This window comes from Hordeum vulgare, chromosome 1H, assembly GCF_904849725.1.
Source record: "Hordeum vulgare subsp. vulgare chromosome 1H, MorexV3_pseudomolecules_assembly, whole genome shotgun sequence".
In the NCBI taxonomy this organism is placed as follows: Eukaryota; Viridiplantae; Streptophyta; class Magnoliopsida; order Poales; family Poaceae; genus Hordeum; species Hordeum vulgare.
Genome location: NC_058518.1, coordinates 285,690,064 through 285,762,152, shown reverse-complemented (window position 1 = coordinate 285,762,152; position 72,089 = coordinate 285,690,064). Strand labels below are relative to the sequence as shown.

At 46.2% G+C, this 72,089-nt stretch overlaps 1 protein-coding gene across 1 annotated transcript in view; it reads right to left on the bottom strand.

Annotated features, from left to right (window-relative positions):
• Positions 1 to 70,609: 70,609 nt before the first annotated feature.
• The window catches only part of LOC123409708, a 3,749-nt gene continuing 2,269 nt past the window's right edge, over positions 70,610 to 72,089 (bottom strand). Inside the window, exon 3 of the mRNA XM_045102573.1 lies at positions 70,610 to 71,088. Coding sequence (XP_044958508.1) covers positions 71,066 to 71,088 — 23 coding nt within the window. The 3' untranslated portion in view covers positions 70,610 to 71,065. The remainder of the gene's footprint in view (positions 71,089 to 72,089) is intronic.

The window sequence follows — 72,089 nt, the reverse complement described above, 5'->3', positions numbered from 1 at the left end:
AGGCAACACCGGTTGAGGGGGAAGCTAATGATGATGATCATGAAGCTTCAGATCAAGTTATTGTCGGACCTCGCAGGCCGACAAGATCACGTACTGCTCCCGAGTGGTACGGGAATCCTGTCTTATCTATCATGTTGTTAGACAACAATGAGACTGCGAATTATGAAGAAGCAATGGTGGGCCCGGATTCCAAGAAATGGTTAGAGGCCATGAAGTCTGAGATAGGATCTTTGTATGAAAACAAAGTGTGGACTTTGAAAGTATTACCTCAAGGTCGCAAGGCTATTCAGAACAAATGGATCTTTAAGAAGAAGACGGACGCGGACGGTAATGTGACCATTTATAAGGCTCGACTTGTGGAAAAGGGTTTTTCACAAGTTCAATGAGTTTACTACGATGAGACATTCTCACCGGTAGCGATGCTTAAGTCCGTCTGAATCATGTTAGCAATAGCTGCATTTTTTGATTATGAAATCTGGCTGATGGATGTCAAAACGACGTTCCTTAATGGTTTTCTTAAGGGAGAGTTGTATATGATGCAACCCGAAGGTTTTGTCGATCCGAAGAATGCTAACAAAGTGCGCAAGCTCGAGCGATCCATTTATGGACTAGTGCAAGCATCTCGGAGTTGGAATAAGCGCTTTGTAACACCCTGGTTTTCGCTCCCTCATTTTTTTTCATTTGCGGGATTTGACCCCCGTCTTTTTCTTGGGTTGTCAGATTTCTTTCACCCTAGGAATGTGAAGATGGTCATCTAGCATTACCTTCCCAAAATTCTCCCCAGTTTAGCCGTTCCACCCAAGACCTTCCCAAAACCCTACCTTCCGAATTGCTGGAAGGGAAACCCTGATCTCTCCTGTTTCAAAGGAACCCCAATTTCTTTTGCCCTGTTGCCTCCCAAACGTTTTCCCAATGATCATCCTTCATCTTTGAACCCTGGATATGCAAAAATATTGCCAAGTAATTTGCAATATTTTTGATTTAGAATTAATTCCTTTTTCTGCCAGTTAAAGGAATTAAATCCAGGAAAATAGCTATCCATCTCCAAAGCTCATGAAAACTTGTAGATATATTCTTTGTGGTCATATTGAGCTCTCGTAAAATATTGGCCATCATAGAATAAGGGAAAATTGCATTTTCCTATTTAATGCCAATATAGCATTTTGGGCACTTTCTAAAGGAACTACCATTTTGGTAGCTAGGAAAAATCCCAAATAATTTGTGGAGCTTCATCTATCCTTATCTTCACCATTTCCATCGAAATCCCAAGTTGGCTAGTTCAAATTTTTACCACAACAACAAATTGCAAATTGTGTCCAGTTGGGAAATTTGCAAAGGAAGTGCTCTATTCCTTGATATCCTTAAGCTGAAACGTTTCATGATGGTTTACATTGTTAAATCACTAGTGAATGCCAAAAATCAGCTCTATCCCTCTCACCAGCTTTTCCCAGCAATTTTCCTAAGTTTCTTCCCATTTGGAAGCTATGTGAAGGAAGTACCCTCTAGTTCTTCCTATCCTATTTCATTTTGACAAAGATTCAACTCCAATTATCCACTCATTTCCCCAGAAACAACCACAAACACCTTCATATCAGGATCTATTTTGGCAAGTTCCTTCTTCCCAGAGCCTCCCAGCTCATTCCAACTTTCATTCTTATCTCCTGGAGCAGTGAGGGTGATGTTGGACATGATTGGACACACACGAGGTGTCAAATCGGGTTGTGCACGTTGTGATCACCGGCAGAGCGCGCCATACCCAAGCTCTATGCATTTGGGCCTCGGCCCCGTCCACTCCATCTTCCTCTCGCGTCCCCTCCATGTCCAGTAGCTAGCCCGTGATCGTGCGGTCCTTCCCCCCCGTTCCTCGCCATGACACCTCTGTCGACCACTAGAGCAATGTCGATCCTTTGGGAGCTTCAGATGCCGGCGAGAGATGCCCAGAAGCTTCCCTTGAGGCTATTTAAGGAGCAAGCCGAGCCCCCCCTCCTCGTGAGGAAGCCGAGAGCTCCCCAAGCCCCTCCCACTCGAGCTCGAGGAGCTCTCTGCGCGCCATGGCCGCCATTGCCGCATTCGGCTCCGGCTCAAGTTAGAGCACCTCGGCCCCTTCGTCCTTGCCTAGCCCCTGCCTCAGACCCCTTTGCATCTTGCGTGGCCTTGTCGGGAGGTTGAAGAAGAAGCAGGAGAGAGAGAGGAGCTGGGGCGGGGCCCGCATGTAAGAGAGAGAGGAGCTGGGGCGGGGCCCGCATGTAAGAGAGAGAGAGATGAGTGGATAAGGTGGGGCCCGTGCGTCGCCTGAGGAGAGAGTGAGGGGACCCGACAGGTGGGCCCCGACCCCACCTGTCTGTGAGAGAAGACCTGGTCCAGCTGTTAAGTGGAAGCGTATTCTAGTAAATACGCTTTAATTTAAGCAGAAGCGCATTTCCAGCAATACGTTTTCTATTTTTTAGCCCAGGGACGTGTTGAAGAGGATATTTTTGCAGATTGATCCCTGATCTTCTTTCGTCCGTATCTTCTTAACTGTGACTTCGATCTAGGTGAAACCAATGCTCACGTCTTCGTCTCCTCGAGCCCGTCATGTTGGTAGAATTTTCATAAGGTAGTTACACTGTGAAAATGACCCTTCTGTCCTTGTTTCCATTCAGCCCCCTTCGAGAGAGAGCGGTATCCAGCGATCCTTTCTACGGACTCTCCGCACCTCTTCCGGGAGTATTCTTCGACCCCAGGCAAGCCGACCGCCTGACATATGCCCTAAAGCATGCTTTGTGTTGTTCCTGCATGTTCAATTAATATGCTTATGATTGTATGTATAGTAACGTGTGGTACGTGACTGTGAGGAACCCTTGCTCGCATTTTCTTCAATGACGGCACCACGCCCGAGTCTGAGCTGCTTTCAGCCGTCCGGGGTGGATGCCGACTTTATAACTCTCTCGTCGACAGCTAGCTCGTGTTTTGAGCTGCTTTTCGGCCGTCGCACGCAACTGTTGAATTTCTTTCCGTGGCAGTGACCCTATGCTCTGAGCTGTTCTTTGGCCATCTTAGGGAACTGCTACATTTGTTTTATCAACACCGCCTCATGCTGTGTGCTGCTTTCCAGCCATCATGAGCCGGGGTTGAGTTACTCCGGTAACGTCCCAGATCTGTGTTGTAAATATCGTTCTGATGGCTACCGATTTATTTGCCGGTTTTATGCGAGGGTTCCGATGGTCTAATTTACAGTTAGAGCTTGTAAAGTAATAACCTGCCAATTACATACTGTCTTATTAATTACTCATAATATAGAGATAGGTTGAGGTGTTTCTACCATTGTTATTTCATGCAGAATCATCATTATGTTAAGTCATTGCTGACAACAACCATGCTTGATAAATATGTTGTTTAAACCAAACCTAATGGGTTGATCTCGAGTCACCTGTCCGGGCTTATCCGTGCAACCACATTTGCTGATATGGGACGGCCATGACTTGGGCTGATCGTGTGACCTTTCATCGGTACTCCCAAAGAGAGAGGATTATGCATGCGTGCTACCCTGATCAAGTGGGCGGTGGTAATCCTGTGAGCCCAGTTGAGTTGAGTTGGGCTCGTCCCTAGGTGGGACAGTTCAGTTTGGCCATGACGGTGGCAGGTGTCATGAGGACACAGGGCCACCCAGGGAAAGACTCTGGGGAGAGTGGTTGCCGGGAGTATGATGAAAGATTCACGGGTGAGGCAAGTTTCGTTGGAGTAATGCTGGTCCACCCGAATGGAATCACAAGGTCAGTGCTCCATAGTGTGGGTAAAGTGTGCAACCTTTGCACAGTGTCAAATCTATTCGAATAGTCGACTCCACGATATTGGACAGCTCGACCAGACCTCAGTAGGTGATCAACTATAAGAGCGATGATAATGATGGAAGAACTCGTCTTGTGCAGACATCGGAAGATGTCCGGTATATGACAGGTTAGCCATGAGATGGCTATGAGATGAGGGGTCGATGACTACATGAGTTGGATTGGATCAGATTCAGACTGGATCGTGAGAATAGCCGGAGTACAAATCATTTACCTAATATGCTTTACCTTATCGCATTTAGTTTAGAATTTATCTTGCTAGCTAACCTTGTTATACTTTGATAATTAACCTTGCTAGATAGGTATGCTATGTCATGCTGATTAATATTGCTCTAATAACAAATGCATGCTTGAATGCCATATATTGCTTTGCTCAGTGTATATGTTAGTTTTGGTTTGCTTGCGAGTACATTCAAAAGTACTCAGCGGCTTGTAACATGGCCAGGTTCACATAAGGATCCGTCGTACGCGAGGAGACAGAGTGTTCGCGGGCTAGGAGCGTAACCGAGTCACATCCCTGTGGATTGGAGCTGCATCAAGACCATGCTGCCTTAGATAGAGCTTTTCCGCTGCCATCACCCTTGTGGCTCATCTTGTAAAACTCTTATTTTCATTAATGGAAATGCCTATGTTCCTGATACCTGTTGTAAACGTGCATGCCAGAGTGATTTCCTGGGCTGGTATGCGCGGCGACCATCTGGCTACAATGGTAATCAGGTGGAGCGCCACAACGAATGGTATCATAGCATCCATGCTGACTATAGGTTACCCTAGCCAGACCTCACTGTTTTGTGTTCAGTAGAAAGCCCAGATGGATTTCAGCCATCTTTGCCACTTGGCACGGCTACTATTGATCATAAGGCAACCCCATAGCTTTTCGGCTCCATCAGACCCCAACTCTCGTGGCCCTTGCCTCCGGTGTGAAATGCTTGCACCCGGCAACGACCCGTGAGCCCTGAAACCCATAGGTCAACCAGATATCCTTACCCCTGCTTGCTAGTCATGACATTCCTCTTCTCACTCTAATTTCCTTTGGAAAAAGCTTATAAATTCTATCTCTTCTCGACAACCTTAGGAACGTTGACTAAGCCACTTTAGCTATAGTCATGTGTCGAGAGTGATGTTCCCTAAGGAAGTAGTAGGAGCTCGACACCAGTGCTATCATGAGCATGGTGCAGTTTCGCTTCTAAATCCTTAGAAATGCATCAGGTGCGCTATATTAGTTATACTAGTGGATCCTTGGTCATGTTTAAGGTCCGCAACACTTGAGCTTATTTGCTTTCTGGTTTCTCGCGGATCTCGTTTCTTTTGTCGGTTTTATTTTTCTACTCCGACTGGATCCATCTGCAAGAGTTGTCTAAGAAATCCAGCATGCAACCGGGATAATGCCCAATAATCCCCATTTCAACCGAAGTCAAGCCATGCCAACTTCCTGATATTCAGAACATTACCACCGGATCTGTCAAGAATGACGAATGGGTCAGAAGCAGAATCATGTGCAACAGACAAGGCATGAATATACCTAAGAGACTTGGCCTCAGAATCGATCATACCAAAGGAAACATTCAGATGAACTACCGAGAATGAACTTCCGTAGGGACAAAATATTCCGTCTGGAATACACGTATTATTTCAGTCAGTAAGGTAAACCTTGAGTCTTTTCTGAGTAAACTCAAGAGCCATTTATTCTTCACCAATGACATATTTCAAGAATGCAAGTGACCCAAAAGCAGCGACAAAACTCTGGTACGTTGGTACAAATTTCAAGGAAAATCTTAAAGCACATCGGTGCAAATATAAAAATTTCTGGACACTATGAACAAGGTTTGCAAGGAATATGTATAAGTTCACGGTTGTCCGAATCAAGAAGCACCCAACATGCTTGGAAGCTAAGCTAAACCAGATGGAATTATCCATCAATTGCTTATTATCGACAACACCTTGTTTGAACATATGGCCTTCCGAATCAATTGTCCACATGAGGTCCGCACCAGTCATGCAACCTTTACAACAACAACATCCAGACAAGCGGAAGGACAAGTGATGTATGGAATATCTTCAGCCAAGGTATAGCGTTTATCAAGTTATGGCTCTACTATGGGTAAAATTCCGGATAATTCACAAGGAAGCCAGAACCGGCTCTAGATCCGACGATACATCATGGCAAAAAGGCTTCTGGAATAAGTAACCTTGCCTTCCCCCACAAGTTACCAAAAAGAGCTTATGGTACCACACTGTCTCGGTACGCTACTCGGTTAAAGATTCTTATGGGATACGACACTCCCATCTTCTATAACAGGCTACCATGGAAAGCTTCTGGCGTAAGGAACCCGTCCTTCCGCTGCAAGCCACATGAAGGAAAGATTTTGAGGTATGATAACCAGCCGTATTCAGCACGCTACTCTAGCAGAAGCTTCGAGCATAAAGAATTCAGTCTTCTTCAACACGCCATCGTGCCTACAACAAACTTGTCAGGAGCATGAGCTAGTCTGGACAAACATTCGCTTCAGAACCCAGTGGTGATGGGAGGATCTATCCTACATTTGTGTATGTTTAACGGATCAATTCATGCGAGCCACTCGTACCCGGGAATGACTGCGTTCAGAGAAACGTCAGCCCTATGTTTAAAAGAAGAATATGAGCACAGAAACCCCTACGAGATACACAAGAGTAAGTTGTGAGAACAAGCTAATGCTGAGGGAAAACAGTCAAGGAATGGTGTTGGCGTAACAAGAAAAGTACATCAAACGACCTCCGTGACGGTCAACAAGATACCGTTTCACAGACAAAGATGCATTACCAACCCTTGTGAGAGTCCTGCATATTCAGCCACAAACGAGCTTGCCGCACTCCTCATGAATATGGACCATCAACCCAGATAAGAAGCTATGCCCTAAAAGATACACCAAGTGATAGGCATACTATGCACATCTCAGTGATCACAACAAGGACTGTAGAGGCTATATATATGACAGAGCCATCCCCATGAACAGCAAAGTCTGAATGAGAAATTAAGATCAAATGGTTCAAAGCACATCGACAACAACAACTCGTAGATAGCATGACATCATAAGAGATTACTGTATATGATTATTTTGTGATCATGCATGACGTTTCAGTCAAGGATATAGAAGAAATAGCTCAGTCATGTTGATTCCTTGAGTCATGAATCACCTAAGGACAAGGTCAAAATGCTTGAGGGAGCCAAAAACAACAATACGAAACACACAGCCAGACTGAACATTCTGACATGGAAAAAAGTAAGCCACTCCCATTCACTCGAGGAAATGCGAGTACGTGAGCCTGGTACCAGGAAACGATGAATTACCCGTGACATCTAGGATCCGAAGCATTACAATAAAGCCCGAAGCAGATACTTCCAATCCCTGAACCACGATGTTGGTTGGCAGTACCCGCTACCCTACCCCGCAAGACCACTATAAGAATAAAGGGTATACCCGACAAGAAAGAGAAGGATTCAAGAAAGCCATGTGCAAATACAACACTTGGTCCCTCCGAAGAGGAAGATATAAAGTCAGAGAATCAATGAAGGCAGCACAATTGATGGATCCACGTCGCACACAGGTAAGTCCCCTCTTCCCCGGTAGGTAAGCCTCGAAATCTCGAGGACAAGATTTTCTTACGGGGGTAGGTTTGTAACACCTTGGTTTTCGCTCCCTGATTTTTTTTCATTTGCGGGATTTGACCCCCGTCTTTTTCTCGGGTTATCAGATTTCTTTCACCCTGGGAATGTCAAGATGGTCATCTAGCCTTGCCTTCCCTAAATTCACATCAGTTTAGCCGTTCCACCCAAGACCTTTTCTCGGGGTTTTGCCATCAAAACCATACATTCCAAATTGCCGGAAGGGAAACCATGATCTCTCCTGTTTCAAAGGAACCCCAATTTCTTTTAGCTTGTTACCTCCCAAAACTTTTCCCAATGATCATCCTTCATCTTTGAGCCCTGGATATGCAAAAATATTTCCAAGTCATTTGCAATATTTTTGATTTAGAATTAATTCCTTTTTCTGCCAGTTAAAGGAATTAAATCCAGGAAAATAGTTATCCATCTCCAAAGCTCATGAAAACTTGTAGAGATATTATTTGTGATCATATTGAGCTCCCATAAAATATTGGCCATCATAGAATAAGGGAAAATTGCATTTTCCTATTTAATGCCAATATAGCATTTTGGGCACTTTCTAAAGGAACTACCATTTTGGTAGCCAGGAAAAATCCCTAATAATTTGTGGAGCTTCTCCTATCCATATCTTCATCATTTCCATCAAAATCACAAGTTCCCTAGTTCAAATTTTGAGCACAACATCAAATTACAAATTCTGTCCAAATAGGAAACTTGCAAAGGAAGTGCTCTACTCCTTGATCTCCTTGAGCTGAAACTTTTTATGATGGTTTGCATCGTTAAATAACTAGTGAATACTAAAAATCAACTCAATCCCTCTCACCATCTTTTCCCAGCAATTTTCCTAAGTTTCTGCCCATTTGGAAGCTATGTGAAGGAAGTACCCTCTAGGAATTGCCAATTGAGCTGAAACTTTTCTAGTATCTTCATTTGATCTACTCATCATCTTTCCCTAAGTTTTAGCCAAATTCATTTAGCCATTTGAGCCCAGCTTCAAATTCTAGTTTCTTTACCATTTTGTGGTTTGTGAAGGAAGTGTATGCAAACAGGGTCCAGAAGACTTAAAATTTTGCAAGCTTATAATTCTTCCTATCCTATTTCATTTGGACAAAGATACAACTCCAATTATCAACTCATTTCCCCAGAAACAACCACAAACACCTTTATATCAGGATCTGTTTTGGCAAGTTCCTTCTTCCCAGAGCCTCCCAGCTCATTCCAACTTCCATTGTTATCTCCTGGAGAAGTGAGGATGCTATTGGACATGATTGGACACGCAGGAGGTGTCAAATCGGGTGTTGCACGTGGTGATCACCGGCAGAGTGCGCCATATGCAAGCTCTGTGCATTTGGGCCCCGGCCCCGTCCACTCCCTCTGCCTGTCGCGTCCCCTCCATGTCTAGTACCTAGCCCGTGATCGTGCGGTCCTCCCCCCCCCCCTCTGTTCCTCGCCATGGACACCTCTGCCGATCACTGGAGTAATGCCGATCCTTCGGGAGCTTCGGACACCGGCGAGAGATGCCCAGAAGCTTCCCCTGAGGCTATTTAAGGAGCAAGCCGAGCTCCCCTCCTCGTTAGCAAGCCCAGAGCTCCCCAAGCCCCTTCCACTGGAGCTCGAGGAGCTCTCTGCCCGTCGTGGCCGCCATTGCCGCATTCGGCTCCTGCTCAAGTTAGAGCACCTCGGCCCCTTCCTCCCTGCCTAGCCACTGCCTAAGACCCCTCTGGATCTTGCGCGATCGCCAACCCCGCTAGGGAAGGCCCTGCTGGTGCCGCCCACTGCAACTCCTCGCCCGCAGCGCACCGGCCCGTGGCGGTGGCGCTGTGGTCCATCTCTGGTGACCCCGCGGCCACCCTCGAGCGCGCCGAGGTGCGGTGGTTCTCCTGCGCCCGTCGAGCAGCCTCCCGGAGTAGCGTAGCGACGGCGAGGACCGGTGCCAGATCTTCCCCGTGGCCCTGTCGGGAGGTTGAAGAAGAAGCAGGAGAGAGAGAGGAGGTGGGGCGGGGCCCGCATGTAAGAGAGAGAGAGAGAGAGAGAGAGCAGTGGATAAGGTGGGGCCCGTGCGTCTCCTCAGGAGAGAGAGAGGGGATCGGACACGTGGGCCCTGACCCCACGTGTCGGTGAGAGAAGACCTGGTCCAGCTGTTAAGTCGAAGCGTATTCTGGTAAATACGCTTTCATTTAAGCAGAAGCGCATTTCAAGCAATACGTTTTCTATTTTTCAGCCCAGGGACCTGTTGGAGAGGATATTTTTGCAAATTGGTCCCTGGTCTTCTTTCGTCCGTATCTTTTTAACCGTGACTCCGATCGAGGTGAAACCAACGCTCACGTCTTCGAATTGTCGAGCCCATCATGTTGGCACGATTTTCACAAGGTGGTTACACTGTGAAAATGACCCTTTTGTCCTTGTTTCTATTCAGCCCCCTTCGAGAGAGAGCGGTATCCCGCGATCTTTTCTGTGGACTCTCCGCACCTCTTCCGGGAGTATTCTTCGACCCCAGGCAAGTCGACCACCTGACATATGCCCTAAAGCTTGCTATGTGTTGTTCCTGCATGTTCAATTAATATGCTTATGTTTGTATGTATAGTAACGTGTGGTACGTGACTGTGAGGAACCCTTGCTCGCATTTTCTTCAATGACGGCACCACGGCCGAGTCTGAGCTCCTTTCGGTCGTCCTGGGTGGATGCCAACTTTATGACTCTCTTGTCGACAGCTAGCTCGTGTTCTGAGCTGCTTTTCGGCTGTCGCAGGCAGGTGTTGAATTCTTTGTGTGGCAGTGACCCTATGCTCTGAGCTGTTCTTCGGCGGTCTTAGGGAACTGCTACATTCTTTTTATCAACACCGCCTCATGTTGTGTGGTGCCTTCCAATCGTCTTGAGCCGGGGTTGAGTTATTCCAGTAACGTCCCAGATCTGTGTTGTCAAGACCATTCTGGTGGCTACCGATTTATTTGCCGGTTTTATGCGAGGGTTCCGAGGGTTTAATTACAGTTAGAGCTTGTAAAGTAATAACCTGTCATTTACATACTGTCTTATTAATGACTCATAATATAGAGATAGGTTGAGGTGTTTCTACCGTTGTTATTTCATGCAGAATCTTCATTATGTCAAGTCATTGCTGACAACAACCATGCTTGATAAATATGTTGTTTAAACCAAACCTAATGGGTTGATCTCGAGTCACGTGTCCGGGCTTATCCGTGCAACGACATTTGCCGATATGGGACGACCGTGACTTGGGTTGATCGCGTGACCTTTCACCGGTACTCCCAAAGAGGGAGGATTATGCACGTGTGATACCCTGATCAGGTGGGCGGTAATAATCCTGTGAGCCCAGATGAGTTGATTTGGGCCCGTCCCTAGCTAGGACAGTTCAGTTTGGCCACGACGGTGGGAGGTGTCATGACGACACACGGCCACCAAGGCCAAGACTCCGGGGAGAGTGGTTGCCAGGGGTACGATGAAAGAGTCACGGGCTAGGCACGTTTCGTTGGAGTAATGCTGGACCACCTGAATGGGATCACGAGGTCAGTACTCCATAGTGTGGGTAAAGTGTGCAACCTCTGCAGAGTGTCAAATCTATTCGGATAGCCGAGTCCACGATATTGGATAGCCCAACCAGACCTCAGTAGGTGATCAACCATAAGAGCGATGATAATGATGGAAGAACCCGTCTTGTGCAGACATCAGAAGATGTCTGCTATATGACTGGTTAGCCAAGAGATGGCTATGAGATGAGGGGTCGATGACCACATGAGTTGGATTGGATCAGATTCAGACTAGATCATGAGAATAGTCGGGGTACAAATCATTTACCTAATATGCTTTTACTTATCGCATTTACTTTAGAATTTATCTTGCTAGATAACCCTGTTATACCATGATAATTAACCTTGCTAGATAGATATGCTATGTCATGATGATTAATATTGCTCTAATAATGAATGCATGCTTGAATGCCGTAGATTGCTTTGCTCAGTGTATATGTTAGTTTTGGTTTGCTTGCGAGTACATTCAAAAGTACTCAACGGCTTTTAACATGGTCAGGTTCACATAAGGATCCGTCGTACGCGAGGAGACAGAGTGTTTGCGGGCTAGGAGCGTAACCGAGTCAGATCCCTATGGATTGGAGTTGCATCAAGACCATGCTGCCTTAGATAGAGCTTTTCCGCTGCCATCACCCTTGTGGCACATCTTGTAAAACTCATGTATTCATTAATATAAATGCATATGTTCCTGATACCTGTTGTAAACGGGCATGCGAGAGTGATTTCCTGGGCTGGTATGCGCGGCGACCGTCTGGCTACAATGGTAATCAGGCGGAGCGCCACACGCTTTGATGAGGTGATCAAGGCATTTGGGATTATACAAGTTGTTGGAGAATCTTGTATTTACAAGAAAGTGAGTGGGAGCTCTGTAGCGTTTCTAATACTATATGTGGATGACATATCGTAGATTGGAAACAATGTGGAGTTTTAAGAGAGCGTAAAGGATTACTTGAACAAATGTTTTTCAATCAAAGACCTAGGAGAAGCTTCTTACATATTAGGCATTAAGATCTATAGGGATAGATCGAGGTGCCTAATAGGACTTTCACAAAGCACATACCTTGATAAAGTTTTGAAGAAGTTCAAAATGGAGCATTCCAAGAAGGCGTTCTTGCCAATTTTACAAGGTATAAAGTTGAGTAATACTCAGTGTCCAGTAACTGCGGAAGATTGAGAAAAGATGAGTACCATCCCCTATGCTTCAGCCATAGGGTCTATCATGTATGCAATGTTCTGCATTGATACGTCTCCAAGATATCTATATTTTTTATGGTTTCATGCTATTATCTTGTCAAACTTTGGATGTTTTGTATGTCTTTTAAATATTTTTTGGGACTAACTTATTAACTCAGTGCCAAGTGCCAGTTCCTGTTTTTTCCATGTTTTTGACACCTTTCAGAGGAAATTTTGAAACGGAGTCCAAATGGCAGAAAATCCCCGAAAAGATTTTTTCTAGAACGGAAGAAGATCGGGGAGCTTGGGAGCCAAGGCAGGGAAGCCTCAGGGGCCCCACAAGCCCCCACCCCGCGGCTAGGGGGAGGCCGCGCCATCCAGGCTTGTGGGCCCCCTGAGCGCCCCCTGACCTAGGGGTTGCGCCTATATATTCCCTAAAAATCCCGAAAAATTCAGGAGATCATCGAAAGTACTTTTCTGCCGCCGCAAGCTTCTGTCTCCGCAAGATCCCATCTGGGGCACGTTCTGGTACCCTGCCGGAGTGAGGATTCGGATACGGAGGGCTTCTTCATCAACACCATGACCTCTCCGATGATGCATGAGTAGTTCACCATAGACCTACGGGTCCATAGCTAGTAACTAGATGGCTTCTTCTCTCTCTTGGATCTTCAATACAAAGTTCTCCATGATCTTCATGGAGATCTATGCGATTAATCTTATTTTGCGGTCTGTTTGTCGAGATCCGATGAATTGTGGATTTATGATAAGATTATCTATGAATTTTATTTGAGTTTCTTCTGATCTCTCTTATGCATGATTTCATATCCTTGTAATTCTCTTCGAGTTGTGGGTTTTGTCTGGCCAGCTAGATCTATGATTCTTGCAATGGGAGAAGTGGTTAGTTTTGGGTTCATACCGTGCGGTGACCTCACCCAGTGACAGAAGGGGTAGCGAGGCACGCATCGTGTTGTTGCCATCAAGGGTAAAAAGATGGGGTTTTCATCACTGGTTTGAGATTATCCCTCTACATCATGTCATCTTGCTTAAAGCGTTACTCTGTTTGTCATGAACTCAATACACTAGATGCATGCTTCATAGAGGTCGATGTGTGGAGTAATAGTAGTACATGCAGAATGTATTGGTCTACTTGTCTCGGACGTGATGCCTATATGTATGATCATTGCCTTAGATATCGTCATGACTTTGCGCGGTTCTATCAATTGCTCGACAGTAATTTGTTCACCCACCGTAATATTTGCTATTTTGAGAGAAGCCTTTAGTGAACACTATGGCCTCCGAGTCTACTCCACACCATATTTTCAGCCTTACACTTTTACTTCGTCGCACTTTCCGCCTTCAGATCTCACTTTGCAAACAATCTTGAAGGGATTGACAACCCCTTTGAAGTGTTGGGTGCAAGCTTGTTTGTGTTTGCGTAGGTACTCTGGACTTGACGAGACCCTCCTTCTGGATCGATACCTTGGTTCTCAAACTGAGGGAAATACTTACTGCTCCTGTGCTACATCACCCTTTTCTCTTCAAGGGAAAAACCGATGCAAACCAGAGAAGTAACAAGAAAAATTCCTAGCACCAAGGAAGGACTTTTGTTGCCGTAGCGTGCAGAATACCGGACGTCAGCCTGGCCATAAGTATGGCAGGAAGGTTTCAAAGTGATCCAGGAGTGGAACACTGGGCGGCGGTCAAGAATATTCCGAAGTACCTGAAAAGGACTAAGGAAATGTTTCTCATTTATGGAGGTGATGAAATGCTCGTCATAAAGGGTTACGTCGATGCAATCTTTGACACTGATACGGATGACTCTAAGTCTCAACCCGGATACGTATTTATTCTTCATGGGGGTGCGGTAAGCTGGTGCAGTTCCAGGCAAAGCGTCGTAGCAGATTTTACATGTGAAGCGGAGTACATGGTTGCCTCGGAGGCAGCTAAGGTGGGTGTTTGGATGAAGCAGTTCATGACGGATCTTGGAGTTGTGCCGAGTGCACTAAATCCAATAATTTTTTTCTTTGACAACACTATTGTCATTACTCTAGCGAAGGAACCAAGGTTTCACAAGAAGACCAGACACATCAAACGACGCATCAACCTCATCCGCGACTATGTCGAATGAGAGGACGTAAATATCTACAAAGTGCACATGGATCTGAATGTTGCAGATCCGCTGACTCAACCTCTTCCACGAGCGAAGCATGATCAACACCAGAACTGTATGGGTGTTAGAGTCATTCCAATGTAAATCGCATAGCGATGTGAGACTAGATTAATGACTCCAGTGCAAGTGGGGGACTGTTGGAAATATGCCCTACACGCAATGATAAAATAGTTATTACTATATTTCCTGTTTCAAGATAATCTTTATTATCCATGCTATAATTGTATTGAATGAAAGCACAGATACATGTGTGGATATATAGACAAAATAATGTCCCTAGTAAGCCTCTAGTTGACTAGCCAATTGATCAAGGATGGTTAAGGTTTTCTAACCATATGCAAGTGTTGTCACTTGATGACTGGATCACATCATTAGGAGAATGATGTGATGGACAAGACCCAAATTATAAACGTAGCATGTGATTGTGTCATTTTGTTGCTATTGTAATTTGCGTGTTAAAGTATTCATTCCTATGACCATGAGATCATGTAACTCACTGACACCGGAGGAATGCCTTATGTGTATCAAACGATGCCACGTTACTGGGTGACGATAAAGGTGCTCTACAGGTATCTCCGAAGGTGTCTGTTGAGTTAGCATCGATCAAGACTGGGATTTGTCACTCCGTGTGACGGAGAGGTATCTCGGGGCCCACTCGGTAATACAACATCACATATAAGCCTTGCAAGAAATGTGGCTAATGTGTTAGTCATGGGATCTTGTATTACGGAACGAGTAAAGAGACTTGTCGGTAACGAGATTGAAATAGGTATAGGGATACAGACGATCAAATCTCAGGCAAGTAACATACCAAAGGACAAAGGGAATGGTATACGGGATTATATGAATCCTTGGCACAAAGGTTCAACCGATAAGATCTTCGTAGAAAATGTAGGATCCAATATGGACATCGAGGTCCCACTATTGGATATTGCCCGGGGAATGTCTCAGCTCATGTCTGCATAGTTCTCGAACCCGCAGGGTCTGCACACTTAAGGTTCGGTGATGTTTCGGTATAGTTGAGTTATAGGTGTTGGTAAACGAAAGTTGTTCGAAGTCCCGGATGAGATCACGGACGTCAGGAGGGTTTCTGGAATGGTCCGGAAATGAAGGTTGATATATAGGATTGTTTCATTTGCTCTCATGAAAGATTTCGGGCATTACCGGCAGTGTACCGGGACTGACGACTGGGTTCCGAGTTTTTACCGGGAGGGGCCCACCCACCCGGGAGTGAGCCTAATAGCCCAAGGGTGGCGCACCAGCCCTTAGGCCTCGTTTGGTTAAGGGGGATTGGGGAGGTTTTGAGAGGGAGGGATTTCAGGGGATTGGGTGAATCCCTTTGTTTCACCCAATCCTCTCAAATCCCCGGGGTTTTGCTTCCACTAGGCCTCCGAGGAGGGTTTTGAAACACATGGATAGGAAGGGATTGAAGGGGAACAGAGGGGATTGGGCTAAGCAAACCCCTCCTACCAAATGGGCGCGCGAGGATCTGTGGGGTTTCTGGGACCCCCGGGGATTTTCCTCTCAAACCCTCCCCAATCCCCCTTAACCAAACGAGGCCTTAGTGGGATGGTGAGGCCATCCCAAGTGGGCTATGTCGGCTAAGAAAAAAAGAAACAAAGGAGGGAGGTGGGAAGGAAGGAGGGGACTCCTCCTCCCCAAACCGAATTGGAGTTGGAGTCCTCCTCCTCCTCCTCTCTCGGCCGGCGCCCTTGGGGCTCTATTGATTCCCAAGGCTAGCCCCTCCCCTCCTCATATATATACTAGAGTTTTTGGGGTACCGGGGCGCCGTCACGCTGCTTGAGAACTCATCTACTTCCCTGTCTCTCTTTCTGGATCAAGAAGGCGGAGATCGTCATTGAGCTGTACATGTGCTGAATGTGGAGGTGTCGTCCGTTCGGCTCTAGATCGGAACGGATCATGGGACGACGGTGATTTGAATCACGAAGTTGTACCACTACATCAACCTCGTTTCTTAACGCTTCCCGCTTAGCGATCTACAAGGGTATGTGGATCCGATCTCCCTCTCGTAGATGAACATCACCATGATAGGTCTTCATGTGCGTAGAAGTTTTTTTGCTTCCGATGCAACGTTCCCCAATAGCACGAATCAAGGAGGTGGTTAACTCTGTGAAAGGAAAAATATTCATTCTTTGTGGGCCTTGTGATGTTTCGTTAGTCGCAAGTGAAGGAACAATGCAGAAAAAAGGATCAACTCGATATAATGTGGAACTCGCCTCACAAGCCGAAGACCGAAGAAACGAGGAAGTTGTAAACCAAAACCACGACATTGGAGGCTAGTTCGGGGGCTACTGAGTGAGTCCGAGATTAAGGGTTCATTAGGCCGCTTACATATTCTCACGGGCCGGAGTCCCGGACTTGTTTGTTGGAAATATGCCCTAGAGGAAATAATAAATTGGTTATTATTATATTTCTTTGTTCATGATAATCGTTTATTATCCATGCTAGAATTGTATTGATTGGAAACTCAAATACATGTGTGGATACAGAGACAACACACTATCCCTAGTGAACCTCTAAGTGACTAGCTCATTGATCAAAGATAGTCAAGGTTTGCTAACCATAGACATGAGATGTCATTTGATAACAAGGTCACATCATTAGGAGAATGATGTGATAGATGACGTCAGCTATGCTTCCCTGGCAATGGCGCCAGAAAAGTGTTGATCCTTCAATCTCTAGTGTTATCTAGACAAATGCTTATGACAATGAACCTTCTCCTGCAACGGCACCAAAAGAATGCTGCTGGCACTCCCCGACAATGAAACTTCAAGAATGTTGTTGATGGCCCACCAGCGCGTGGGTTCGCAGCAGTTTTCGGGTAGAGTATTCGACCCAATTTGTTGATAAGCCCATCAGGAGGTGAGAGTATACTCTCAAGTATTAGCAGCTGAATTTGTTGGATTCAACCACACCTGAAAGATTAGTATCTGCAAGCACAGTAGTAACAGCAAAGTAGCGAGTAACGGCAGTGTAACGAGCAATAGCAGTGGCAAGGAACAACAGTAGTGACAGCAGTAGCAAGTAGCAACAGTAGCAAGCAACAGTAGTAGCAACATTAGCAGCAGATCAAGACAAGTAACAGCAGTAGCAACAATAGTAGTAGTAGCAGCAGCAGAGCAAGACAAGTAACAGCAGTAGCAACAGTAGTAGCAGCAGACCAAGACAAGTAACAGCAGTAGCAATAGTAGTAGCAGCAGTAGGACAAACTCGTAGGCAATGGGTCGGTGATTTTTTGGATGATATTCATCATGCAACAGCTATAACACGGAGAGATATGTGGCTAGCTCCCATTTGTCAATGTGATGTAGGCATGCATTCCGTGTGTCGTCATACGTGCTTAGGGAAAAGAACTTGCATGACATCTAGTGTCCATCCCTCCCGTGGCAGCGAGGTCTAAACGGAAACTACGAGATATTAAGGTTCTCCTTTTAATAAAGAACCGGACCAATGCAATAGCACTTGGTGAACACATGAACTCCTCAAACTATGGCCATCACCGGGAGTGGTTCCGGTTATTGTCACTCCGGGGTTGCCGGATCATAACACATAGTAGGTAACTACAACTTGCAAGATCAGATCTAAAACACACATATATTGGTGACGACATAATAATTTCAGATCTGAAATCATGGCACTCGGGCCCTAGTGACAAGCATTAAGCATGGCAAAGTAGTAGCAACATCAATCTCAGAACATAGTGGATACTAGGGATCAATCCCCATCAAAACTAACTCGATTACATGATAGATCTCGTCCTACTCATCACCGCCCAGCGAGCCTACGAATAGATTACTCACGAACAACGAAGAGCTTCATGGAATTGCAGAGGGAAGAAGGTTGATGATGACGATGGCGACGATTTCCCCTCTCCGGAGCACAAGACGAACTCCATATCTGCCCTCCAGATGAAGAACATGAGGTGGCGGCGCCTCCGTATCGAAAACGCGACGAAAACTTCTCTTTTATTTTTTCTCGGACGAAAGGCAACTTATAGAGCTGGAGTTCGGGGCAGCAGGTGCCTGTGGGCCCCACAAGCCTGCCCAACGCCACCAGGGGCGATGGTGGCGGAGCAGGGGCTTGTGGCCCACTGGCCCACCCCCTGAGGTGGAACTTGGCGCAGATATTTTTGATATTTTCCAAAACTGCTCCCCGTAAAGTTTTAGGACGTTTGGAGAACTTTGATTTCTGCACAAAAATAAAACCAAGGCAATTCTGCTGAAAACAGCATCAGTCCAGGTTAGTTCCATTCAAATCATGCAAATTATAGTCCGAAACAAGGGCAAAAGAGTTTGGAAAAGTAGATACGTTGGAGACGTATCAATAGACAAGACCCAAACTATGAACGTAGCATATGATCGTGTTAGTTTATTGCTACTATTTTCTGCCTGTCAAAGTATCTGTTCCTATGACCATGAGATCATGCAACTCCCAGACACCGAAGGAATACCTTGTGCGTATCAAACATCACAACGTAATTGGGTGACTATAAAGGTGCTCTACAGGTATCTCCAAAGGTGTTTGTTTGGTTGGCATGGATCAAGACTGGGATTTGTCACTCCATGTGACACAGAGATATCTCGGGGCTCACTCGGTAATAAAACATCACAACAAGCCTTGCAAGCAATGTGACTAAAGAGTTAGTCATGGGATTTTGTATTATGAAACGAGTAAATAGACTTGCTAGTAATGAGATTGAACTAGGCATAGAGATACCGAAGATCAAATCTCGGGCAAGTTCAATCTCGGGCTAGTAACGATATTGAACTAGGCATAGAGATACCGATGGACAAAGGGAATATCATACGGGATTAACTGAATCCTTGACATAGAGGTTCAAATGATAAAGATCTTCATAGAATATGTAGGAGCCAATATGGGCATCCAGGCCCCGCTATTGGTTATTGACCACAGAGTGTCTCGGTCATGTCTACATAGTTCTCGAACCCGTAGGGTCTGCACACTTAAGGTTTGGTGATGTTTCGGTATAGTTGAGTTATGTATGTTGGTGCTCGAAGGTTGTTCGGAGTCTCAGATGAGATCCTGGATGTCACGAGGAGTTGCGGAATGGTCCGTAGACAAAGATTGATATATAGGAAAGAGGTATTCGGGTTTCGGAAAGGTTTCCATGATGGCTGGGAAGCCATCCCTATGAGCCTATGCGCCAAGAGGGAAGAGAGGGGAGGAGTCCTAATTGGAGGAGGACTCTCTCCCCACGCCCCATGTCCTAGTTGCAGGTGGACTCCTCCACCTTGGGCGGCCGGCCAACCCTAGGGGAAACCCTAGGGCGCCACCCCTTCCCCCTCCCTCTTATATATAGTGGAGGGGAGAGAGGGCAGCCACACCTAATCAAGGGTGCATCCCTCTCTCCCTCCCTCTAATTTGTTTGTCCTCTAGATCGGTTCGACGGTGCACGGCGAAGCCTTGCCCGATCAGATCCACCACCTTCGCCGCCATGTCGTTAGGCTGTCAAAGAACTCAACTACCTCTCTGCCCCGTCTTGCTGGATCAAGAAGGTGGAGGTCATGATCGAGCTGTACGTGTGGTGAACGCGCAGGTGTCATCCGTTCGGCACTAGACCGGGATGGATCGTGATGAGATCGTAGGATGGATCGTGATGAGATCGTGAGATGGATCATGATGACATCGCGGGACGGATCGTGATGGGATTGTGGGACAGATTGTGATTTGGAACGTGAAGATGTTCAACTACATCAACCGCGTTATGTATGCTTCCGCTTAGCGATCTACAAGGGTATGTGGATCCAATCTCTTCTCTCGTATATGGCCATCACCATGGATAGATATCGTGTGCGCATAGGAATTTTTTGTTTCCCATGCGACGTTCCCCAACAGCGGCATCATGATCTAGGTTTATGCTTAGACGACATCTCGAGTAGAACACAAAGAAGTTTGCGAGAATTGATATTCATATAGCTTCCCTCCTTAGTCTTTTCTTGATTCGGCGGTATTGTTGGATGAAGTGGCCCTGACCAACTTTACTCGGACGCTTACGAGAGACCGGTACCATCGACTAACATGCAACTTGTTGCATAAAGATGACTGGCGGGTGTTTGTTTCTCCTACTTTAGCTGAATCAGATTTAACAAAGGCGGTCCTTGGAGAAGGTTAAATAGCAACTTGTGTATTATTGTTGTGGTTTTGCGTAAGTAAGATGCGATCATGCTAGATACCAATAGCAGCCACGTAAAACATGCAACAATAAATTAGAGGATGTCTAACTTGTTTTTGCAGGGTATGTTGTGATATGATATGGCCAAGGACATGATATGATATATTTGATGTATGAGATGATCATGTTGTAATAGTAAAATATCGACTCGCATGTCGATGCTACTGCAACCGACATGAGCCATAGGGTTTTCTTTAATTATTTTGCGCCTGGTGATGCTTTGCTTTATCACTACTTCGGTAGCTTTAGTAGTAACATAATAGTTGGTGTGAAAACCTCGATGGCAGCACACTGTTGGAGATCATGATGATGGAGATCATGGTGTGGTGCCAGTGACGATGGAGATCAAGCCGGTGCATTGGAGATGGAGATCAAAAGCACAAGATCATGGCCATATCATGTCACTTATGATTTGCATGTGATGTTAATCCTTTTATGCACCTTATTTTTCTTAGGACAATGGTAGCATTATAAGGTGATCCCTCACTAAAATTTCAAGATAAAATTGTGTTCTCCCTGAGTGTGCACTGTTGCGAAAGTTCGTAGTTCTGCGACACCATGTGATTATCGGGTGTGATAGACTATACGTTCACATACAACGGGTGCAAGACAGTTTTGCACACGCGGAACACTCAGGTTAAACTTGATGAGCCTAGCATGTACAGACATGGCCTCAGAACACAAGAGACCGAAAGGTCGAACATGAGTCATATAGTGGATATGATAGACATAGAGATGTTCACCATTGAAGACAACTCAACTCACGTGATGATTGGACTTGAGTTGGTGAATTTGGATCATGTGTCACTCAAATGACTATAGGGATGTCAATTTGAGTGGGGGTTCTTAAGTAATATGATTAATTGAACTTATTATCATGAACATAGTCAAAATGTCGTTGCAAATTATGTTGTAGCTTGTGCTGTAGCTCCATTGTTTTTGATATGTTTCTAGAGAAAACTTAGTTGAAAGATGATAGTAGAAATTATGCAGACTGGCTCCGTAAACTGAGGATTGTCCTCATTGCTGTATAGAAGGCATTTGTCCTTAATGCACTGCTCGGTATGCTACACCCGAGTGTCGTGTGTGTATGTTGCGAACATCTGACATTACACATTTTGATGACTACGTGATACTTCAGTGCATCATGCTTCATGGCTTAGAATTGAGGTGACCAAGACGTTTTAAACATCACGATACATATGAGATGTTCCAAGAGTTGAAATTAGGATTTCAGACTCGTGCCCATGTTGAGAGGTATGAGACCTCCGACAAGAGTTGAAATTAGATTTCAGACTCGTGCCCATGTTGAGAGGTATGAGACCTCCGACAAGATTCTTTGCCTACAAAGTAAGGGAGAAAAAGCTCAATCGTTGAGTATGTGCTCAGATTGTCTGGGTGCTGCAATCGCATGAATCGAGTGGGAGTTGATCTTCAAGATAAGATAGTGATTGACATAGTTCTCCAAAGTTACTGCCACCAAGCTACTAGATGTTAATGATGAACTATAGCATATCAAGGATGAACTAGATGATCCCTAAATTATTCGCGATGTTTGACACAGCGAAAGTACAAATCAAGTAGGAGAATCAAGTATTTATGGTTAGTAAAACCACTAGTTTTGAGAAGGGAAAGGGAAAAAAGGGATATTTCATGAAATAGCAAACCAGTTGCGGCTCTCAAAGAAGAAAGACAAGGTTGAACCCAAACCCGAGACTAAGTGCTTCTATTATGAGGGAACGATCACTGAAACGGAACTACCCTAGATACTTGGTAGATAAGAAGGTGACAAAGTCGACAGCAGTATGTTGGATATACGTGATATTGACGTGTACCTAACTAGTACTCCTAGTAACACCAGGGTATTAGGTACCGGTTCAGTTGCTAAGTGTTAGTAACTCAAAATTATAGTTACGGAATGAATGGATACTAGCAAGGGTGAGGTGACGATGTGTGTTGGAAGTAATTCCAAGGTTGATGTGATCAAACATTGCACGCTCCCTCTACCATCAGGATTGGTGTTTGCGTTGAGCATGAACATGATTAGATCATCTGTATTGCAAATACGATTATTCATTTAAAGAGAATAATGGTTACTCTGTTTACTTGAATAATACCTTCAATGGTCATGCACCTAACTTGAATGGTTTATTGAATCTCGATCGTAGTGATACCATGTTCATAATATTGATGCCAAAAGATACAAAGTAGTAATGCTAGTACCACTTACTTGTGGCACTACAGCTTGAGTCATATTGGTATAAAAAGCATGAAGAAGCTTCATGCTGATGGATCTTTGGACTCACTCGTTTTTGAATCGTTTGGGACATGCGACCAAATGCCTATTGGTTTAATGCATGAAGAAAATCCATGCAGATGGATCTTTTGGACTCACTTGATTTTGAATCACTTGAGACATGCAAATCATCCACATGGGCAAGATGACTGAAGGCCTCGTTTTTCCAGTGAGATGGAACGAGCAAGTGACTTGTTGGACATAATACATTTTGATGTATGCATCCCAATGAGTGCTGAGGCACGCAGTGGATATCGTTATGTTCTTACTTCCCTGATGATTTGAGTAGATACATGTGTATTTGCTTGAAGGATCACAAGTCTGAAATATTGAAAAGTTCAAGCAATTACAGAGTGAAGTTGAAGATCGTCGTGACAAGAGGATAACATGTCTATGATATGATCGTGGAGCTAAATATATATATCTGAGTTGCGAGTTTGGTAAACATTTAAGACAATGTGAATGTTTTCACAACTCATGCCACCTGGAACACCATAGTGTGATGGTGTGTCCGAATGTCATGGATGCGCCCTATTGGATATGGTGCATACTATGATGTCTCTTATCGAATCACCACTATCGTTTTGGGGTTAGGCATTAGAGACAACCACATTCACTTTAAATAGGGCACCACATAATTCCGTTGAGATGACACCGTATGAACTATGGTTTGGAGAAACCTAAGCTAACGTTTCTTAAACTTTGGGGCTAAGATGCTTATATCAAAAGGCTTCAGCCTGATAAGTTTGAACCCAAAGTGGATAAATGCATCTTTATAGGACACCCAAAACAGTTGGGTGTACCTCTATCTCAGATAAAAAAGAAAAGTGTTTATTTCTAGAAATGGGTACTTTCTCGAGAAAGAGTTTCTCTTGAAAGAAATGAGTGGGAGGATGGTGGAACTTGATGAGGTTATTGAACCGTCAATTTAAACATAGTGTAGCAGGGCGCAGGAAGTAGTTCTTGTGGCGCCTACACCAAATTGAAGAGGAAGCCAATGTTGATGATCATGAAGCTTCAAATCAAGTTACTTCCAAACCTCGTAGGTCAACAAGGATACGTACTACTGCAGAGTGGTACGACAATCCTGTCTTGGAGGTCATTTTGTTGGACAACAATGAACCTACGAGCTATGGAGAAGCGATGGTGGGCCTGGATTCCGACGAATGGTTGGACGCCATGAAATCCGAGATATGATCCATGTATGAAAACAAAGTGTAGACTTTGGAAGAACTACTTGATGGTCATAAGGCTATTAAGTAGAAGTGGATCTTTAAAAGGAAGACAGACAATGATGGTGAATGTCACCATTTAGAAAGCTTGACTTGTTGCAAAGAGGTTTCCGACAAGTTCAAGGAGTTGGCTACGATGAGACTTTATCACCCGTAGCGATGCTAAAGTATGTTGGAATTATGTTAGCAGTTGCTGCATTTTCAATTATGAAATCTTGCAGATGGATGTCAAAACATTGTTTCCTCAACGGTTTCCTTGAAGAAAGGTTGTATGTGATACGACCGGATGGTTTTGCCGATCCTAAGGATGTTGACAAGTATGCAAGCTCCATCAATCCTTCTATGGACTGGAGCAAGCATCTGGGAGTTGGAATATACGTTTTAATGAGATGATCAAAGTTTTTGGGTTTATACAAAGTTTATGAGGAACTTGTATTTACAAGAAAGTGAGTGGGAGCACTATAGAATTTTTGATAAGTATATGTAGTTCACATATTATTGAAGGAAAATGATGTAGAATTTCTAAAAAGATACAGGGTTTTTTGAAAGGTGTTTTTCAAAGGAAAACATGGAGTAAGATACTTGAACATTGAGCATCAAGATCTATAGAGATAGATCAAGACGCTTGATAAAACATTCAATCAATACATACCTTGACAAGTTTTTGAAGGAGTTGAAAATAGATCAGTCAAAGAAGTGGTTCTTGGCTGTCTTGTAAGGTGTGAATTTGAGTAAGACTCAAAGCCCAACCACGGAAGAAGAAAGAGAAAGGACAAAGGTCCTCTCCTATGCCTTAGCCATATGTTCTATTGTATGCCATACTGTGTACCGCACCTGATGTGTGCCTTGCCATGAGTCTGTCAAGGGGTACAGAGAGTGATCCAGGAATGAATCACCGAACAAAGGTCAAAAGTTATCTTTAGTAACTAGTGGACTAAGGAATTTTTCTCGATTATGGAGGTGATAAAATAGTTCGTCTTAAAGGGTTACGTCGATGCAAGCTTTGACATTAATCCAGATGGCTCTGAGTAGTAAACCGGATTCGTATAGTGGAGCAGTCATTTGGAATAGTTCCAAATGGAGGGTTGTAGCAGCATCTACAGTTAGACATAGAAATTTGTAAAGCACACATGGATCTGAAAGGTTCAGACTCGTTGAATAAATCCTCTCTCACAAGCAAGACATGATCAAACCCCAGTACTATATGGGTGTTAGATTCAATACAATCACATAGTAGCATGAACTAGATTATTGACTCTAGTGCAAGTGGGAGACTGTTGGAAATACGCCCTAGAGGCAATAATAAATTTTTTATTATTATATTTATTTGTTCATGATAATCGTTTATTATCCATGCTAGAATTGTATTGATTGGAAACTCAAATACATGTGTGGATACATAGACAACACATTGTCCCTAGTGAGCCTCTAATGGACTAGCTCGTTGATCAAAGATAGTCAACGTTTCCTAACCATAGACATGAGATCACGTTTGATAACGGGGTCACATCATTAGGAGAATGATGTGATGGATAAGACCCAAACTATGAACGTAGCATATGATTGTGTCAGTTTATTGCTACTGTTTTCTGCATGTCAAAGTATTTGTTCCTATGACTACGAGATCATGCAACTCCCGGACACCGGAGGAATACCTTGTGTGTATCAAAAGTCACAACGTAACTGGGTGACTATAAAGGTGCTCTACAGGTAGCTCCAAAGTTGTCTGTTGGGTTGGCATGGATAAAGACTGGGATTTGTCACTCCGTGTGATGGAGAGGTATCTCGGGGCCCACTCGGTAATGCAACATCACAACAAGCCTTGCAAGCAATGTGACTAAAGAGTTAGGCATGGGATTTTGTATAACGGAACGAGTAAAGAGACTTGCTAGTAACGAGATTGAACTAGGTATAGAGATACCGACGATCGAATCTCGGGAAAGTAACATACCGATGGGCAAAGGGAACACCATACGGGATTAACTGAATCCTTGACATAGAGGTTCGATCGATAAAGATCTTCATAGAATATGTAGGAGACAATATGGACATCCAGGTCCCGCTATTGGTTATTGACCGGAGAGTGTCTCGGTCATCTCTACATAGTTCTCGAACCCGCAGGGTCTGCACACTTAAGATTTGATGTCGTTTTAGTATAGTTGAGTTATGTATGTTGGTCACCGAAGGTTGTTCGGAGTCCCAGATGAGATCTCCGACGTCATGAGGAGTTCCGGAATGGTCCGGAGACGAATATTGATATATAGGAAAGAGTTATTCGGGTTCCGGAAAGATTTCGGGCATTACCGATAGTGTACCGGGATTGACGAATAGGTTTCACGGTCCACGAGGGGTACCCACCCCATGGGGCCACATGGGCCTAAGAGGTGGTGCACCAGCCCGTGGTGGGGTGGGCAGCCAGCTCTATGGGCCTATGCGCAAAGAGGGAAGCGAGGGGAGGAGTCCTAATTGGAGGAGGACTCTCTCCCCATGCCTCACCTCCTAGTTGGAGGTGGACTCCTCCACCTTGGGCGACCGACCAACCCTAGGGGAAACCCTAGGACCCCACCCCTTCCCCCTCCCTCTTATATATAGTGGAGGGGAGAGAGGGCAGCCACACCTAATCCAAGGCGCAACCCTCTCTCCCTCCTTCTAATTCGTTTCTCCTCTAAATCGGTTCGGTAGTGCACGACGAAGCCCTGCCACATCAGCTCCACCACCATTGCTGCCACGTTGTTAAGCTGTCAGAGAACTCAACTAGCTCTCTGCCCCCTCTTGCTGGATGAAGAAGGCGGAGATCTCATCGAGCTTTATGTGTGTTGAACGCGAGGGTGTCATCCATTCAGCACTATATTGAGATGGATCGTGATGAGAATGCAGGATGGTTCGTGATGAGATCGTCGGATGGATCGTGATAAGATTGAGGGACGGATCGTGATGGGATCGCGGGACGGATTGTGATTTGGATCGTGAAGATGTTCGTCTACACCAACCGCGTTATATATGCTTCCGCTTAGCGGTCTACAAGGGTATGCCGATGCAATCTCTCCTCTCGTAGATGGTCATCACCACGGATAGATCATGTGTGCACGTAAGAATTTTTTTTGTTTCCCATGCGACGTTTCCCAACATTGTCCGACCATCACTAGAAGTATCAGACTCTAGATGGACTCTTCCGAAGACTGGGCGTGTAATCCAAGGAGATGTAGTAATCAACATATTCCTTCTTTGTTGTAACCGACCTTGTGTATACCCTCGTAGGATAGACTAAGCTCATTATTATTAGGGTTAAGAACATGATAACCCACAAGTTTAGGGGATCGTTTGTAGCCTTTTTAGATAAGTAAGAGTGTCGAACCCAACGAGGAGCTAAATGTAGAACTAATATTCCCTCAAGTTCTATCAACCACCGATACAACTCTACGCATACTTAACATTTTCTTTAGATGGTAAAACAAGAATAAAACTAGAAGTACTATGTAAGAAAATAAAGAGAAAGTATATAAAAGTTTCGGGCTGTTTAGTACAAGTTTTTTTGTGTAACGGAAGTAAAAGATTGTCCATAGGCAATTGAATATAACATGATAGATACATATGATGTGTAATGAGGGAGAGGTATACACTAGCACACTTGTCGTACTTGGATCATATGCACTTATGATTGGATCTATAGCAAGCATCCGCAACTACTAGAAATCATTAAGGTAAACCCAACCATAGCATTAAACATCAAGTCCTCTTTACTCCCATACACACACAACTCCCATACTCGGGTGTAAGTTTCTAGCACTCTCGCCACCCACTATAAGCAAATTATGAACATATTGCAAACTCTCCAGCGTGTATCCTTCACGTGTGCACCTCATGGAAGGCACCTTAGGATAGCACCATATCAACACACAACTCGTATCAATAACATCATATCACAATTAACCCATATGAAAAAATAAATCTACTCAAATATCATAGGATAACCACATATCATTGGGAAATAATATGTACTGTTGAGCACCATGTTTAAGTAGAGAGTTACAACGGGAAAAGAGGTGTAACATCGCTGCATAGAGGGGGGAGTTGGTGTTGACAGATGCAAGATTTTTGACGTATATCGCTGTCACACTCCTTATATCGGGGGCATTCCGACGCCACCAGGAGAGAGGGGGAGAGAGCCCACTCCTTCTTCTTCTTCCTTGGCCTCCCCCTTGATGGGAGGAGAGTTCTCCTTCTTCTTCTTCCTTGGCATGCCCCCTAGATGAGAGGAGAGTTCCCCCTCTGGTACATGGCCTCCATGGCGGCGGAGGTGCAGGAGCCCCTCCGAGATTGGATCTCCCTATCTATTCTCTTCTGTTTCCCGTTCCTGTTTTCTGGTCCTTAACTGTTTCTTAAATTACCACGGATCTGTAACTCCGATCGGGCTGAAATTTTGAGGGGATTTTTACCCATAAATTAGATTTCTTGCGACCGAAGAGAAGCCCCAACCGACTTACGAGGTGGCCACTAGGAACCACCATGCGCGAAGGGGTATGGTGCCTCGTGGAGGTCGTGGGCCTCCATTTGCTTTGATTCCACCTCCTAAAAATCATATATATTCCAAAATATTTTTCTTAACTTTTTATCGCGTTTGGACTTCGCTTGATATGGATATACTGTGAAACTAAAAACATGCAACAAACAGGAAATGGCACTTGGCACAGGATCAATAATTCAGTCCAATAAATCATATAAAATGTTGCCAAAAATATGTGAAAGTTGTACAATATTGTCATGGAAAAATAAAAAAATATAGATACGACGAAGATGTATCAGCATCCCCAAGCTTAATTCCTAGTCGTCCTCGAGTAGGTAAATGATCAAAAAGATAATTTTTTATGTGGAATGCTACCTAGAATAATCTTGATCATATATTTAATCATGGCATGAATATTAAGATACAAGTTATTCAAGGCAATAGTCTATCATTTGATAAAAAGACATCCATACTTAGGTTTACTAGCAAACAATCATGTCCTTTCAAAATAATAATGTTTGAAGAATGTTATCCATAGAAAACCATATAGCTTGTCATTCTTAGTCTTCCTAGAATAAGGTATAAATCATGAGCATCTCGGTGTTAAATCAAGCAATTGGATCATACTTGTTAACGCGCTTCAACTTTTTATTACTCAGTCAATACAAGAGTGTGAACCATGGATATAACAATATGGGTGGAATAGAGTATGATGATAGGGGTAAATATTGAGAAGACAAAAATTAGAAGAAAGTCTCACATCGGCGCGGCTAATCAACAGGCTATGGAGATGCCCATCAATTAATATCAATGCGACAAGTAGGGATTGTCATGCAACAGATGCACCAAGAGCTAGAAGTGTATGAAACCTCAATATGAAAACTAAGTGGGTGTGCATCAAACTTTATAATGAAAAATTCCCACTAGTATATGAAAGTGACAACATAGGATAATCTCTATATGAAAAACATGGTGCTACTTTGAAGCACAAGTGTGGAATTAGCATGCCCCTTCTCTCTTTTCTCTCATTTTTTCTTCTTTTCCTTTTTTTCATTTTTTCTCTTTTGTTCTTTCTGTTTTTTTTCTTTTTGTGGTGGGCACATTTGGCCTCCCTTTTTTTTATTTTTTGCCCAGAGTCGCATCCTGACTTATGGGGGAATCATAATATCCATCATCCTTTCATCACTGCGACAATGCTCTAACAATGAATAATGATGATCATCACACTTCTATTTACTTAGAACTCAGTATTACAACTGGATACCTAAAACAAAGTATGACTCTATATGAATGCCTCTGGTGGTGTACCAGGATGTGCAATGATCTAGCTTAACATAGACATCAAAAAATGGACAAGCCATGGAAATATAATGCTAGCTATGTTCTGGTCATGCAAAGAAATATGACAATGAATGCTCAAGTCATCAAAACGGAAGCAGTGGAAGTTGCATGGTAATATATCTTGGAATGGCTATGGAAATTCCATAATAGGTAGGTATGGTGGCTGTTTTGAGAAGATATAATAAGGCTTATGTGTGATAGAGCGTATCATATCACGGGGTTCTAATGCACATGGAAAGTTTGCACCAACTTTCAAGGTGAGAAAGGGCAATGCATGGTACCGAAGAGGCTAGTAAATATGTGGAGGTGAGAGTGCGTATATCCATGGATTGACATTACTCATAAAGAACTCGCATACTTATTGCAAAATTTTATTAGCTCTCCTGAAGCAAAGCACTACCCGCATGCCCCTAGGATGAAGGTTGGGAGGAGTTAACCATCGCACGACTCCGATTATAACAGCACAAAGGATTTCAATCAAGGATAAATTATGCTCCAACTTCATCGCAAAACCAGAGACTATACGTGCATGCTTAGGGAATCACAAACCTTATCAATAATATTCTTAGTAATACAAAATCATCAACTAGTTCACCCACAAATTACTATCTTAATGTCGCAAAACTATTGTAGGGAATCAAACATATCATACTTAGTGATCTACGGGTTTTATGTAGGATTTTATGACTAACCATGTAAATGACCAATTCCTTTTGACTCTCTAAATAGGTATAAGTGAAGAAAGAGAGTTTAACTCTTTATATGAAAAACCACGCTCTAATAAATATAAGTGAAGCAGAAGAGCATTCTACAAATAATGGTTTTCTATATGTAGAGAAACAGACAATCCAAACTGCAAATGATATAAGTGAAGCACATGAAGCATTCTATAAAGCCATACTCAAAAGAAATAAGTGAAGTGCAGTGAGCACTCTATAAATCAACCATGTACTATCTTATACCAGCATGGTGCATAAAATAAAAGTTAAAACTAAACACAAAAGACGCTCCAAGATTTATGCATATCACATGAACGAAACAAAGACGTAAACATACCGATACTTGTTGAATAAAGATGGGATGCCGTTCGAGGCATCGCCAAGCTTAGACTCTTGAGTCTCCTTGGATATTTACTTGGGGTGCCTTGGGCATCGCAAGGTTGAACTCTTTCCTATCCTCCTTCTCCTCATTACAAGACCTCCTCGAACTTCGAACACTTCGTCCACATAAAACTTAACAGAAAACTCGTGAGATCCATTAGTATAATAATGAAAATTACTACCTTAAGAACTATTGCAAACCCATTCATATTTTGTTTTTGCATTATAGCTACTGGAATATAACTTCTCCATGTCTTATACCACCAATACAATGGATACTTTCATCAAAATGAGCAAAACAATGCATTAAAAAACAAAATCTATCAAAAATAGGACAATCTGTAGTAATCTTAACTTTGACTACTTCTATAAATTTACAAATTCTGAAAAAATAGAACTAAATAAATAATTTGCATAAAATTATTGTGTACAAATTTCATAAACTTTTGGTATTCCTGTAACAAAATGTAAATTCACGCACTACAACCAAAGTTTCTTTTTTTGCAGCGCACATACCAAGAAGCAATCTAATCATCCTAAAGGCAAATCTCGCACATTATTTTTATAATACAATGGATTTGTACAAGGGGGTAATTATTTTTGTGATAATCTCATAAAAAATTCTACATTGTTGACATGAGCATGAACACAAGTGTTCAAGGTCGACCCTGACATCTCCAATGCATAACCTTCCGATCGCTTCTCTTTTTGAAAAAAAATTAAGTTGCCCTCTATATTTTTTTTGTTTTTAAAATTTTTATAAGCACTCAACATAAATAAATGACTACCTAAAACTTTTGGGTTGTCTCCCTGGTAGCGCTTTCTTAAAAGCCATTAAGCTAGGCATAAAGTGCTCAAGTGATGGATCACACCAGATCCCAAGGTATATCAAAGCCAATTTTAATTAACAATGATTTGTAATTTAGTAGTGAGCACAAAGAAACATATATCATGCAATGACGTTGTCTAACTCTCTTCATATGCATCGGCGTGTCATAAAAGAACAATTCATGCACATCAAGTAAAGGCCAATACATAGCATAAGCAGTTTCTTGCAATTTTATCGTGTTGGAAATATAAATAGGTGGACATGTAGTTCATCTCTCATAATAATTGCAAGTAGGAGCAGCAAGCACATGCATATCATATCCATCAAAATCATCATGTGAAGTGGTAAAACGCAGCCCATCAATATAATCCTTAATAAGTGCAAACTTCTTCGATATGGTGTAGTTGGGAGAATTCAAAAAGATAACATGACTATCATGGGTGGGTGCAATAGCAACAATTTCATGCTTAACATAAGGAACTACATCAAGTTCATCTCCATAAGCATAGTTCGTATTGGCAACATGAACACAAGCATAGCAAGCATCAATTTCATCAAAAAGGGATATTTCGAAATAATCAACGGGATCATAGCATTCATCCTTCGGTAAGCACGAAGAGAAATTAAACAATATATGAGTTGAAGAGTTACTCTCATTAGATGGCGGGCACCTGTAGCTACTCTTCCTCTTTTTGTTCTTCACTCTCCTCATCATCTTTTTTATCCAATGAGCTCACTTTTTCATCAATTTCTTCTTCCATAGACTCCTGCAAAAATATTAGTCTCTTCTTGGATAGAAGAGACTTTCTCAATGAATGCATCAATATCGTAATTGGATTCATAGTTATCATAGGAATATTTAAGTATAGCAAACTTTTCAGGTCTGTAAACACCATCATCATAATTTTCATACTTTTCGAACAAAGAGTCAATTTCATAAGCACCCTTAAAAGCAACAAATTTTTCTATTCATTCCACATCATAGTAATCACATATACCATTAGCATAAGAAACTTAGGTTTCATTATCATTAAATTCACATGAAAAGGGAAGGTGTCGAGCCTTCATCCTAGAGCAACAAGTATAATCATATATCTAGCATAAATTCCAAGCATAATGCAACATATGAATTTGATCCATAACAATTTCCCTTTTTGAGTCAAGCGATAATCCCTAAAGTATTCACGTTGATCCAACGTTACTCCCATTATCAAGTTGAATGGGGTTTTCTCAGGATTATGAAAGTAGTGTTTAATATTTTCCACAAAACGAGCATCGAGGGTTTTAGGAGGTTCCCTATCTCTGCGAGTAGCAAGTACACCTAATGTTTTTGGTATTTTGTGTTCCATATCCATAACTAAAGATATAGAACAACTTAGAATAGAAAGTAAAAACTACTTAGTCATAAAGCAAACAAGCACACACGAGAATATTCAACCGACGATGTTGCTCCCTGACAACGACGCCATAATAAGGTCCTGATAACCCATAAGTGTAGGGGACCGTGTCGTGGGAATGACCCTAACAATAATACCTAGTGGTACGAACGAAGGGTAGAAGTCTAGCTAGGCGGAGTGGATGCGCTCGGATGTACGAGTTCAGACCCCACTCGGAAGTAGTAACAACCCTACGTCTCGAGCCTTGAGGCTGATGTTTTCTTACGGGGGGTGTAAAAGATTATAAAGTGGTGAACCCTTGAGCTGGAGCCTAGGAGTGGCTTATATAGTGCATACCACAACTGTACGAGCTTCATTACAAGGCAATTAATGCTAATAAATGGGGACGTTACTAGAAACGGTAGCTTTAACCATCGGTGTTACTGGTAACGTGAGTCTTCACTTCTCTTCATGTGATGGGTTAAGTCCTTAACCATTGCAGCCTCTTCGGTGCCTTCTCCTAGATGTAGTCCGAGTGTCATGATGTATCCGACTAGCGCAAGGGGACCCGAGTCACTCCAGGAAGACTGAGTGACGGTTGCTGAACCGAGTGAGGTTGACGCTTTCTTGGTGACTTTAAGGACACTGATGTCCGTCAGGGGTCCTAGGTAGGCCCAAGGAAGCAGGTCTGTAGGCCTACCCCTAATGTACAACCCCATTAGTAGCCCCCGAATCGGTTGAGGTTTTGCAGGCCGAGTGAATGACTTCCTTCAATGTCTTTTTAGGTCTTGCTGCGGCTCGGGCCGCGTCATTCGGACTCTCGGCAAACCTCCACAGATTCAAGAGTGATGAATTCCGACTGTCCAGTCATACATGTATGTCAATAGTCGGTAGAGATGGATTACCTTTCGGGAAGATAGATCCCATAAGTTTTGTGGACGAGAGTTATGTACTCCGCGTGCTCAATCGGTGAGTTGGGAAAGATCTTGACTCGTCTCACGGTAAGGACGATCGGGTCGTCCCAATAAATTTTTCAACTGATCGGGATTCCATAGGGGGTCGTGCAAAAGATAATTCAGCACACCTCCTCGCACGTCGTGGATACGGGATCCATTCGATATCTGAGGCGGGATGGATTTTTTGCAACCTTTGACATTGAGGGAGCGCGCGTGAGCGACGGTTACGACCGATATGCGGGTAGTGCAAGTAGTGGGGTGACGCCCCAATTTCCGCACGTGTGATGTCATCATCATGTTACAATGTGTGATCACGGAGATACTACAGATCTTCCTCGGGTCGGCGGTGTGCTCGATTAGGAATCTTTCCGCTGGGTATTTAAGGTGTGAGTCAGAGGTGAGAGAGACGCACCTCATAAAAGGGTCCTCCACATCTCTGCTTCCTCCTCTCACCATCGAAGAGTAATAAACATCAGCCGTCTCTGTTGACCTCTGGCCTCGACCTCTCCATCGCCCGCCATGGTGAAGAGGCAACTTCAAGGGCCGAGCAGGCTAAGAAGGGGTCGCGCGGATGCTCCTCGAGCACCGGAGGGCTCCCATGAGGGTGGATTGAGGGCGACTGGATGCCGTCCCGAGTCACGGAGGGGCGGCTACTGGAGCTGGAGGGCGAAGGCTTGATCGCTCGGGGGAGCTGGCGACTGCCTACGACGGCGAGGTTGAGCCGGCGCCGAGGACGACGAGCGAGTGCTCTTGGTCACCCACATCGAGAGAGGTTCTTATTCGGGGCTCAGCTCCATCATTTGCCTCCCAATGCTATCTCGTAGCTGGCCCATTTGTGTCAATGTGTGAGAATTTTCTCGGGTGCCATCCCCATTGGGGCTTGTTCAAACTTTAAGTGCATCTAGTGCCCCTTAGTGATTTTGGTGGGTTGAAGACTTATAGGTTATGTATCTAATGTGTTCATGAGTGTACACAGGATCTATAAGTCGCTGAGGAGTTTGAAATATTCGATAAATATCGACCCCTAAAAATGTATATCTTCGGCTGAAGAAATTGGTCTGAAGCAGAAGAATTGAATCGTGAAGAAATTACGATGAAATTGATATTCCTCATGAAGATATTGAAAATGAGGAATTCAGTGTGTCCTGAAGAAAATCAATCTGAAGACTTTGAAGCATGAAGATTTATTCTGCATGTTTTATTTTCTTCACTTTTGAGTCATAGGAACACCGTACTGTTAAAGGGGGTCAAAGTAACACGTCGGAATGAATTTCCTCATGATGCTCAACCCAAGCCTAATCCTACCAAAAGCCTCAAGTGAGGAATATGAGAGACATGAGGACTCTCACAGTTGAGGGCCCGACTATTACCGCAAGTCGCGCCACATCACTGAACTTATCCACACCAACGGTCATATTATTTAAGGGCATTAATGTCAAATCATGTCGGTATGCTCCCAGGCTATAAATAGCCGCCCCCCACAACCATTAGCTGGTTGGCTGCTCCGTTGGAAACTGACACTTGTCATAAGAGAAACCCAAATTCCTCAAAGTCTTCGAGAGTAATTCATCAGTGAGGAAATACCCCAAACACCAAACCACAAACCGAAAACCAAGTGATTGAGCATCACTGAAGAAGTTGTTCATGTGTGGGACTGAAGCCTTTTACCTTTGAGGACTGTGCATCCTCTAGACGGTTAGGCGTTATGGTCTAAAGCAATCCAGCAGTCAATTGTGGATCGCGAGGTGACCAAGTTTGTGAGGGTTTGGAAGTCTGCCCTGAACACTTACCACGAGTGTTGGGCGAGGACTGTGTGTTCTTAGCCCAAGAAGAATACGGTAGGGACTGTGTGTCTTTTGGTTTCAATACCAAGCCGCTCCAAACCAGATGTACAACTGTCACAGCAGTTGGAACTGGGTCATCAACCACTGTCTTCACTGTGAAACGAGTTCTATTTCTTCAACTCTTTAAATTCCTCATATTGTATGTTGATGATTTTCACTGTCACTTTTTGAATAATTTGCTGAAGACTTTCTCTGAAATTCCTCAACCCCAAATTCTTGACGCGAGTTAATCCTCATCAGTTTTCTCCGTGCCTGCATATTGTGCAAACTATTTTTTGTATTCTTCACCTTGAAAACTGTTGTAGTGATACTTTGCACTCCTCATCCTTTGTTGTTTCCGCTGCAAGTTAGTCATCAGTGAGGAATTTCCTCAAAAGGAATTTCCTTAGTGATGAAATTCTAAAAATCTCCTATTCACCCCCCTCTAGTTGATATAACGCGCTTTCAATTGGTATCAGAGCAAGGTACTCCCTTGTTCTGTGTGGTTTTGGTTTAACCACGTGGAGTTTTAGTTATGTCGACTACAGGCATGATGAAGGTTACTGTAGGATGTCCTACTTTCGAAGGAAAGGACTTTCCCTTCTGGAAGACCAAGATGAAGATGCGTCTACAAGCTAGTGACAACGATCTCTGGTATATTGTGGAACATGGCGTCCCTATCGTCACTGCTACTGTCTCTGTCGCTGATGTGAAGAAATTCAAGCAACTTGACTCTCAAGCGAAGAATATCATCTGTGGCCATCTGAGCAAAGGTCAGTATAGCAGAGTGAGTGCTTTGGGCTCAACAAAACTTATCTGGGAAAGGTTGTCCAAAGTTAATGAAGGAGTATCAACCCAGCGTGATTCTCGTGTTGATATTCTTCGCAATCTCTTCAATCGCTTCAAGAGGCTTGACAATGAAAGCTGCCAAGATACCTTTGATCGCCTCACTGACATATCAAATGAACTGCAAGCACTGGGAGCTCGAGACATTACTGATCACGAAGTTGTGAAGAAACTGCTAAGATCTTTGGATTCTTCATTTGATACTTTAGTTCTCATGATTAAAGAGAGACCAGACTACAAGATGCTTGATCCAGCTCATATATTCGAAAGACTCAATACTCATGAATTCCAACATGAAGAATGTGCCTCTCTACTGCGACAATGCGAGTGCAATCAAGATTGCATACAACCAAGTATAGCACTCGAAGACTAAGCACATCCAGATTCGTCATCATTTTCTTCGGGACCATGTCCTCAAGGGCAATATCCTCATCGACCATGTGAAGACTGACGATCAACTGGCAGATATCTTCACTCGGCCCTTGGATGAGAAAAGGTTTTGCAAGTTGCGGTGTGAGCTAAATATCTTAGAATCTTCAAATGTTTTGTAAAAGCATGCACACATCCTAACACTTATGCAAAATTGATGACTTAGATGTGCAACACACGAAGAATCGATTGTCTTCAACTAATGAAGAATATCACTCTTAGTGTGAGGAAATCAACGAAGAAATTGATTCTCAGGGCCCTACGACAATTGTACGAGGCGTCTGAAATCAACATTCTTATATGGTGGGTCACGCCACCACCCAACTTGAAATTCCTCAAGTTGAATTTCTTCAAAGAAGTTGTTCTTCAAACTTGTCTTTCTTCAAAACTGAAATTCATCATCATGACGCTTTGTCACAAAATCCTCAAGTTAACCAAAATCTTGAAAAACACTTCATGATTTTCATTTGCCTAGATATATATGTAGACTGTGATTTCAAAGTCCTCAATAGCATTCACTTATAGCTATTTCTTCAATTTAATATTTCATCTAAGTGAATGTGATCGGACCCTACTTTCCCTCTATGCTACTCTCACCAAGTCTATTCAATTCTTCATATGCGTTCTACTTGAAACTTTGTTCAAAATCCTCACTGCGTCCTGGTGAGCTGATGATTTTGTAACAAAATCCTCAAATCTTCGAAAATGATTTTTATATCGTTACACAGTAACTAAACCCCACTTCCCACGATCAGATAAGCACGATCTCCACCGCTTTAAACGGTTGCTACACGTGTCATGCGGAGACGAAAGGGCAGGGGTAGTTCGGTCCGAAAGAATCGGCCAGCCAGTTTTCACCTGGGCTATAAATATGTCCTTACCCCCTCCAGTCAAAACTCTTCGTTCTCTCTCTCGGCCTCCTCTCCTCTACAGCAAAGCCCTAGCGCTACCGCTAGAAGTTTCGTCGCCGGCGAGGAAAAGATTTACTGCCTCTGCCTCTCCGTCGCCGAAACCACGCCAGAACCGGATCATCTTCGTCTGCCGGTGCCGTAGCTGTCCTCTGTTGCCAAGTTAGGGCACAGTGGACTCGCACCGAAGAGCATCTACTGCTACTTCTTCGTGTGTTCTTCGTGTACGCTCTATAGGGTAAATAAAACCCTATTTTTATAGCCCCCTTTTTATCTACTATTTTACCGTAGATTTGTGAAACTTTTTTTTCCTCAAGTGTCTATCTGTCTCTATTCCTCAAACACTCCTCATTCCTCAACTGTTGATGAATTTCACTAAGCATCTAAAAGTCTTCACGAGATTCCTCAATTGTGCAAATTTTCGAATCTGTACAACTCTGGAACCCAAGATCAGAGTGCTTAGACAAATTCCTCAACCCACTGGTCAAATTCCTCAACTTTAAAGTTTCAATTTCATCAAATTTCAGAACGCATATGACCTCTCCAAATTCCTCGCAACTATACTTTGTTCACAGGTACAAAATGTTGGCTCAGGAATCTCTAGGTTCTCATCAACTTAACTCATTTGCAATGTTCCTTGAAGAAAATCTGCAAGCTTCACCAGAATCCTCAAGAGTTCAATTTCTTCGGCAAAAGCCTAAGCTGAAGAAAATGGAAGATGAAAGAAAGCAAAAGGGTGGCAAGAAGCTTGAACAGAACACTCCCATCAATATTCCTCATGACTTATACCTGGAATACTACACACCTGATGAGAAAGAGACAATACCCAAGAGGAAGATAAGGCTTCAAAAGATAGAACATCGGTGGGCTAAGGAGTGGAAAGAATACAGATTCGTCACTCCCAAGTAAGCGAAGAAATTCGCTCTTAAGCCTCCTGGCAAACGGCCTCCTCTCGAGAATTATCAGGATGCACATCCCTCAAGCCTCAAGACAATTGATGACTATCCTGAGGAAAAGAAAAAACACTTGTCAAAGCTTCAGAAGCAGGCAGAAGCTGCAGTGAGGAAATTTAATGAAGAATCTGCTGCTGCTACTGTCGCCACCTCATCTACAGCTGAAACTTCTGGCATGGCCATTCCTCAAGTGAAATCTGTGCCGCCAAAACCAAAGGCTTCAAAGCCTCAGGAGAAATTGCTTCAGAAAGCTGCACCAGCATCCGCACCAAAACCCTCAGCACCACCAAAGGCTTCGAAGCCTGAACACAAGCAGATTGTGAAGCAGCTGCCGACTGTTTCCAGCTCCTCTGTTCCTTGTGCAACTAGCTCAGAAAAAAGTCTTCACCAACTCCAATGAAGACTAAGGTGACTGCTGGGAGAAGAACCAGACCTAGCCCAAGCAAAATCATCACAGTCCCTTCTGCATTAGAAGGCAGTGATGAATATGATGATGAGACTGTGCAAGCCATCATCAGAAACAAGCAGGAGAGGGTAGCACAAGCTTCAGGCAGCGCCATTCCTCTGGCCATGGACCCAAAAGACCTCTTGGATTACATCAATATATGGTATGATGACACCAACACACCTATTGATAATTTGAAGCTTCCCCCAGGCATCAGCCACATGGTGGCCACATTCATCGACGAGGACAAGTGGAAGGAGATGCAAGCCAAACAAGCAAAGGTTGCGAAGCTGAAAAAGGAGAAATTCCTCAAACATAATCTTCTCAATATGACGCGTGATGCACTTGTGTCCACTCAGGCAGAATTGAAGACTTTGACACACAAGTACACCAAGCTATCTGATCGTCAAAGTCTCAAGAACAATTTCATCAAGTTGGCTACTAATGTCGTTGACGAATACAACAAAAAGGCTGCCCCTCCAGCAACATCTTAGCAGCCTGAGATTGAAGAAGAACAAACTGCCCCTGCCGAGGAAATGCATCAAGAAAGCCGTGCTGATGAACCGGCTAGTGAGGAAAACACCAAGGAAACTCGAGCTAATGACTTTGCTCCAGATGATGAAACTTCTCCAGATGATGCTTCTAAGCCAGCTGATGACTCTACACCAGCTGAAGAAACTGCTTCAACTGAGGAAACTGCCAGGACGGATATAACTCCGCCTCCTGAAGAGAAATGCCCTCACCAAAACCTTCAAAGGTGAAGAAAATGACTCCGTCTGCATCAGACGTGAAGAAAACAAGAGCTGCTGAAAAGGAAGCTAAGAAGAGAAAAAGCTTCCTCAACAGAAGAATCAACTTAGGCCAAGCACCTCAAATCTCTTGATGAAAGTGCTCCTCTGGATCATGTGCCTCTAAACATTGCTCCATCCTATGAGAAGACTCCCTTCGAAAGTGAAGACAAGGAGCATATGACTGATGAGGAAATGAAGAATGTTGTGTCTGAGGAACACACTGATGAAGAAATTCAGATTGATGACAGTCCTCGGACCTTCATTCCTCCTGAAGAACCTGCTCAAGGATGAGCTGCACCAGCTGAAGAATTTGGCTCTCCCACCAAGCAAATCCCTCAAACTGAGGAAAACCAAGGAGAAAATACTCAGCCTGAAGAAAATCCAAATCCTGAGCAAAACCCTCAACCTGAGGCTCAGGATGAAGAGATTCCTCCTCCTGAGCAAAATCCTCAACCAAAGGCTCCTGTTGATGACATTCCTCATGCAGAGCAAGATCCCCAGCCTGAAGCACAGGCAGATGAAATTCCTCATCCTGAGGAACATGCTGAAGAAAATGCCCCTGCACCAAATCCATAGAATGCTCTAGTCGTTATCAATCCAGAAACTGCGATGATTGTCTCCCTTCAAGGGAAGAAGCAAAACCTTCAGCCGATGCAGCGTCAGCCGTTCTCCAAGCGGCCAAAGTTTCAAAAGGAATCCTTCTGTGAGGACGTATATATTTCATCGGAGAAAATCCTTATGACAAGCCTCGCATCAGGCATATGAAGTTCTGGACCAGGACTCGGCTCAACTACTATGCATCTGTGCTTTGTGGAAGAAACAAGATTTTTCAGCACATGCATATTCCTCATGTTGAGCTTGAAGAAATTCCTTGCTTTACCCCAGTCCTCAACGTTCTTCATGAAGCAGGACTGCTCCCTTTGTGCTCTAATATATGTGATTGGAACAACGACATTGTTCTTCAATTCTATGCAACTTTGCACATCTCTGGAGATCCAACAGATATCAACACTTGGGTGCTGGATGGGATGACGCAGCACACACACTTCAAGGCCCGTGCAAATGAGCTGCTGTGATAACTTCCTATGTCAATTCCTTCAGAGCAGGCTGTGAAGATGTATGATGAACGGGAGCTGCCGAATAAGCTGATGGAAGTCCTCATGAAGCCTTTGGCCAAGGGGCAACCACAAAGAACAACCTTCCTGGTCCATGAGCTAAAGTATTAACCCATGACTATTTACAGAATCCTCTGCAGTGTTCTTGCGCAAATCAAGGGCCATGATGATGAAGAAGATGTCGTAGGCATCATGAATAATATCCTCTTCAACATCATCCATGGCATTCCCATCAACACTCACGATTTCTTCTTGAGGACTCTAGCAGAAAATGCTATGTCCCCTTTTGACCTGAAGATTTATGCTCCATGGATCATGAGATTCATCAAACGCAGGTCAGGCATCAACTATCACGCTGATTTCGATAATCACCTTGGATATATGCCTCCAATAAGGGTCAACAAGAAGACTTTCGAGCCCGTTGAAGGAAAAGGCAAGTCTGTGATTGATGAAGGCAGTTGGCCCCTTGATGGCCAGTTCCGAGAGCCAGATGCATATTCCTCATGGGATGACACTGAAACCCACCCACCAAGTCATGTTGCTCCAAGGGTGATGAATACTAGAGAGCTTCTCCTCAGTCTTCATCAAAAGTTAGATCGAAATCACAAGTGGGTCAAACGCGAGTTCGGCGCCATTGTGAAAACCCTCACTGAGACCCAGAATGTCGTGAAGCTTAATCATCATTATCTTCATGAGGTTTTTGATCGCACCTGGGCCACACTGGCTCATTTGAAGACTCCAGCAGAACTTGAAGAATTGGAGTTTGCACGAGACTTCGACTGGTCATGGCCGCCAAAGAAGAAATTTAGGCCAATTCCAGTTCCAGACCTTGAGGACAGTTTGTTTTCTTCATTCGCAATTGAGAATCAGATGAAGACCAACAAGACACTGCCACTGGTCCAAGGAGGAAGTCTGCTCCCAAGAATCCTCACGCGTCTTCCTGAACTGCCAAGAAGTGAAAGTCTTCACGGGGCGTTAGTCCTTAGTTTTGTCCCATTTCGTGACTTGATGATAAAGGGGGAGAAATGTGAGAGTTAGTCCTCATGCGGGATATATTTTGGGGCTTATGCACTTTATTTAAGTTACAAACTCTTGGCTCTTCTGAAGTGTTTTATGTAATGAGTTGTAACTTAAGCCTGATGGTACTCTAACGCTTTTGAACGTTTTTCTTCGCATGCTTATTCCTCAAAATAATTAATGCACGCATGCTGGAATTCATCAGATATCATTTCTCATCATGCATTCTCAATTTCTTCATACTATATGTCAAATGTATGCATGATTTACAAGACTCAGGGGGAGATCTCCATGATATAAATCATCAATGTGCATTTGCTATGAAAAGCAAAATCCTCAAGATATGCACATCTTAAGGGGGAGGCTCTCTGAATCTTGATTTCAAATTCCTCAAATGAGTATTTACACTTCATATTTTTATCCCCATTGAAGGCTTAACCTAATTGTCATCAACCACCAAAAAGGGGGAGATTGTAAGTGCATCTAGTGCCCCTTAGTGATTTTGGTGGTTTGAAGACTTATAGGTTAAGTATCTAATGTGTTCGTGAGTGTACACAGGATCTATAAGTCACTGAGGAGTTTGAAATATTCATTGAATATCGACCCCTAAAAATGTATGTCTTCGGCTGAAGAAATTGGTCTGAAGCTGAAGAATTGAATCGTGAAGAAATTGCGATGAAATTGATACTCCTCATGAAGATATTGAAAATGAGGAATTCGGTGTGTCCTGAAGAAAATCAATCTAAAGACTTTGAAGCATGAAGATTTATTCTGCATGTTTTATTTTCTTCACTTTTGAGTCATAGGAACATCGTACTGTTAAAGGGGTCAAACTAACACGTCGGAATGAATTTCCTCACGATGCTCAACCCAAGCCTAATCCTACCAAAAGCCTCAAGTGAGGAATATGAGATACATGAGGACCCTCACAGTTGAGGGTCCCTACCGTTACCGCAAGTCACGCCACATCACTGAACTTATCCACACCAACGGTCTTATTATTTAAGGGCATTACTGTCAAGTCATGTCGGGATGCTCCCAGACTATAAATAGCCACCCCCACAACCATTAGCTGGTTGGCTGCTCCGTTGGAAACTAATACTTGTCATAAGAGCAACCCAAATTCCTTAGAGTCTTCGAGAGTAATTCATCAGTGAGGAAATACCCCAAACACCAAACCACAAACCGAAAACCAAGTGATTCAGCATTACTGGAGAAGTTGTTCATGTGTGGTACTGAAGCCTTTTACCTTTGAGGACTGTGCATCCTCTAGACGGTTAGGCGTCATGGTCTAGAGCAATCCAGCAGTCAATTTTGGATCGCGAGGTGACCAAGTTTTTGAGGGTTTGGAAGTCTGCCCTGAAGACTTACCACGAGTATTGGGCGAGGATTGTGTGTTCTTATCCCAAGGAGAATATGGTAGGGACTGTGCGTCCCGGCACTATGTGTCTTTTGGCTTTAATACCAAGCCGCTCCGAACCAGATGTACAACTGTCACAGTAGTTGGAACTGGGTCATCAACCACTGTCTTCACTGTGAAATGAGTTTTATTTCTTCAACTCTTTAAATTCCTCATATTGTATGTTGATGATTTTCACTGTCACTTTTTGAAGAATTTGCTCAAGACTTTCTCTGAAATTCCTCAACCCCAAATTCTTCATGCGAGTTAATCCTCATATGTTTTCTCCGTGCCTGCATACTGTGCAAAAATGTTTTGGTATTCTTACCCTTGAAAACTGTTGTAGTGATACTTTGCACTCCTGATCCTTTGTTGTTTCCACTGCAAGTTAGTCATCAGTGAGGAATTTCCTCGGTGATGAAATTCTAAAAATCTCCTATTCACCCCCCTCTAGTCGATATTACGCACTTTCACAAACGCCTGTTCACGTGTCGAGTGATCACCGTGAAGAAGTCTTCCTCCTCGCGAGGAAGAACCAACGCAGCGCCGCTTTGCGGTGGCCTAGGTATCCAGCTGAGAGGCAAGAGTAGCTTCCCCCAGATGAGCTTCCCGGACTCGGTGAAGAACTCGCAGGACTCTTGGTTTTATTGCCGAGATACCCCAGTCGACGAGGGTCACTCGAGCCTTCCGCCCTATACTGTTGATAAGATCCACTCGTTCTCCACCTTCACCTTGTCCAAGGAGGAGAAGACCGACGCGGATATCTTGGTGATAGCGGTGGTTTCATTGATCCAGAAGGGTGTGAATGGGATGGACCTCCTGGAGGTCTTCTTCCAACGTAGGATTCAACCCCTTCAAGCCAGGGTCCACCCAATTTGTCAATATCAAGGGCCGGATTATCCAACTTGAATTCATCCTGAGGAGCTCGGGGAAGAGGCGGTGGAGAACAAACTCAAGGTCATTACCCCGGTGAGAGATAACCCCAAGGGCTCCAGGTAGGTGCCTCCTTTCGTGACGAATCATCAACCGAATGAGGTAAATCATCGAGCGCCTGTACCGAGTGAATTCCATCCTTGTTTTGATTCTTATTTGTGATTGTGCTTTTTTCACTCGACATGCTTTCACAAGGCTAGTCAGTTCCATACCGGTGGTCGACCACTCGCCCATTGACGTGGAGAGTGATACCAAAAACCAAGGGTCCGAGCTCCTGGAGGGTTCGGGGGACGACAAAGATGATGAAGGCGACAACAAGGAGAAGGACGAGAGCGAAGAGGAGCATGGAGACGAGGCGGAGTCTTCTCCGTCCGATGAAGTCCAGGTAGAAACCCATGCCAAGGCCCTCCAGGACCCTGGAGTCCACACAGGCGCTCCGAAGACTCCGTCGGTGAAGCCGAGTGCCTCGTCCATGCTGGCTCATAGCTCCAAGCGTGGTTAGAGTGAGCCCAAGGCGCTGCCGGAGCTGGCCGCCAAGCAACCGAAGGTCTCAAGCTCCAAGCCCCGCAAGGCCGTTCTGCCGCGCATCAAGGTCGACGTGCCTATGGCTTCAGCGTAAGTACCTCCATCGACTGATTTGTCCCAGTTTGAATAATGTCGGTCGGGTGATGACCGGGCTTTATTGTTTCTGTTGAAGGCCTCATACTTCGACTGCCCTGATACTTCGACTCCTTCACCCGACCCAAAGATCTCTAACAAAGGTAAAGCTGAAGTTGACATTGCTTCGTCGAAAGGTAACCCTTGAGCTCTTCCAACAATTCATTTGAAAATCAAGCAGTGGATATTCGAGTGGTCTTTGGACTGTCTTGTGGACACGTGCAGAGCCACATGACGTGATCGAAACCAATGTTAATGTTCTTTCTGCAGCTGGAGGAGTGCTAAAACAGGCTCCGACTCCCAGCCGAGTGAGCATCAAGGCCAAGAATCCTGTGGTGCGGGAGGTCGCTTCCGCTGGGGCGTCACTCAGACATTATCCGTTGACCACTTCGTCATCTGACCCCAAGAACAACAGCATCTTCCAGCTCCACCTTACCCCGAAAGAACGGGAGGGGGCGCGCAAGGAGGCCTTGGCTCAGCAGGACGTGATGGTTGGGAGATTGAAGGAGGCGTACGACGTGAGTGAACTCATGGCGAAGAGTGTTCGAGTAAGTACTTTACGCACGAACTTGTTTTTGAATATGGTCCTTAAAAGGAATCTCGAGTGGGCATGCCCAGGGGCACACCCACTGGGTGATAGTGGGGGCGCATTGAGCGCACTGGTGTAGTCCCCAAGGTTGTCGTCGACTGTGTTAGTCAGCGGTAGTATTTTTTTTCTCTTTGTATGTTTGACTGAGTCCGGTAAGGTGCGGAGCCCTTTTCTTTCTTCCATCTTTCAAGTGGGCGCGCGCTGAGCGCACCCACTAGGCGTACTCCCCGAGGCTACTGTCGACTGGGTTAGTCAGCAGTAGTCTCAGTTTCTTTGTTTTGATTGATAGAGGTCAGTCGGGTACGAATCCCTTATCCTCTATCATTCCAGTGGGGGCGCGTTGATTGCATCCACTCGGTGTAGTCCCTGAGGCTATCGTCGACTGAAGCAATCAGCGGTAGTCTTAGAGTCGTGACATAATGTTATGCCTTTCTTGTATTTTTTGATTGCACACTTCTTGTGTCCCCGTGGGTCGTGATGATGCCATGGAAGAAGACTTACGGGAACTTCGAGTGAGCCTCGATGTAGAGAAGGCCAAGAGCAAGCGACCGGAGCAGGAAAATCGGACAGCTGAAGGTATGTCTTTGTTATCCGATTGACACTCCGTTAGGTTATCTTTTCTTATCGACTGAGGCTGTCTTGTCAGATCGCCTTTCTTAGAGGCCGAAGAATTCCATTTATCTACTGACCATGCAGGAAGCCCTCGAGAAGAGGGATGAAGAACTTGCATCCGCTTGGAAGGACATCAAGTAGAAGACCCTGGCGGCTGAGTCCAAGCTCAAGACGGTTGGCACTCTGGAGGTAAAGAATCGGCTTGTGAAGGCTGGTGTGGAGAAGACCACGACGGAGCTTGCCGAGCTGAAGAGGCACTATGCCAAATGGGAAACCAACTTCGGGAAGTCCACCGCCAAGAAAGCTGAGCTGGAGAAGTTCGTCGAGGACTTCAGCGTAGAGCTGTGTCAGAAGCTCAAAGCTGCGTTAAGTGTTCTAATGTTTTCCTATGATTATTCTAAAACCTTCAACTGATGTTTCTCATCCTCTGTTTTTTGTCGAGTGTAGACTTTGTTGCTGACATTGAAGAAGAGACGACCCAAATAGAGAAGGAGCTCGATCCCAAGAGAGGGCTTCTGATGGATTGTGTCTCCTTATCTCTCCTCAGACTGGAGGATCGCGTCGAATATGTAGTGGCTTGTTTCAAGCTACTTCAGTCGGCTGTTGGAGAGACCGACCGAGAGAAGGCGCCTGAGGATGCTCCTATGAATACCCAAGCCATTGTGAACCGAGTGAAGGCCATCCCCGGCGAGCTCAAGTTGTGGAAGAAGTCATCAGCAAGGGACAGAACCGACATTGCCCTCTCGCTCGTCCGCATCCATTGCAAGGGAGTGGACGAAGAGAAGATGAAGAATCTTCGGGTCATCAACCGCAAGAGCGCCATGTTTGAAGACTTCACGGAGGTGTTCATGGCGACGGCCACACGTATCACGGAAGGCATTGACCTTAATACCTACGTTGAAGCGGTGGAGTCTTCGTCCTCCGAGTCATGCTCGGAGGAAAAAACATTAAGCTTGAATTTGCCTCGGTATGCCGAGTGGTTTTATGTAACCCCAAACTTCGAGTGGGCCCTCAGCCTTCTCTTTCGTCCACCATTAGCTGAACTCTATCTGGTTTATCTGCAGTTGATTTAGGATCTCATTTGTGTGGTTGCTTTTGTTTGGGGTTGTTTATACTTGGCCGAATGCTGGTTCGTGCCCGAGTCCCCGAGTGTGGAAGTTGTCCTCACTCGGGATTGCTTTTAACTTAGGAGAAAGCTGGTCCACAGCTAAGTCCCCGAGGATGGAGTTGTCCTCACTCGGGTTTGTTTCTCCCTCGGCGAAAGCGGAATCGCGGCTTGGGATGATTGTCCTATTCATCTTGGCGCCCGAATGGAGGTCTTGCCTTCATTCCGAACCACTTTAACATAGGCGAAAACTAGTTCACAGCTAAGCCCCCGAGTGTGGAGGTTTCCAAGATCACTCGGGGAAGGGATTACCTTAGGCGAAACAGGTTCACTACTAAGAAATGATCGTCCTATTCATCTTGGCGCGTGAATGGTGGTCTTGCCTTCATTCGGAACCACTTTAACTTAGGCGAAAGCTGGTTCGCAGCTAAGCCACCAAGTGTGGAGGTTTCCACGATCACTCAGGGAAGGGTTTTCCTTAGGAGAGATAGGTTCGCTACCGAGATGATAGTTCTTGCGAACTTGTTGAGGTCTTGTCCATCAAGGCATCCAAATGACGATCGTGTCCTCATTCGGAACCATTTTGACTTAGGCGAAAGCTTGTCCACAGCTAAGCCCCCGAGCATGGGCGATGATCCCACTCGGGGCAGGATTTTCCCTAGGCGAAAGCAGAATCGCTGCAAAGCAATGGCTATTCTATTCATCTTGGCGCCCGAATGGAGGTCTTGCCTTCATTCGGAACCACTTTAACTTCGGTGAAAATTGGTTTGTAGCCAAGCCCCCGAGTGTGGAGGTTTTTGCGATCACTCGAGGAAGGGTTTACCTTAGGCGAAACAGGCTCTCTACCAAAACATGATCGTCCTATTCATCTTGGCGCCCGAATGGAGGTCTTGCCTTCATTCAGAACCACTTTAACTTAGGCGAAAGCTGGTTAGCAGCTAAGCCCCCAAGTGTGGAGGTTTCCATGATCACTCGGGGAAGGGTTTACCTTAGGTGAAAAAGATTCGCTACCGAGATGATAATTTTTGCGAACTTGTTGATGGTCTTGTCCATCAAGGTATCCGAATGACGACCGTGTCCTCATTCGGAACCATTTTGACTTAGGAAAAGTTGGTCCGCAGCTAAGCCCCACTTGGGGTGTGTTTCACCGGAGTGAAGTGTTCAAATATAGTCGAAGAAAGTGAGCACTTTATTCTTCTATTCATTCGGATTCATTACAGGAATGAAAAAATGAAAAGTTCTATGTGTAGAACTTGCGGAGCAAGTCCGCGTTCCATGTTTTGGGTTCCTCTGCGCCGCTATCGATGTTGTATAATCGATAAGCTCCATTGTGCAGGAATTTGGAGATGGCGAATGGCCCTTGCCACAGGGGTGCCAGCTTGTGGGGTTTCTGTTGGTCCAGTCGGAGGACTAGATCGCCCTCTTGAAACGCTTGGCCCCTGACTTGTTTGTCATGGTAGCGTCAAAGGTCTTGCTGGTATGCCGTGGATTGAATGAGGTCCATCTCCCTCTCTTCCTCCAAAAGATCCAAGTTGTCTTGGCGTGCTGCTTCAGCTTCGGTTTCGTTGTACTGCTCCACTCGGGGGGAGTTGTGATGTAAGTCATTCGGCAGGACGACTTTCGACCCATACACCATGAAGAATGGAGTACACTTGGTTGAACGATTCGGAGTCGTCCGCATACCCCATAGGACGAAAGTTAATTCCTCGACGCAAGCGCCAACGGCATATTTGAGGTAAATCATTAGTCTGGGCTTTAATCCTTGGAGTATCATGCCATTCGCCCTTCCGCTTTCCCATTCTATTGCGGGTGTGCCGCGGAGGTATAGTTGACCCAATAGCCGTGAGAGTGGCAGAACTCGCGGAACTCGTCCGAGTCGAAGTTGGTTCCGTTGTCGGTGATGATGTCATGGGGAACTCCGAATCTGAAGATAATCTGCCGAATGAAGCTGACGGCAGTTGTCATATCCATGTTTTTGATGGATTTAGCTTCGACCCACTTTGTGAACTTACCCACCGCAACTACCAAATGGGTGAATCCGCACGACCCTGTGCGCAAAGGGCCGACCATGTCGAGACCCAATAGGGCGAAATGCCAAGTGAGCGGAATCGTCTTTACTGCGGATGCAGGCTTGTGTGATTGATTCTTGTAGAACTGGCACCCGACGCACATGTCCACCAAGTATCTTGCTGCTTCATTGGACCGGAGCCAATAAAAACCTGCTCGGAAGGCCTTGGCCACCAAGGTCCGAGAGGACGGATGGTTTCCGCAGGTTCCCGAGTGGATTTCGTGCAGGATTTGATGTCCTTCCTCCAAAGATATGCACTTTTGGCTGACTCCTGTAACATTCTTCTTGTATAGTTTGTCTCCGAGTTCTTGGAAAGGTTTAGACCGCCCATCAATCTGGTGGGCTTCCTCTTCGTCCTGGGAAGCTCTTGCCGGAGCAAGTAAGCTAAATAAGGTTGCGTCCAATCGGGAGAGATGGCCAGCATCTCATGGACGAGGTCGACCATGGCCGAGACGTCGATCTCAGTCGGATCATACGGACCTATTGCTTGCAGGGGATCCTTGGTTAAAGGATCCTCCTTGACCGAGGGGCGCGTAGGTGCTCTAGGAACACGCCTTTTGGAACAATCTTCCGAGTGGACTCGATCTTTGCTGAATCGTTAGCAGCTTGGTTCTTTGCTCAGGGCAGATGGTGTTGTTCCAAACCTTCAAAGTTTTTCTCTAGTTTCCTGACCGCATTGCAGTAGGCTGTCATCGCTAGGCTTCGGATGTCCCATTCCTTCATGACTTGGTTGACGACGAGTTCCGAGTCGCCATAAACCATCAATCGGCGGATGCCAAGTGAGATTGCCATGCGGAGCCCGTACAGGAGGGCTTCGTACTCGGCCTCATTGTTGGAAGAATCAAAGTGAATTTGGAGCACGTAGCTCAATCGATCTCCTTTGGGGGAAACGAGAACCACCCTAGGCCCCGAGCCATGGAGCATCTTGGAGCCATCGAAGAACATGGTCCAATGCTCAGGGAAGACTCGAGAAGATTGTTCTTGCTCTACCCATTCGGTGAGAAAACCCGCCAAGGCGTGTGACTTGATTGCTTTCTTGGCTTCGAACTTGATCTCTAGTGGTAGGACCTCAGTCACCCATTTGACCACTCAGCCAGTTGCATCCCGATTGTGCATAATTTCTTCTAGGGTAGCTTCGGTGATGACAGTGATCGAGTGATCTTGGAAGTAGTGGACCACCTTCTTCACGGTCAGGTTGAGCCCATAGACTAGCTTCTCGTAGTGTGGGTACCTCTGTTTTGAAGGGGTCAGCACTTCGGAAATGTAGTATATTGGCCTTTGTACCTTGTGTGCTTTGCCCGTTTCTTCCCGTTCCACATTGAGTATAGTGTTAACCGCTTGGCTAGTGGCAGCGGTGTACAGGAGAAATGGCTCCTAGGTGCTGAGAGCGGCTAACATCGGCTGGGTGGAAAATAGAGCTTTGAGTTGTTCGAATGCAACCAACGCTTCGTCACTCCACTGGAATCTATCGAACTTCTTCATCGGTCAGTAGAGAGGCAGGGCCTTCTCACCGAGTCTCGAAATGAAGCGACTGAGGGCTGCAAAGCAGCCAGTGAGCCTCTGCACATCATGGATGCGCTCCGCCGTCTCATCTGGACGATGGCTCCGATCTTGTCAGGATTGGTGTTGATACCTCGTTTGGAAACAATGAAACCGAGTAGCTTACCAGTCGGTACACCGAAGGTGCACTTGGCCGGATTGAGCTTGATCTCAAAGCTTCAAAGGTTCATGAAGGTCTCGGCGAGGTCGGCCAGGAGGTCGGAACCTTTATTGGACTCTACCAGGATGTCATCCATGTACGCTTTGACAATTTGACTGATTTGTTCCTGCAAACATTTTTGAATCATACGTACGAATGTAGCTCCAACGTTTTTGAGACCGAATGGCATCATGATGTAACAAAAACACCTGAATGGGGTGATGAGGGTTGTCTTTATTTCATCGGGTCCATGCATTCGAATCTCGTTGTACCCGGAGTACGCATCCAGGAACGTCACACGTTCACATCCGACAATAGAATCTATGATTTGATCTATGCGAGGCAGAGGGATGTGATCCTTCGGGCATGACCAATTGAGGTGCTTGAAGTTAATACACATTCGGAGTGTATTGTTCTTCTTTGACACGAGGACCACGTTCTCCAACCACTCGGAGTGGTAGACCTCACGGACAAACTTGACAGCTAGGAGCCGAGCGATCTCCTCGCTGATTGCATTATGCTTCTCCACGAAGGAGTGATGCAGGTGTTCCTTGTCGGGTTTGACCTTCGGATCCACTCAGAGGCGATGCCGAGCCAGTTCCCTAGGAATCCCCGGCATGTCGGACGATTTCCATGCAAAGATATCCCAGTTCTCATGAAGGAACTAGATTAGCTTGACTTCCCATTTCTCTCCGAGTGACGTGGACATGTTGGTCGTAGAAGCACTCGGGTCGGTGGGGTGGATGTTAACCTGCTTCGTCTCTCCGGCCGACTGAAAAGCAGACTTAGTAGCTGGCCGCTTCGACTTGAGCAGATCTACGCTGTCCATTGCCTTCTTGTACCCATCAAGCTCGGCTGCAAGGACCTGCTCGTTGGCGATCCTAGGGCCTTGCTGGAGGCACTCTTTGGCAACCTTTCGATTGCCAGTCACCGTAATCACGCCTTTCAGTCTTGATATCTTAAGCTTAAGATACACATAACATGGACGGGCCATGAAATGTGCGTAGGCACGCCTACCCATGATGGCGTGATAGGCGCTACGAAAGTCGACTACTTCAAAGGTCAACCTCTCCTTCTGGTAATTCTTCTCGGTGTTGAAAACGACATCCAAGGTGATCCGACCGAGTGATTCGGCCTTCTTCCCGGGGATGACCCCATGGAATTGCATGTTACTCTTTCTCAGCCGGAACAATGGGATGTCCATGTCTTTGAGAGTGTCCACGTAGATGATGTTGAGGTCGTTGCCTCCATCCATGAGGACTTTCCGTAGTCGGAACCCATTGACTGCGGGATCAACCACCAGCACCTCCCTCCTGAGGGTGGCTATGCTGGCGGGGTGGTCCGACTAGTCGAACATGACGTGCGCCTTTGCGCAGTCGAGGTACTTTGTGATGGCACGAGCCGCCATGTTCGCCTCTCGATTGATAACCTTCAATCGGATCTTGCTCTCGATGTGAGCAAAAATCACGAGGGTCGCCTCAATGTTTGGATACCCGGAGGCATCCGCTGGGTCGTACTCATCTACCTTGTCCCCAGAGGGCTCTCCGCCCATCTCCTTCACGAGCAGACGACAGTCGCGAGCTGCGTGCTGGGAGGGGATGGTCTCCCCCTCTTCATCTTTACGAGAGATCCAATAGGCTACTCTTGGACTCGTATTTCTTTCTGCGACACCAGTCCTTCTTCTTTTTGGATTTGTTCACGCCCTGACCAGGGACAACAGCTACTTCGGCTTGACTTGATGGTTACCCTTTCGCTTCTGCTTTTCCCAGTGTTTCCCGACTGAGGGGCTTCACTGGCTCGGCCTTTGCCGCTACGGAGGCGGTCTTCCTCTTCGGCATTCGTGTATCGATAAGTGATTTACATGGCCTGACTGAGGGACATGTCCCCTGATCGTCCAAACTTGAGAATGACCTCCCGGTACCGAGTGCCCCCTTTGAAAGCGCACACGGCTTGATGCTCGGTGACATTCTCAATGGTGTTGTGAAGTGTAGTCCACCACTAGATGTACTCCCTGAGAGTCTCGTTGTTCTTTTGGACGCTGTTGGATTTCGAGCTCCGCAAAACGTCTAAGATTTTAACTCAGGGGCGCGCGCGGAGGCCACTCAACAGATTCAATTTACGAGGCTCGTTACTCGGTGGGCAATATTAAGAACTCACGCGATGGTGAGGGAGACTAGGAACACGACAGTTTACCCAGGTTCGGGCCACTGGGATGCGTAAAACCCTACTCCTGCTTTCGTGGATTGCCTCTCGTGGAGGTTGGTGAATGAAGTAGTACAATGTCCTTCGGCCTCCTAAGGTTAGGTGGCTTTAGCGGTGCGATGGTGGATGAGTGAATGTCTAGGGTTCTGATCCCCCTCTACGAAGTGAACTATCCTCTATATATAGCGGCGGCCATGGTCCTCTTCCCTTATCGGTTCGGTGGGAATGGATCCCATAACTGCCAATTTTATAGGGGGACAAGGGAACATGCTCCCATGTCCAAAGGTGGTCTTCGCTTTCGAAGTGGCTGCCCGCGCTGCAGGGATGACGTCCGCCTTGCTGGCGGGCGGCGGTGGCATAGTTAAACCGAAGTGGAAACCTTTGGAAGATGCCTTCGGGTCCCGCGTACGTGTTGACCCCCTTTGCACCAAAGGTGGGGCTGCACTGCTCTGCCATCTGTGGTTTGCTTGTCTTCCTTCTGCGTCACATTTGACTCCTCAGGCTGGGCCTTGCCTCAGAATGTCCGCTGCTCCGGAGGGGTCCCGAGGAGGGCCCCTGCGGGTCTTGATGTCGTTCCTCCTCATGAGGCCTGGCCCCTCACGAGGGCCTTGTCGAGCCTGCTGATGCTTGCTCGATGGAGTGGGCCAGCCCAGGGCTGCAGACAGGCAAGTCTAGGTACCCCCGTTCCCAGAACGCCGATAGTAGCCCCCGGGTCCGAGGCGCGGCCGGGGTGTCTTCCAAGCGAAGCCTTGGAGGCAGCCTGAAGCGTCGCGGGCCCTAAATGTCTGTGTGTCAGGCTTCACATGCGTCGCGCAGCCCAGTGGGAACACTCAAGTTCCCGAGGCGCCCGGAGGCGTGCCTGGTCAAATTGATGTGACACCTGGATGTGGCGCCAACCATCATTGCTCCTTCAGGGCGACGCCTATACGCAGGCCACACGGGCGCATCCCCTCACGAACTGCGCGGGCCCGGGGACGCGAAGGGACGCCAGCCTGCTCAAGGTCGCCTATTTAACCCAGCGAGGGTGATAAGGCTTGCGTCGCGTCAGTCTTCCTTGCCTCCCACCTTGAGCCCTTCACTCTCTCTGCTACTGACAAGGGGAAGGCCCCTGGTGAAGGTCCTGCTGCTCCACCTGCCAAGAGGGGGTGTGGCCGCCCTCGGAAGTATGCGGCGGCGCTGGCAGTGGCCTCCAGCGAAAGCGACCGTGGTTCCGCCCCCCGGGGATCTCCATCGGCGGCAATGGCGGGACGTCGGCTAGAGAGGGTGCCCGTAGCGGCCGGAGTGGGACGTCGGTGATGGCCACACGACCGCCTCGCCAGCGGCTCCACTCGGCCGATATGGCGATGGAGTTCATGACGTGGGTGGAGAGGTCGGGAGTCGCTTGGCTCTAGCTTCCGAACTTCTTCACGAAGGAACTATCGACCGGTGGGCCTTTGGTTGCAGGCCGATGGCTGTTGCGGCGGGGCATCCTAGGTGGAGGTTGAGGTCACCCCCGACGGTTACGTGTATCTGAACCATGGGTGCCAGACCTTCGCCCGCGCCTGAGGCCTGAAGGGGAGGAGCTACCTCCTCTTCAAGTACACCGGGGATGCGACACTCTTTGTCAAGATCTTCGGGGTCGAGGGCGATCGCCTGGGTTGCTGCCCGGAGGACGCCGGCCATGGCAGTCCCGTAGACGAGCCCGTCTCCGATGGCGGGCGACGCTCCCCCAGCAGCGGTGATACCCCCTCCGGAAGGAGCCCGAGCGACAGCAGCTACGGCAAGCCGCCCGCTGCCGTGCCCAAGCCTCGGGGAGGAGCTCCAAAGTGCTGTGCCGCCCGTTTGCTCCTGCGGCGCGTGTGAAGGAGGAGGAGAACACGGATTGAGTGTCGGCGTGCGGGTCGGCGTGCGGGTGCCGGGCATCAGCGGCGGCAACCCTCCTCCGAGATCTCCATCACTAGTTGTCTCCTACTTGCTTTTGACCCTGCATCCACAGAAACAGGGATAGGCCCTTCGGGCCTGTAACGGATTTGGGCGGCCTCCCCCTTTTGTTAGTGATGTTGCTTCTTAGCTGTTTTAGATACTTAGCTTAGTATGCTTCCGGGGAACTCCTTTGTTGTGATACATGACTGTGCTGCTCGGGGGGGGGGGGCTATTGGTTGGTTGGTCTTTTCCTTACTGCAGGTGAAGTGGGTCGATGCTCTATGTCAGCTTGCCCGGGTCCCGTACATCCCCCTGCCGCCGTGGGGCGCGACCCGTTAGCAAGGTCATTCCTCATGGGGCAAAGCCCTGGCACCAAGGTGCCAGGTGGCTTTATGACTGGTAAGGCTCCTGAGGCGTTGTGCTCAGGAGCTCCTTTCGACATTCAGGTGGCTCTATGTTGACCGGTCCTAGTCCCGCACATTTCCGTGCCGCGAGGCGTGACTTGTCAAGGTCGCTCCTCGCGGGGCAAGGCCCTGGCACCCGGGTACCAGGTGGCTTTGCGACCAGTAAGGTTCCTGAGGCGCGATGCTCAAGAACCCCCTTAGATGTTCAAGAGGCCCTCGCGAGTTCTATTTTTGGAGGTCCCTAATATTCATTCAAGAAGCTCTGCGTCGGCAGGTCCCAGTCCCGCACATTTCCTCGCCATCGTGAGGAGCGACCCGTTACCTGTTGGGTAACGTAGCATAAATTCAAAAAAATTCCTACGCATATTCAGATCTTCCTATGGAGAGACCAGCAATGACAGAGGGGTGAGAGCATCTTCATACCTTTGAAGATCGCTAAGCGGAAGCGTTACTAGAACGCGGTTGATGGAGTCGCACTCGCGGTGATTCAGATCGCGGTGTGATTCCGATCTAGTGCCGAACTACGGCACCTTCGCGTTCAACACACGTGTAGCCCGGTGACGTCTCCTGCACCTTGATCCAGCAAGGAGGAGGGAGAGGTTGGGGAAGAACTCCAGCAACACGATGGCGTGGTGTCGATGGAGAGACGAGGTCTCCCGGCAGGGCTTCGCCCAGCACCGGCAGAGAGGAGGAGAAAGAAGGGTAGGGCTGCGCCGAGGGACAGGCAAAAGTATGTTCCTCAATGGCCAAAAGTGCCAACTATATATAGGGGGAGGGAGGGGCTGCGCCCCTTTGAGGGTTTCCCTCTCCTGGGGGGGCAGCCCTAGATGGGGGCTGGTGTGGCGGCCAAGGGGCAGAGGAGGGGTGGCGCACCCCTCTGGTGGGCCTTAGGCCCACCTGCGCTAGGGTTCCCCCCCTCTCCCCTCTTCCTGCGCCATGGGCTGAGTGGGGGCGCACCAGCCCACCTAGGGGCTCGTTCCCTCCCCCACTTGGCCCATCTAGCCTCCCGGGGTCGTTGCCCCCTTCGGTGGACCCCCGGGACCATCTCCGGTGGACCCCCGGGACCATCTCCGGTGGTCCCGGTGGTCCCGGTACGTTACTGGTGATGCCCGAAACACTTCCGGTGTCCGAAACCATCTGTCCTATATATCAATCTTTACCCCCGGACCATTCCGGAGCTCCTCGTGACGTCCGAGATCTCATCCGGGACTCCGAACAACTTTCGATAACCTCGTATAACAATTCCCTATAACCCTAGCATCATCGAACCTTAAGTGTGTAGACCCTACGGGTTCGGGAGACAGGTAGACATGACCGAGACACCTCTCTGGCCAATAACCATCAGCGGGGTCTAAATACCCATGGTGGCTCCCACTTTCTCCAGGATGATCTCATCGAATGAACCACGATGTCATGGATTCAATCAATCCCGTATACAATTCCCTTTGTTTGTCGGTATAGAACTTGCCCGAGATTCGATCGTCGGTATACCTATACCTTGTTCAATCTCGTTACCGGTAAGTCTCTTTACTCGTTCGATAGCACGTCATCATGTGACTAACTCCTTAGTCACATTGAGCTCATGATGATGTTCTACTGAGTGGGCCAGAGACACCTCTCCGTCACACGGAGTGACAAATCCCGATCTCGATTCGTACCAACCCAACAGACACTTTCAGAGGTACCCGTAGTGCACCTTTATAGTCACCCAGTTACGTTGTGACGTTCGATACACCCAAAGCACTCCTACGATATCCGGGAGTTGCACAATCTCACGGTCGAAGGAAAAGACACTTGACATTAGAAAAACTTTAGCATACGAACAATACGATCTAGTGCTACGCTTTGGATTAGGTCTTGTCCATCACATCATTCTCCCAATGATGTGATCCCGTTATCAATGACATCTAATGCCCATGAACAGGAAACCATGATCATCTATTGACTAACAAGCTAGCCAACTAGAGGCTTGCTAGGGACACATTGTGATCTATTTATTCACACATGTATTATTGTTTCCTGTTAATACAATTATAGCATGAACGATAGACGATTATCATGAACAAGGAAATATGATAATAACCATTTTATTATTGCCTCTAGGGCATATTTCCAACAGTTTCCCACTTGCACTAGAGTCAATAATCTAGTTACATTGTGATGTATCGAACACCCATAGCATTATGATGTTGATCATGTTTTGCTCGTGGAAGAGGTTTAGTCAACGGGTCTGCAATATTTAGATCCGTGTGTACTTTACAAATATCTATTACTCCACTCTGGACATGGTCCTGGATGGAGTTGTAGCGGCGTTTGATGTGCTTGGTCTTCCGGTGAAACCTGGGCTCCTTGGCAATGGCAATGGCCCAGTGTTATCACAGAAGAGTGTCATTGGACCCGACGCACTTGGAACCACTCCAAGGTCGGTGATGAGCTCCTTCATCCAAATTCCTTCATGAGTCGCTTCTGAAGTAGCTATCTACTCCGCTTCACATGTAGATGCTGCCAGGACTTCTTGCTTGCTGCTGCACCAGCTCACTACCCCACCATTCAAAACATATATGTATCCGGTCTGTGACTTAGAGTCATCCGGATCTGTGTTGAAGCTAACGTCAACGTAACCCTTGACGACGAGCTCTTCGTCACCTCCATAAATGAGAAACATTTCCTTAGTACTTTTCAGGTAATTAAGGATATTCTTGACCGTTGTCCAGTGTTCCATACCGGGATCACTTTGGTAGCTCCCTACCAAGCTTATGGCAAGGTTTATATCAGGTCCGGTACACAGCATGGCATACATTAGAGAGCCTACGGCTGAAGCGTAGGGGACAGAACTCATCTTCTCTCTATCTGGTGCCGTGGTCGGCGACCGAGTCTTACTCAATCTCATACCTTGCAAAACTGGCAAGAACCCTTTCTTTGAGTTTTCCATATTGAACTTCTTCAATATCTTGTCAAGGTATGTACTTTGCGAAAGACCTATGAGGCGTCTCGATCTATCTCTATAGATCTTGATGCCTAATATGTATGCAGCTTCTCCAAGGTCCTTCATTGAAAAACTCTTGTTCAAATAGGCCTTTATGCTCTCCAACATTTCTGCATTGTTCCCCATCAATAATATGTCATCCACATATAGTATGAGGAAAGCTACAGAGCTCCCACTCACTTTCTTGTACAGACAGGCTTCTCTGTAAACCTGTATGAACCCAAACGCTTTAATCACCTCATTAAAGCGAATGTTCCAACTCTGAGATGCTTGCACCAGCCCATAGATGGAGCGTTGGAGCTTGCACACTTTGTTAGCACCCTTAGGGTCGACAAAATCTTCTGGTTGCATCATATACAACTTTTCCTTAAGGTTCCCGTTAAGGAATGCTATTTTGACGTCCATTTGCCAAATTTCATAATCATAAAAGGCGGCAATCGCTAACATGATTCGGACTGATTTCAGCTTTGCTACGGGAGAGAAAGTCTCTTTGTAGTCAACTCCTTGAATTTGTCGAAAACCCTTTACGACAAGTCGAGCTTTATAAACGGTTACATTACCGTTTGCGTCAGTCTTCTTCTTGAAGATCCATTTATTTTCTATGGCTCGCCGGTAATCGGGCAAGTCCACCAAAGTCCATACTTTGTTCTCATACATGGATCCTATCTCGGATTTCATAGCTTCAAGCCATTTGTTGGAATCCGGGCTCGCCATTGCTTCTTCATAGTTCGAAGGTTCACCGTTGTCTAACAACATGATTTCCATCACAGGGTTGCCGTACCACTCTCGTGCGGAGCGTGCCCTCGTGGACCTTCGCGGCTCAGTAGTAACTTGATCTGAAGCTTCATGATCATTATCATTAACTTCCTCTTCAGTTGGTGTAGGTTCCACAGGAACAACTTCCCACGCTGCGCTACTATCCTGTTCGAGAGGGGGTGTAATTACCTCATCAAGTTCTACCTTCCTCCCACTTACTTCTCTCGAGAGAAACTCTTTCTCTAGAAAGGATCCGTTCTTGGCAACAAATGTTTTACCTTCGGATCTAAGATAGAAGTTATACCCAATATTTTTCTTAGGGTATCCTATCAATACACATTTCTCCGCTTTGGGTTTGAGCTTTTCTGGTTGAAGTTTCTTCACATAAGCATCGCAGCCCCAAACTTTAAGAAACGACAACTTAGGTTTCTTGCCAAACCATAGTTCATACGATGTTGTCTCAACGGATTTAGACGGTGCCCTATTTAAAGTGAATGTTGCAGTTTCTAATGCGTATCCCCAAAATGATAGCGGTAAGTCAGTAAGAGACATCATAGATCGTACCATATCTAATAAAGTGCGATTACGATGTTCAGACACTCTATTGCATTGCGGTGTGCCAAGCGGCGTCAGTTGTGAAACGATTCCACGCTTCCTTAGGTGTGTGCCAATCTCGTGACTCAAATATTCTCCTCCACGATCAGATCGTAGACACTTAATTTTTCTGTCACGTTGATTCTCGACCTCACTCTGAAATTCCTTGAACTTTTCAAATGTCTCAGATTTGTGCTTCGTCAAGTAGATATACCCATACCTACTCAAATCATCGGTGAGAGTGAGAACATAACGATAGCCACCGCGAGCTTCACCGTTCATTGGACCACACACATCAGTATGTATTATTTCCAACAAGTCAGTTGCTCTCTCCATTATTCCCGAGAATGGAGTCTTAGTCATCTTACCCATGAGGCACGGTTCACATGTGTCAAATGAGTCAAAGTCAAGAGACTCTAATAGTCCATCAGTATGGAGCTTCTTCACGCGCTTAACGCCGATATGACAAAGGCGGCAGTGCCACAAGTATGAGGGACTATCATTATCAACTTTACATCTTTTGGTACTCACACTATGAATATGCGTAACATCACGATCGAGATTCATGAAGAATAAACCATTCACCAGCGGAGCATGACCATAAAACATATCACTCATATAAATAGAACAACCATTATTCTCTGACTTAAATGAGTAGCCGTCTCGCATTAAGCAAGACCCTGATACAATGTTCATGCTTAAAGCTGGTACTAAATAACAATTATTAAGGTTCAAAACTAATCCCGACGGTAGATGTAGAGGTAACGTGCCGACGGCGATCACACCGACCTTGGAGCCATTCCCGACGCGCATCGTCACCTCGTCCTTTGCCAGTCTCTGCTTATTCCGCAGTTCCTACTTTGAGTTGCAAATGTGAGCAACAACACCGGTATCAAATACCAAGGAGCTACTACGAGCGCTGGTAAGGTACACATCAATAACATGTATATCACATATACCTTTAACGTTGTCGGCCTTCTTGTCCGCTAAGTATTTGGGGCAGTTCCGCTTCCAGTGACATTTTCCCTTGCAATAGAAGCACTCAGTCTCATGCTTAGGTCCATTCTTTTTCTTCTTCCCGACATCTGGCTTACCGGGCGCGGCAACAGCTTTGTCGTATTTCTTGAAGTTCTTCTTACCCTTGCCCTTCTTGAAACTACTGGTCTTGTTGACCATCAACACTTGATGCTCTTTCTTGATTTCTACTTCTGTAGACTTGAGCATCCAGTACAACTCGGGAATGGTCTTCTCCATCCCTTGCATGTTGTAGTTAAGCACAAAGCCTTTGTAGCTTGGTGGGAGAGACAGGAGGATTTTGTCAATTATAGCATCATCCGTAAGTTCGACTCCAAATGAAGTCAGACGACCGTGTAACCCAGACATTTTGAGTATGTGCTCACTGACAGAATTGTTCTCCTCCATCTTACAGCTAAAGAACTTGTCGGAGACTTCATATCTCTCGACACGGGCATGAGCTTGAAAAAGTAGCTTCATCTCTTGGAACATCTCATATGCACCGTGCTGCTCAAAACGCCTTTGGAGCCCTGTTTCTAAACTGTATAACATGCCACACCTAACCAGAGAGTAGTCATCACTCCGTGTTTGACAGACGTTCAGAATGTCCTGTGCTGCTGCGGGAGCGGGAGGGTCACCTAGCGGCGCATCAAGGACATAAGCCTTTTTAGTTGCTTCAAGGATGAGCTTCAAGTTGCGAACCCAGTCCGCATAGTTGCTACCATCATCTTTCAGCTTGTTTTTCTCTAGGAATGCGTTGAAATTGAGGTTGACGTTGAAATTGAGGTTGCGTTGAAAAACATGATAAACATCACAATGCAATCATATAGTGACATGATATGGCCATTATCATCTTTGCTCTTTCGATCTCCATCTTCAGGCATCGCATGATCATCATCGTCACCGACGTGACACAATGATCTCCATCATCATGATCTCCATCATCGTGGGTCGTCATGCCAACTACTACTATCACTACTACTATAGCTAACCGTTAGCAATGAAGTAAAAGTAGTAAGCACATGGCGTTGCATCTCATACAATAAATTAAGACAACTCCTATGGCTCCTGCCGGTTATCATACTCATCGACATGCAAGTCGTGAAACCTATTACAATAACATGATCATCTCATACATCATACATGAAACATCACAACTTTGGCCATATCACATCACATGTCAAACCCTGCAAAAACAAGTTAGACGTCCTCTAATTGTTGTTGCAAGTTTTATGTGGCTGATTTGTGTTTCTAGCAAGAACGCTTTCTTACCTATGTGACAGCCACAATGATGATATACCAAAGCTATTTACCCTTCATAAGGACCCTTTTCATCAAATCCAATCCGACTAGAGTAGGAGAGACAGACACCTGCTAGCCACCTTTATGCACGGTGTGCATGTCTGTCGGTGGAACTAGTCTCACGTAAGCGTACGTGTAAGGTCGGTCCGGACCGCTTCATCGTGCAATACCGCTGGAAAAGAATAAGACTAGTAGCGGCAAGAAATTGACAAATCACCGCCCACAACCTTTTGTGTTCTACTCGTGCATAGAATCTACGCATAGAAAACCTGGCTCGGATGCCACTGTTGGGTAATGTAGCATTAATTAAAAAACAATCCTACGCATATTCAGATCTTCCTATGGAGAGACCAACAACGAGAGAGGGGTGAGAGCATCTTCATACCTTTGAAGATCGCTAAGAGAAAGCGTTACTAGAACGCGGTTGATGGAGTCGTACTCGCGGCGATTCAGATCGCGGTGCGATTCCGATCTAGTGCCGAACTACGGCACGCCCGCCTTCAACACACGTGCAGCCCGATGACGTCTCCCGCACCTTGATCCAGCAAGGAGGAGGGAGAGGTTGGGGAAGAACTCCAGCAGCACGACGGCGTGGTGTCGATGGAGAGACGATGTCTCCCAGCAGGGCTTCGCCAAGCACCGGCAGAGAGGGGGAGAAAGAAGGGCAGGGCTGCGCCGAGGGAGAGGCAAAAGTATGTTCCCCAATGGCCAAAAGTGCCCACTATATATAGGGGGAGGGAGGGGCTGCGCCCCCTTGAGGGTTTCCCTCTCCTGGGGGGCAGCCCTAGATGGGGGCTGGTGCAGCGGCCAAGGGGGGGAGGAGGGGTGGCGCACCCCTCTGGTGGGCCTTGCGCCCACCTCCGCTAGGGTTTCCCCCCCTCCCCTCTTCCTGCGCTATGGGCTGAGTGGGGGGCGCACCAGCCCATCTATGGGCTGGTTCCCTCCCCCACTTGGCCCATCTAGCCTCCCGGGGTCGTTGCCCCCCTTCAGTGGACCCTCGGGGCCACCTCCGGTGGTCCCGGTGGTCCGAGTACGTTCACGGTGATGCCCGAAACACTTCCGGTGTCCGAAACCATCCGTCCTATATATCAATCTTTACCTCCGGACCATTCTGGAGCTCCTTGTGACGTCCGGGATCTCATTTGGGACTCCGAACAACTTTCAACAACCTTGTATAACAATTCCCTATAACCCTAGCGTCATCGAACCTTAAGTTTGTAGACCCTACGGGTTCGGGAGACAGGTAGACATGACCGAGACACCTCTCTGGCCAATAACCATCAGCGGGGTCTGGATACCCATGGTGGCTCCCACTTGATCCACGATGATCTCATCGAATGAACCACGATGTCAAGGATTCAATCAATCCCGTATACAATTCCCTTTGTCTGTCGGTATAGAACTTGCCCGAGATTCGATCGTCGGTATACCTATACCTTGTTCAATCTCTTTACCGGTAAGTCTCTTTACTCGTTCTGTAGCACGTCATCATGTGACTAACTCCTTAGTCACATTGAGCTCATATGATGTTCTATCGAGTGGGCCGAGAGATACCTCTCCGTCACACGGAGTGACAAATCCCGATCTCGATTCGTACCAACCCAACAGACACTTTCAGAGGTACCCGTAGTGCACCTTTATAGTCACCCAGTTACGTTGTGACGTTTGATACACCCAAAGCACTCCTACGGTATCTGGGAGTTGCACAATCTCACGGTCGAAGGAAAAGACACATGACATTAGAAAAGCTTCAGCATACGAACAATACGATCTAGTGCTACGCTTAGGATTGGGTCTTGTCCACCACATCATTCTCCCAATGATGTGATCCCGTTATCAATGACATCTAATGGCCATGACGAGGAAACCATGATCATATATTGACTAACGAGCTAGCCAACTAGAGGCTTGCTAGCGACACATTGTGATCTATTTATTCACATATGTATTACTGTTTCCTGTTAATACAATTATAGCATGAACGATAGACGATTATCATGAACAAGGAAATATGATAATAACCATTTTATTATTGCCTCTAGGGCATATTTCCAACATTACCAAGGTGGTTCCTCACGGGGCCGGGCCCCGACACCGGGGTGCCAGGTGGCTTTTGTGACCGGTAAGGCTCCTGAGGCGTTATGCTCAAGAGCCCCCTTAGGCGCTCAAACTGTCCCAAGATAAACAATTGTTGTGAGAAAACACCAAATATTGTTCCCTCTCCAGGATGTTGCACCGAGCCGCGAATAGGACTCTTGAGTGAGTACTAGTTGGCATGAGTCTGCCGACTCGTCAGTGAGTACCATGTGTGGATTCGGGCGACAAGGCCTTGGTGAGGTGCCGGCACCGTGCCCGAGTCCCCGCTCGCGGGGTATGAGCAGGTGAGGGCAGACGGATGCTCGACTAAGAGGAAAATAGCGTGTTGCGAAGAGTTACGGGGAAAATAAGTTTTTGCGAAAGCTTCATTTGGAAAGGCCCCTATTTTTGATTTCATGAATACGAGTAAATCCAAGCCATAAAAAGCATATGCAAGCCGCGTCCGTCTCCTAATCTATTCTCCGCCTCCATCGCCCCCAGCGCTCAGCATAAGGCTTCCACTAGGCGTGGGGTGGACCCCTTCCGCGTCCTCGGGGGGCCGTGGGCGTATACAGCCTCGGCTCGTTATTACGTGAGTGTCACGGTGGGGGTGTATTTGGGAGGTCGCGAGGACGCTTTGGCCTCGTGAGTGTCCCTACCCCCGAGGCATTAGGTGCCTCATTCCAGAAGTCATTGGTGGACTGTGTTGTTTTCCTCCGTCTACCCCACTAGGCGTGGGATGGATCCCTTCCGCGTCCTCGGGGGGCCGTGGGCGTATACAATCTCGGCTCGTTGTTACATGAGAGTGTCATGGGATGAAGTAGGTTTCGGAAGAATTGAAGGACGATGGAGGGTTGATGTAGAGGCGACGCGGAGGCAGTGCAGGGGCCGTGTAGAGTCGTCATGGGTAGAACTTGAATGGGCCTTCCCACATGGGCGACAGCTTATGCAAGCCTTCCCTGGATTGGACCCGCCTGAGGACGAGATCGCCGATTTCGAGGGTCCTGGAGCGGATGTTACGGCAGTGGTAGCGCTGCAAGGCCTGCTCGTACCTCACGGCTCGGAGAGAGGCCCGGCGACGGGCCTCCTCTCCAAGTACGAGGTCCGTCCCTCGCGCAGCCTCCTGACGCTCCTCATCGAATGGCAAGACCCGCGGGGACCGGTGCTTGATTTTGTCGGGAAGGACCGCCTCTGCTCCGTAGATGAGGAAGAATGGGGTTTCGCCTATGGGTTTGGTTGCAGTGGTGCGAATGGACCATAGTACCGATGGGAGCTCGTCGACCCAACCCCGGCCACAAGCTTTGAGCTTCTTCTTGAAGCTCCTCACTTTGAGACCCCGCAGGACCTCCGCGTTGGCGCGCTCCGCCTGGCCATTGCTCCGTGGATGGGCCACCGATGCATAGCATATCTGCGTACCTAGGTTAGCAAAGTAAATGTTGAAGAGCTGACTGGTAAACTGTGAACCGTTATCGGCTATGATGCGGTTGGGGACGTCGAAGCGGCTCACGAGGCCCTTAATGAACTTAACGACAAACCCGGTCGGGATGGTGCGCACGGGCTCCACCTCCACCCACTTGGTGAATTTGTCGATGGCGACGTAGAGGTAGCGGAAACCCCCTGCAACCCGCGGGAAGGGCCCCAATATGTCCAGCCCCTAGACCGCAAAAGGCTAGGAGAGCGGGATGGTCCGGAGGCCCTGCACAGGCTGGTGGATCTGCTTGGCGTGGAACTGGCAGGCCTCGCAAGACCTGACCAGATCGGTGGCGTCATCCAGAGCTGTAGGCCTGTAAAAACCTGACGAGAACGCCTTACCCGCGAACGTGCGCGAGGAGCAGTGATGTTCGGAGTCCCCTCCGTGGATGTCGGCGAGTAGCTCGCGCCCCTACTCCCTGGAAGTGCACTGCAACACGACATCGTTCGGGCGCCTGCGGTACAAGGCGCCGTCTCACACACAGTAGGTTGAGGCTTGTCGTGCTACGCGTTCCGCGTCCTCTTCCTTCTCCGGCAATGTGTCGTGGAGCAGATATGCCCCGAGTTCCTGCATCTAATCATCGTCTTGAGCCTCCAGGACCAGGAGCATTTGAGGCCTAGTCCCTCACAAGGGCCTTGTCGAGCCTGCTGATGCTTGGTCGATGGAGTGGGCCAGCCCTGGGCCGCAGACAGGAGAGTCTGGGTACCCCCGTTCCCAGAATGTCGACAGATGCAATGTTGCAGCTCTGTTAGTCCGCCTGGGTGCTTGGACGTGCCCTCGAAGGTCTTGAGAAACACTCGGGTGAGATCACCCCGATTGTGAATGTTGTTGGAGGGCAGCTAATTAAGCCAAGCCCTCGCAGAGCCCTCCAACATGAGGGGCAGATGTTTCATAGCAACGTAATCATCGCCCCCGCCGATCTGGACGACCACTCGGTAGTCTTCCAGCCAAGTCTCTGGCTTCGACTCACCATTGAATTTACCAATCCCTGTAGCCAACCGGTAGTTAGAGGCGATTTCGGCCTCTTGGATGTGTCGACCAAAGCACTCGAGGCCGGACACCCGCCTGCCAGCTCACGATTTATCAATCACGCATTGCGTGATGACCGATCGAGCGTTGAACTCGGGGGCGCGACAGTGGTCTCTCTCATTACCCCGGTGCCCATTGGGGCTTGGTCTGTGGTCATGAGGATGTCGATCGAATGAGTCACCCCCTGAGGGGGTGACCTACTTTGATCCAGATGATCCCACCTCCAGTCTCCCTGTGGGCGGAGGAGGAGACTTTTGGCGTCGTCTGTGCACGTACAGGCTATGAGTCGACTGCACAGTGTCCGCCTAGACAGACTTGTTGTGGATGCGGTGCCGCGATTGCGACACTGCAGAATTCTACTGCATGACAGTCTTCAGCTCAGCCTGAATCTGTCGAATGCCTTCTCCGGTCGTGCTGTCACTCGGCTGAATGGAATGATCGATCCGAGTGGCAGCGGCCAGGTTCAGTAGAGGTGTCTGCATCACCTCGTCGTGCCGCTAGCGGTCGTTCGGAAACAACTGTCTACGGTTACGCTAGAGCCTCGGCTGACCCCGCGTGGCCCAAGCGTCAAGTGACTGCTGAAGTCGCTCGAGGCACTCGCGCTCAGCCAGATTGGCCAAACATGCGTTCTCCGGCGCGATCTCCTCCGAGGTGTTCCCGGTGATGGGGGTGCGAAGGGCTTGATTGCTCCTTCGCTGAAGTTCCTCCCACTGCTGCTCGGTGAGCGGCTACGAAACGTGGCAACGCTATGTGCTGTCACATTCCGGAGAATTCTTCGCGGCGTAACCTGTGTTGCCTTCCCTGTTGGTGTTGGCCATCAAGACCTCGTCGGCACCCCTGCTGCTTTTGAAGTCGGAGTCGCCGAGTGACTCCTCGCTCGACGATGGGAAGAGGCTGACGGTGGGCTCATCGGATCTTAACATGGCCACCTTCCCGGAAATGGCGTGATTGGCCATGGCGTGTTTGATCCTCCATCCGCAAGTTCCCACATCGCTTGCGGCGTACAGTAGCGGGACGCAGGGATGCCGAGTGATACGACATCGACAGATACCGGATCAGGACTCCGTGCATGATTGCGCTAAAATGTGACGTACCTCGTCCTTAGAGTGCGTCGGTGTCTAGTGGTGCATCCTATAGCTACGCCGAGTCGTAGCCGATGAAACTGAGGGAATCGAAGAGAATCTCTCCGCCGAGTGTCATCATGTCGACGAAAATGGGATAAATCTTCAACTGCGCTGGATTTGCTAGACGCGCACCCCACGGTGGGTGCCAACTGTCGTGCGAATAACCCCTACAATAGTACCTAGGGGTATGAATGAAGGGGCAAAGTCTAGCTAGGCACAGTGGATGCACATACAAGTTCAGGCCCCACTCAAAAGTGGTAACAACCCTACATCTGGAGTGTTCTTATGGGGGATGTAAAAGATTACAAAGTGTTGAACCCTTGAGCTGGAGCACGTGAGTGGCTTATATAGTGCATACCACGACTGATCGAGCTTCATTACAAGACAATTAATGCTAATAAACGGGGAAGTTACTAGAAATTACAGCTTTAACCATCAGCGTTACTGGTAACATGAGTCTTCACTACACTTCATTTGATGGGTTATGTCCTTAGCCGTTGCAGCCTCTTCGGTGCCTTCTCCTTGCTGTAGTCCAAGTGTCATGATGTATCCGACTGGCGCGAGGGGATCCGAGTAACTCCAGGAAGACCGAGTGATGGTTGCTGAACTGAGTGAGGTCGAGGTTGTCTTGGTGACTTTAAGGACACAGATGTCCGTAAGGGGTCCTAGGTAGGGCCAAGGAAGCAGGTCTGTAGGCCTACCCCTAATGTACAACCCCATCTGAGTGTTTGTAGCCTTTTTCGATAAGTAAAGTTTTGAACCCAACGAGGAGCTAAAGGTACAACAAATATTCCCCCAAGTTCTATCGACCACCGATACAACTCTACGCGCACTTAAGTTTGCTTTCTCTAAAACAAGAATAAAATTAGAAGTACTTCTTTAACACCCAAGATGCGGTCCTATCCTTATTTTGGCTCGAGGGCCTCGACAGGGATAGAAGCACATCTCGTCGTTTTGCAAGAATGGATATCGTTACAAGTACAAGTACAGGAGAGATGAGTGTATGGAATTGGCTTGCACTCGCCACAAGCAACAACATGGACATCTCAATACAATAGTATAATCAATCATCATCAAAAAAGCAGGGTTTGACTACGGACAAAAAAAACGATAAAATAACGACGTCCATCCTTGTTATCCCAGGCTACCAGCCTGGAACCCATCCTAGATCGATGAAAAAGAAGAAGAAGAAACTCCAAATAGAACAATCATCGCCCTCATGTCAAAGAATCGATTTACCTGTACCTGCAACTGTTGTCGTAGTAATCTGTGAGCCACAGGGACTCAACAATCTCATTTGCAAAGGTATCAAGACTAGCAAAGCTTAATGGATGAGGTATGTTTAAGTGGTGAGGCTGCAGCAAGCACTAAGAATTTATTTGAGTAGCTAACTTACGAGTACAAGAAGAACAGGGGGTGATCTACACATAAACGAACCTGAACTAATAATGATCTTGAAGTGATCCTGAACACCTACTTACATCAAACATAACCCCACCGTGTCCTCTCTCGAATAAGAACTTACGAGAAGAGACAGTCATGGTTATGCACAAAGTTCGCGAGTTTTAATTAAGTTTACTTCAGGTTTGCTATGGTCGGGTGTTAAACAAAGTTTCCAGGTTGCGACATATCCACGGGCACGGCTTTCTGAAAGATTTAACCCTGCATGGATGTTCCAACTAGTCTATCACAAACTACCACACGCTGCATCGGAAACCTCGACCACGAAAAACCCGTGATCTCCTTGGATTCCTAGTGGAAAACCTCAACCTCGAGATAGCCCATAGTGTCCTCGGAATTCCTCACACAAGACATTCAAGAAGGGTAAAACCAATCCAGCAAGGCCGACCGACGTGCGAACAATCCCAATAGGAGCCGCATATCTCATCCTCGGGGCACAACCGTATGAACGCAACATACAGTGGCCTGATAGAAATCTCCCGAGTTGCCCAGGTTAGCCGTGCACACGACTCTAATTTGGACCAACACTCATGAGGAGCACTGGCCCGGGGGGTTGATTAATTATCCAAGGGTGATCAAATGCTATGCATATTTTATTAGTTGTTATTAAGAAAATAGTACCAATGTTGGGCCTTGCCAAACGAGTTTTATCTCAAAACAAAAACCAAGGAGGTCCCATAACAACCCCAAGCATGTTAAGAGCTCTCAATTATGAAACATAACACCGGTCCACAAGTATTTAGAGCAGCAAAGATAGAACAAAACACCGAGCTAGAAGGCGAAGCCTTCCACCTTTTACCAAGTGTATAGATGCTCTAAATTAACTAGCAATAATATGATGACATAGCAAGGAATCCATGTTTTCACATGGAAGAAATTGGACCTGCAACTAGCAAAGTTATAAGAAGGTTGATCAAGCAGTAATATAGCCAAACAAGGTTTGATGGGTTATGGAGGGGGTTAGAGGCCTTTCATGGCAATGTTGGGAGGCTGACAGGTTGTAAGCAGTGAGACATAGTGAAAGAAATGAGACAACTAGCATAGCAATGATGGTACTGGTATCTAGGGAAATGACCATCTTGCGTGTGATCCTGCTTGCAAGAAGAACGAATCCATGAAGTACACGAACCGACGTAGTCGAATGAATCCTCACACCCTGAAGCGGTTCGGGACTGTATTGAGAAGAAACAATCCGAAAACAACAATTAACACACGATAGCAATACAAAATATGCACGGCATGATGTGCAAGCAATATGATGCATGTTCGGGTTAATTATGCAAGGCTCGGCATGGCAATTCACAACAAGCAAACACTACACATTAAGTAAAGCTCGATATGCAACAAGTTGCCTATTGATGAAACTCCACATTCAATTTATTTAGTTCATAAATAGTATATGTTGTTTCCGACCTCATTTAAAATACCTACATAGGTGCAGATCTGAATTGACACATTTTATATTTATTCAAACAGCAAAATAAAGTGGGCAATGTGATTCTACACGTCATTCTAGTCGATTTACATATAAAGATCATTTAAAACAGAACTAAGTTTTAAAACATATGAGGAACACAAGATTAAATGTCATGAATACAAAATGCATGCAAATGACAGCCACAACATGTTAAACCATGAATGAACCAAGATATCTTGGAGCTACTGGAAATTCTAGGCAACTTGAAATGAGGCCGAAACAACGAATAACCATTTTGGAAAGTCCTCATATGCAAATAAAGTTTTCGGTACTGTTATGCCTATAACACAATTTTAGAGTTGTTAAACATCAAAATAAATGCCGCTATGTTATTTTACATATTTTTCTAGTCATGTTACATATATAAAATATTTGAATCGAAGCTACGATTAATTAGTTATGAAATAAATCGTTTTAACATGACATTTATGCAAATTAAATGAAAACAACAAGTTAACTATTTTTAATATGCATGAAAGTTGGATATTATGAAACTACACGAAATTCTAAGCATTTTCCATGTATAAAGTTTTTAAATCCGATACACGATTAATTTGCTACGGATTAAATCATTCTTAATATGGCATGATACAAAACAATGCAAACAACATGTTTAAATATTTTTATCATGGTTGAAAATGACATATTACGAATCTACATACAATTTTAGTTAAGTTTCATATATAAATTGTTTTA